We start from the raw sequence: 67,824 nt of genomic DNA, 5'->3' as shown, positions 1-67,824 counted from the left end.
ACGGAGCAAACACGGAGTCATGCATAGACAGTAAATTTGCATTCGTTTTGCCCGTGACCTCAAAAACCACCAGCTGTGGTTGCAGTGCTGACTGTTGAGCTACTCCGGGGAGCTCCTCCTTTTCGGAAAGAAAAAATGCTGAGCTACTCTATCCTCTTGGGATTCTTTTTTTTTGAGATCAAGAAGGCTTTAATTAATTAATTAATGGCTGACTCCAGACTAAAGTCGGCATATACTACCCAACTCGACCCTTGACCGACATAACACGATCTAGCTAGCACAAAGCCTCAAGTGTGTAGCAATACAGGGGAGCACAGCGCAGGCAGGATGGCGTCGTCAATGTCGCGATCCCGAGCCACCTAGGTTCCAAGTTGCAAGTCCCTCTTGTCGCAGATACAGATTCCGCTTACTATTTATCCAAACTTGAGTCAAAAACAGAAGGAAAAAAAATGTCGCGATCTCAAGCAAGGACGCATGCGAGGTGCCGTGCCGGGCGCGCGGTCAAAGCCGGCGGCTGTTCCGGCCGTGGGAATGGATAAGCAAGCAAAAGCAGCTAGAGCGAGCGAGCGAGCGAGAGGCGAGAAGTAAAGCGCGTGTGGGTTGGTTGGATTACCTTGAAGGAGAGGGAGTGGGGGGCGAAGGCGAGCGCGTCGCCTTGGGCCTCGGAGAAGCAGCGGAGGAAGGGGAAGGAGGAGCCCGCGGCGACGAGGTTGTGCGCGTGCGCGTCCACCGCCGGCGTCTCCTCCGCCGCGCGTCGCAGCTCGGCGTACTTGCCCTCCATCTCCTCCACGCTCCGAGATTCTCCTTCTCCTACGGTGGGCGGCGCCTCGTTTGACTGCGAAAACCTGACCGGCCTTCTGGACTGGTACACTCCACGACCACGGAATGGAAAATGGCTCTCAGGCTGGGGAGCGTTTTTTATATGCAGGAAGCGGACGCTGCCAATGCACACCCTGCGGCCCGCGCGGCACAGCTACCGTTCCTTCTTTTCTTTTTTTCCTTTTTTTCTGGCTTGGCACGAACAACTACCGTTCTTCTCGTCTTTTGCATGGTTTTGAGGACTTTGTTGGACCGCGGGTCCAACCGCAGAAACCCCACCAGCGCACATGTAAACCCGCTCCCAAATTCTCGCCCGGAATCATGCCCGGATCACGCGCCACGACGGCACGCACTTGGTGTACGTCCCGCGCAGGCCCGCCCCGCGCGCTGAAGCCTGAAGGTAGCAAGTGCGATGCGCGCATGCCATGCATGGTCACGGAACGATCGCCATCTCCATTATTTCCCTTGCCTTTTGCCCCCACAGACTCATTCGACCGCCCCGGCAACAGTGCTGTTTCTGGTTATCATGGCAGTGACATTTTACCGATCCACTGGCTACATACGTTCCACACCGCACAGTGCCAGGCCTACCGACGCCCCTGTACGTACGTATATACCCCCTTTGCGACAGTATCACTCCACTATCTAGGTGTACCCAGTAGCACTAATGGCCGCCATGCATGTTGCTATACGGTACAGCTCAGGTCGTTAGCTAGCGCCATCAGCAGCTGGGGATCTCTCTATCTCTCTCGCAGCTCCAGACCGGCCGTGACACTTGAACAAGATTGGCGGTACTGCATCGATCGGCGCGGATCTTCGGCAGCTACCGCCGGTTTCGTGAACCGACGTCAGGTCGTCATCGGCCTCGTTAGCTAAAACCTACAGGGCGGGTGGCATTAATTAATTAATAAACAATAATAAAAGCCTTCCGGACAAGAGCGCACACTCTTACGCGGAAGGATGGTCGGTCGTGAATAGCGTAGCCTACAACAGTTTTTTTTGTTGTTGACCAAAATAGCCTACAACAGTATGTATGCACTGTGGTAACATAAATCTATGTATGTACATGTTGATCCGGTGATTAGTAGACGAATTAGTAGTCCGAATGAGCCGTGTCTCAATCGGATGATTAGTGGACGAATTAGTCTGAATGAGCCGAGTGTCAATCGGATGATTAGTGGACGAATTAGCCGAATGAGCCACTTGTCCCCTATGTCTAGCGGTTCTACTTTTTTTTTGCTTTCAAGCCCTTGGGTATTGGGAGAATCACATTCGGAACGAAAGTAGAGAAAAGCCCCCTTGCTTATTCTGTTTTTCAATTCTATTACTGCGCTCCCGTAACCCTTCGTCGGTAGATTTGATGATTTGCCCCACTTTACTTCACACTTTGATGATTTCCCCCGTCCTGTGTCACTTACATGTGGGGAATGGGACCACCTGTAAGTGAATGGGGGACGGGGCATATCATCAAAGTGCAAAGTAACGTCGGTCGTCTACCATAACGCGGTCGACTTGCATGCCCCCCACCAACACCAAGAGCACGCTGGCGACGGTGGCGACACAATCTGGCTGGCGACGGTGTCGCACAAACCACACCTCCGACGCCGGGATGACAGCTCATCGCATATGATACACTCGACGATGCCGCAACCTTAGTTTGTGCTCTTCTTGTCTGCCCGCGGCTGATTTGGGTGGTGGTTAGGTAGTGTTCTTGGCAACGATTGGCTCTTTTTTTGTTGATGTTAATTGTATTGGTTATGGTGATCTGCTTAGGGTTGAGTTGGATTAGTCACTGTCCTCGTTGATTAACCGAAGCTGAACTGAATTTTTTCGTTTTGCATTACTGACTTTTGAGGCCCTGTTTTGAGTCAATGTTGTACTGAAGATGGTTAGCGGGCTGATCTTGCCCATAATTTGTGCTTTCAATTGTGTAATTGTACAATTTGAGAAGTGATGATGTTGCCGCTACCACCACCATTGACCAGTCGACTCAACCCTCCACCACATTTGATTCTGTCGCACTGGACATTGGCGTCTGACCGCTCATGGGATTTGGGGAATTATGGATTCCGCGTGCCTGGGGAGAAGAAATTATACGAAATAGGAATTTGGCACGGGTGGTTTCTACGAAATGCCCAAATGGCTATGGGCGTACTGCCAGCATGGCACCGGAGCAACCTTGTACAAGATACGAATGCACATACGAGATGATGTACCACTTCAGCCAATTTGCAAGGTGTTGTACTAAACGCCTTACAAGTTATTGTATTTGTGGTGTGTTATTGCCTCCTCCAGCCCATAGGCGCGTGAGAGTCTGCTTACCTCAGCTGGGCTAGCCCATGCTAGTTTTGCCAAGTTTTCTCGTTTGGTTAGACGCCGCCGCCAGGGTGAAGGATGGAGAAAGCTTAGGGTTTTGAGATAGAGCACCGTTCGGACTCACCGGTTCCCCTCACCGGCCTCCTGTAGCCATCTTGGCGCTGCTAGGTGGGGGCAATCTCGGGCACTCTTGGATGTTTTCAGAAGTTTTTAGCATTTCAAGACTTATGATCTTCATCGGAACGCTATGACGGAGGATGCGATAATAAAGGCACATTGGTTCTTCCTCTGCTGCGACGGTGCCTAATTGGGCAGTGCCATCGGGCCAAAGAGTTTTACTCACCGCGGGTTCAATGTATCGGATCACAAGGATTTTGAGTGTATGTCCTCGTAGAACCGTTCATATGGATTTGATGAGTCTTTTGTCGGTGTGTCATGATGCTTTTGATGGTATGATCTTTTGTGGCTTTGGAGTCTTTCTCTGGCGTTCTCGTGAAGATCATGTGGTTCGACGACTTGCACCTCTAGGGGATCATCTCCGGCCCAAGTACGTTTAACGCTCACGGTTTCACATCTTTTAGATGGACGACTCAAGGGGCTTTCTGAAACCTTTGAAGGTAATAAAGTTTTTGCAGGGGTACGAGTGGCGATGTTGCCGCTCCAGTCTAATTACAGTTCTTTCGTTTAAGTTTGGAGAGTATTTCGTGTTGCAAAAATTGATATCACGGAGAATATGTTTCGAAAAATTTCATTGTAATTCTTAATCATACGGGTTACTTTATAGTTACTTGCGTCTATGATCTGAAGCACTGTACATGTAATGATTTTCGAGTTTGAATAAAGCTATAAGTGATTTAATAAAAACTATTTGGTTAGATACTTAGGCCACTCCCAATGCATCGTCCTTAAGTGTTGTTTCTTAACCCACAATAAATGCTAAAAACCATATCCCAATGCATTCTCTCTTAAAGGTGGTATCTAAAATAGTACTCCCTCCGTTTCATAATTCTTGTCTCAAATTTGTCCAAAAATGGATGTATCTATTTCTAAAAAGTGTCTAGATACATGTAAGATTTCGACAAGAATTATGGAACGGAGTGAGTAGTTATTTAATAGCTTTGTGAGAGAGAATTAATGACTTTGTGTTGATTTGCATGAAGAGTCAATTTCATCATTAAAATGATGACATATCAGCAAAATGGCTAAAATGACGTGCTAAGTGACGATCATTGGGAGTGGCCTTAGATGTGCTTAATTTTGACGGCCATGGAATAAAAAACAAGAAAAGAAGGCACGGCCGCAACGTTGATCAGGTGATATCACCGCCACGCGGAAGTCCGTCAACCATACCGGAGTCTCTTTTTTTAGACGAGAACCGCTCTTGGTGTAATTTTCGTGATTATCACCATGCAAAACTGCAAACACCGGAGATGCAAGACCGGCGGCTTCGGAGCGAGCCCGTACGCTAAACGTTCAGCACAAAAAACGACGATCGACAAATAATTTTCCTTCGGTGTTTTCTACAGAGCTTCGTCTTTAAATCAAACTTTCAATATTTGATCAGAATTTATAAAAAAAAATAGACCAATATCTTCAGTATCAAATACTTCCTAGATCTCATATTAAGTGACTCAAATTTGTTCAAATATGGATGTATCTATGCTTAAAAAGCGTTTAGATACATGTAATGAAAAGTCACTTACTGTCTAGATACATGTAATGAAAGTCACTTAATATGGGAGGGAGGGAGTAAATAAGTATAGATGAATAAATTTAGTTGAAGTTGTCCATGTTAATAGCTTTTTTATAAAAACTTAGTCAAACTTAAGAAGCTTAAAACAAAGCGCCGAGGAAGCAAGTTACAAACCTTGAAGACGCCAAAATTGCAACTGGAACATGTCGAACGAGATTCACAGCGAATACTTAAAATAAAAATCTGAGGATCTCTGCACACGCAAGAAAGGTATCTACACATCTCCCATAAAAAGAAGGGAAAAACAATGTGTGCACTAACTCGTATTCAGTTCCTGTTAATGTTAGAAACATTCAGTTCTTCGCATTACTACCGATTGCTTTCAGACCACAGATCTTCGGGTTCAATTGAACTGGATTTGTATAAGCGGTACTGAAATGTGAAAAATCATAACACAACACAGAATAGAACAGAGACATAACACGGTGATAAACTAACAGTGGACGAATTTCTGAGTTAGAGCAGAGAGAAACAGACAAAATACAGCTGCCACAAACCAACTCATTATTTCAACAGTTGGTAAGTCCTGGTGCACGAATTCAACAAACTAGTGTAATCTTGGGCACACAAAACCAAAAGCAGTGTTACAAGAAAACACTGATACCAACTATCTAGCTACAACAAAGCAAAAGGTGCTTAGAAAATAGCAATACATGTAGGTTCAAATTACTCTGTCAAGAACAATAATTGAGATTCAGCTCAACTTACTCCATCAGATATTCAGGAGGAAGCTGCACATGTATTGACACCATCCTTGCAATCATGTGTAAGGTCATTGAATGTCTCCAACTTCCTCTTCCCCCTGAGGAAGACCTCAGTGTCGACTGCAACCCTCATGTACCCATCAAATTCCACTGGGTTACCATTGTTTAGCTCCTTCGTTTCGGCATACCATTCACTGTTTTCATCCCACAGATCCTTGAAATCATCCAACAAGTGTGTTTTATACTTGTTCTTAAGTGGGTCAAAGAACGATTTATCAGGCTCATCGGTAGCAATGTACAAATGCCGGCCAGCACCAACCTTATCATTGAGTGTCACGAGCAGATTTTCTGGCGAGGTATCTGCATCAAGGTTTGGCCACATCTGTGTGTTCTGGGCTTTCTCTCCTCTCACGATGTGCATCGAATCGAAATCCCAACTCATCCGAGAGGCAATGGCAGATACAATCTCCATCAAGCGACGTGACTTCCATAACAAATGCCATGGGCGTTTGACCATGGCCTCTGTCTCACCCTCGCACACACGTGACCAGTAGTTATCCGGCTCGACAAGCCCAAACTTCCGCATGATTAATGTGTCCTTGACATCGCGAAGTTTCATCGGTGTCACCTTGATGTCTTCAGTATAGTGATTCTTCAGCCGATCCTTCTTGTGCCACTTCCCCCATTCTGTCCAGAATTGGCTCTGATCGATCACTGATGCCGATTCCTTCAGGTGCTCGAAATCAAAGTAGAGCCTAAAGTCTTTATTTTCATCCTTGCCACTGGCAGTATATCGTGAATTGAGGCAGACACTGAAGTCCATAACAAGCGTCCGGTTCAAGAATTGGGCCTCACCGAGCGCACACAACAACCCCCAAATGTAGTGGTTCATGCTCTTGCACTTCTCGCCACCACCCATATAAATGAGGTACTTTCCGCGGCTGAATTCAGACTCAGAAGCTACCACCGGCAAGCTATCGTTGACGGCCTCACCGACAACAAACACCGGCTCAACAGCAGTCGTGGTGTCTGCATTGGCAGCATTCTCATCAAGCCTCATCCGTGTCTTGGTCGGCAGAAAATCTGTGGCCGTGGGTGACTCACGCTTCCCCTTCTTCCCCTTCTTGCCCTTGCGTCGTCCACTCCGCTTGGCGCCGGTGCCAGAATGGTACTCGCCAACGCTTTCCACGACGAGGGAGCAGGTGCTGACGTCGCGGCTCAGCGTGAACCGGCGGTAGTCCTTGTAGTAGGTGGTGCGTCCGGTGGCGTCTTCGGCTGGGCGGAAGCGCCAGGCGAGGTCGCACGCCATGGTGCTGTCTGGCACGGCGACAGGGCGACCGAAGCGATAGAAGTGGAGGTCGGGGAACCGCTCGATCGCCGTACGCATGAGCAGGTTGAAGAGATCCCTATCCCCCGCGCAGTCCACAGGCGCCTCCGTATCGCAGGAGACCGCCTCGACGATAGGCTTGTCCTCGGCGACGCCCCCGCCGGCTGCCGAGTTGTCGTCGGTGTCGACGGTGATGGACTGCTCCGTCGTCACCGCCTCCATTTTCTCGGACCCTACGTCGGAGAGTTCGATGAACGGGAGGGCCTCGGCGACGGCGGCGGTGGACAAGGCGGCCTCGGAGGAGTTGGAGCCGGCGGTGGCGAAGTCTTCCCCGGTGCGGAGCACGGAATCGTCGGCGAGGAAGGTGGAGTTGGAGGTGGTGGAGGTGAGGAAGGCGGTGAGCTGGTGGGAGGAAGGGTGGAGCAGCGGGTCGTCGGGGCTGTGGACGGCGGCGAGGAGCGTGAAGGCGAGGACGGCGGCCACGAAGAGCGCGAAGAGGAGGTTGCCCCCCGACCGCAGCGCGCCGCGCACGTCGAGAGCGCCCCCGCGCCACTGCGGCGCGGACATCGCCGCCCCGCGCCCCAGCATTTTCGCGCGGATCTGGGGCGGATTGGAGAGCGGCGGGGAGAGGGGAGGGGGGGATCTGGGCGCGACGCCGACAGAGCGACAGGCAGGACGAGCTGACGAGGGGGGCGGGCGTGCGTGCAGTTCACTCCAGATTTTTACTGGGGGACGCGGTCGCGGTTGCTTAGGGCAGTTGATGGAACTGTCGGGTGACCCTGTTGACTGTCGTGGCTCGAAAATCTCGGCCTGCATTGTCGGGGGCGTTCACGCAACTGCTCCTCTCATAATACACGAGGCACCCACACATCCATTGGTCATTGATAGCTAACTAAATATATATTAAATAATTTAAAAAATATATCATTAGAAAGATCTTTCGATAACGAATATAAGGATGTATTTTTTTTAAAAACATGCATATTTAATTAATCAAATTAAGAATTTCGGTATGCGTGCGTGTCTCATATTATGGGACGGGGGGAGTAATTTGGGCTTATTTTCGCATGTCGCTACATGCTTCGATAACATAGGCGAAGTTTGCGGTTGGTAATCCTGTTATTCTATTTGCTCTCGCTATTTATTTTTTTGGCAATGCTCTTTCTATTCTTTGGTTTTACTTCCTCCGTCCCGTATTAAGTGACTCAAAATTGTCTCAATATGGACGTATCTATATATAAAATATATTTAGATACATGTAATAGAAAATCACTTAATATTGGACGGATGGAGTATGTTTTAAGCTATTAACATTTTTTCGTTCTATCCTCTAAGACAGGACAATCCTAATATTTATAACAATCCACCATACTGAGAAGCAAATAAAGCAAATGATTCATAGCTCATGACTAAGGAATAACTATTGTTTGTTTGAAAAAGGTGTTGTAAATAGTAATATAATTATGGTGTTATTAAAATAATGAGCATGCAATTAAGACATACTTTTAGATTTTTAGATATTCAGCTTATTTTAAGCCATTAGATTAAATTGTTTGGCTAAGATGATCTATATCAAACTCTAACTAACTCTAACTTGATGACATAGGGAGCCGTTTTAACCCATAAGGAAAGTTTGACTGCCACCAAAGACGTGACTATTTGCCTGAAAAGTGGAATCAAAGAAAATATGTGGCACAAAAAATGGATCACCTGCCAACTTGCTCTCGATACGTGCGATGGAACCAGAAGATGGATATCGTGCAACTACCCATTGCTCAAATCAAGCCCTCTTTTATGCCATGAGCAATGTTTGAAGCTTGCTTCCCGAGAGTACATTGGAGTGTACATGCAAACTAGCTTTATACGCGCGCTTGGCCACGCGCGAGCAAATGGAAAGGAGCTAGACCTTTTCTGTATTTGTATGTTCTATTGTCCGCATATTTTGATGTGTTTGTTTTTCTTTACGCACAACCATGAAACTTTTCCCATTATTACTCATTTTTGAAAACCTCTTATTGTTCCAGTGTTTTTCATATAATCATGACAACGGGAAATATGTACATTTTCGGAAGAACACATGGCCTTTTATGATGCATCAACTAAATCACATTACCCCTATGTCCTGGTTCCAGGCACAACAAAAAGTCAGCGCAATAAAGTTGTATTCAGCCTAGTTAATGTACAATTTGCATCAGTATATACAGTACTCCAGTGAGCAAAAATATCTAGCACGGAAAATTGTCTTGAGATCTTAGGATTGGAATCATGAGGCCTGAATATTTTTACCACTATTAAATACAGTGCTAGTACAAATCAAATACATCAAGGTAGTTTATCAGCATTTGCAGAAACAAGCTCCCGCCTTGCCTTGACCCCCAATCCCTGTGTGGCCTGCTCTTTACCCCGCCAATTCAAACCATTCTCTTCTCGTCGTTGATGATATCTTCTAGCACACTCTCAGAACAGAGAATATATAGTAAGGTTAATGAAATAATCTCAAACATAAATAGAGTCGTTATCAGAAAATACCTCCTTTCCAGGGTTTCCTTAAGTCGATGAACCACTTGTTTAGCGGCAAATCTTTGATTTGAGAAATTACCTCCTTTTTTTTCAATGTTTGTCAAACAGAAGCATAAAATTGAGCAAAATCACATATCAGAATACAAGATGGACCACTCGAGCGATGCAGTATCTGATCATGAACTTGCATTGGATGCTTTTTCTCCTCGTTTTTTTTTGGCCTCGGATAACCACAGGTATTATCAGAGAATAATTGTTTATCATTGCAAAATCACTACCAAACTGTTGAAGACCTGGACCATAATAAATAGTTAAAAGCCAAAAAAACATTGAAACGAAAATAGTTGCCAGAGTGATCGATTTCTTGAATGCTTGGTAAAATAAGTACTTCTCAGATTTTGACCATTAAGCTCGTGTTTGTTTGCTCATGTAGGAATGATAATTAAGTTTAGTTGCAGTTTCAAACGTGTGATTCTCTGTTCCCCATTATCATAGTTCTATCCAAAAGGATCAAAATTCTAAGAAAAAGACACAAACCAAGTAGACATGGGAGAAATCGGTACCACGTGATTGGAGTTGTATATGTATAGAATGGCAACCAATCAAAATGAAGACTGCAAATTTAGATACTGCAACCAACAATTGCATCAACAATGTTACGTTCACATAATCCATCTGAAAAGGTATAGGTACATAGCAAAACAGCCCATCAAACTGAAGACTGGAAATGTAGATACTGGAACCAAAAACTGCAGCAACAATGCTATGTTCAAATAATCTATCTGAAAACGTGAAGTAATGGAACTAACAACTGCAGCAAGAATGCTATAGCAAAACTGCCCATCAAACTTAAACAAAATAATGCGTCTCGAACCGCGATGGAACCAGGACCAGCTGAAGGAGGAAACAGAAAGGTGTGGGGCGACCAGAGCCGCAGCAGCGCAGAGATTAGAATCAGCGGAGCGACGATGGCGGTCATGGATACGCGACTAGAAGGAGGGGAACTGGGCGAGACGCCTTCGGCGTAGCTGAGGGGCCGTGGCGATGAGCAAATCCTATCGAGGAATCGGGAGAGGGAAAAACAACAGGGGCGAAACAACAAGGAAAAATCATCCATGCACCTCGCCGGAGGAAGCGACTCCAAGCAGACCTGCGCCCGTATTCAGACGGAAATAATTGCCCCCCAGAAGACAATTGGAAGGCATCTGGCGCCTTCCCATTGCCTGAGTAACGCACGACGGGGCGAAATTTGTCCCAGGCACTGCTCCGAGAGGCCACTGCGGCTCGCAAACGGGCCAAGCATGAGGAGAAAACACAGCGGCGGCACCTGCCTCGGCCTCGCGGCGGCCGGAGGAACCTGCATAAACGGCAATCACACAACCAGCAAGGAAAATCAAACCATCCTTCGCGCCCCAAAAGCCTAGGCATACCTGATGTGAAACACCACCTTCAGAGAGCATAGAACACAAAGATGACCTGCCGGCGTCACCCACTGCCAACTCCAACGAACACTTCCACGGAATCCCTATAAATAGGAGGCAGAAGAAGCCACCAGAACGGAGTCACCGACTCTAAACTGCCACCGCGCGCGCTCTAGAAGAGTCCCAAAGCCAGCGCATGGAGCACCCGTCGGCATGCATGAGGGCTAGCCGCCCAACCAACCAACATACGCCAGCGCACAAGCGTGCCCTACGCTCCACGAGTGACCCCCGTGCGCCAATCAAAATCACGCCCTTCTCGCTGACAGCAACGACCAACCTACCTACGACGTCCTCAACGGGCCACAGCCAGAGACTGACACCTCGGTGCACACGATCGATTGACAAACCGGAAGTGCAGGAAAACCACAGTAACCGGCGGTGGCATCTCGACTGTAATTCTAATATATGCTACAAGAACGATGAAAGCGACTTGTGGAGCGAGGAGAGGGCAAAGAAACCTTCGGCTTTAGGATATGGATGTTATACCTCTCCTCTATCTTGGGCATGCTGACAATGAAACAAAGAAATAGCCAATTCTCCAGTGGTGGTAGGCGTGCCAAATACGCAATAATGTCATTTTCAGCACTAAGAGACATGATAAATGCACTCTTCATAAAGTTCCTAAAACTATTTGCAACTACGCTTGCGAATTAAAAGAATAATGCTTGTGCACTAGCAGAAAAGGAAAGCATGTAATTGTGATTGCCGCTCACTTGCCAAGTCTAGTCTAGCAATGAAGCGAGCATGGACGGGCAAACCTCGTTCAGATACATACCCACTTCGATAACAATTTCCCACCCATCCATGTGGCACAGACCATATGCATGTCCACTGGGTATCCATGTGGACCCATAGAGCAACAAAAAAATATCTCATAACAACGGTAGCAAGCAAAAAACAACAATGGTAGCAGTTAAACACTTAAACAACAAGATATAACAAACAGTAGCAACCAGATATACAACAACAATAATATTTTTATGTGACTGTTAAGTAGACCCACTTATTAGTGAGTGAATTATATGTTTAATTTGATATTCTGGAGCAACTCGACTATACATGTCCGCTCCATGAGTTTGCTGGTACTCGTGAGAGTCCATGGACCGAATATCCGTAGATATCCGGTTCTAAGGTATCCTTGCCACCCTTAGTCAAGTCAGGTAGCATAGCCTGGCGACCAGATGGCATTTCCGGGAGTTCGATTAGACCAAGCTAGTCATAGACACAGATTTTGAAGAATACCGCCTCTAGATCATGGGGGCAATCTGGCACAATGGACAAGGTCGTCTGATCATGTCTACATGGGGTGGGGGTGGGGGGGGAGGTTGACTTGCCAAATGCCCGTCAACAAAAATGACCGAGGATATAAATTGTTTTGAGAGGCTAAGAGTTTGCAGCAATCTCAACCATCCTTTTGGTCACCCTTCGGAAGCACTTGACTTTCAATCTAACTATAGATACCTATCGTCCATAGGTGTTATGAGATGATAAATACTGTTTGGCCCGATCTTTCACGATGCACCTCCTTATCCAAAAGTAACCGATAGCAATCTCCCAATCACGCGATGAACGTAGCCTGAAGATGGGGAAAACCAATCTTGCGAGCCACTCGACGATGAACGACGAACCTCACGCCAGAATAGATTAATCCAACGAATAACTTGATGACGAACAACAAGCACCACACCAAAGCACGACAATACTTGAATAACAAGCACCTTCACGCAAACTCAATATACTAGATAACTAGACGAGCGTCGGAGACGCCGTTACCACGCCAATGTTGGGTTTAGATGCCCCAAGATCAACTACGCCAATCAAGACTCAGAAACACACACGAGTATATTTTCTTTTTCCGGCCGTGGTCTCCCCAGGGCCTTTTCTCCTTTATTTATACTAGTATCAGATTACACCTTACAGCAATCGGGCACGGTATTCAAACCGACTCAAACTAGTACTGCTGCATGCACAGGCCGCATGCTAGCTTGTGTCCTAAATAGACTTAGCATCCAGCCTAACACAACTAAACATGGAAACTAACCCAACCAACTAAGTTAGGATTATTTCCAACAATCACCCCCTAATCCGAACTTGTCTACTAACCGACTCGACAAACTCAACTCAACGTATGATCCAGACTCCTAGTCACGCTAGCTTCCGCATGGACTACACCGTCCATACCTAGTGCAATACGTGTTAGCTAAATCTATAGCTCCACATAGAGACATGTCCTCATTGAAGAGACTCACCTTCACTGGTACAAAGACTATACGCTTGAGCATCCGTCTTCTCGTCGAGACCCATAGACGACCTGGATTAGACTCACTTGACCACATGTAGACTCTACTAACATGCTAAAAAAACAAAAAAAAACAAAGACACGACTCTTTAAACTCTTGTCGCTGCTCCAACTTTAGAGCAGTGTCGGTCCATCATCAACGTCACGAAATACGAGATTTGCTTCTGTCCTCTCCTTCTTTGGGCCCTTCTGCTGTTTGCGGCAATCCTTTTTGAAGTGTCCGAACTCCTGACAATTCCAGCACTGGATCGTTGATAAGTTAAACCGACCCTGACCACGCTCCCTTGATCTCCACTCTGATCTAGTCAAGAGAAGATGCTCGTCATTACCTTTGTCGTCGTAGCCTCGTATACGTTACTCATGAGCCTTTAACCTTCCAACGACCTCCTCCATGGTCATTGTTTTCAAATTGCCAAATTGCTCTATGGCAGATGCAATCTGGAGAACCTTTGAAGGAACAGCTCGAAGGAATTTTTTCACAGCATACAATTCCTCGAATTTTTCACCGAGCACACGTATCTCATTGATGATGGTAGTCATCCGAAGAGTGAAGTCATCGACAAATTCTGTGTCTTTCACCTGGAGCCTATGAAACTCGGACGTGAGGGTTTGCACCCTAGCCTCCTTGATGCGATCGTCTGCGAGGCGTATCGTCTTCAGCGTCTCCCATGCTTCCCTAGCCGCCTTCTTGTCAGTGATCATGATGACAAGGTCTTCAGGGATGCCTTGATGGATGGCCACAATTGCCGTCTCATCCTTCTTCTCATCGATGGCGACCTTGTTGGAAGCATCCGGGTCCACCGCCTCCCAGACTCCTTGTGCGCGCATAATTGCCCTCATCTTGATTGCCCATATTGAGTAGTTGGTCTTTGTCAACATCGGGTACTGGAGAGACACCCCCTCCTTCATAGCCATGATCTTGGTCGTCGCTTTCCCTACGCAATCGCAGCGTAGCCTTCACCCGACAACCTCGACTTGCGGCTCCCCGGCGACCTCGAACCGTGCGGCTTCTGACGCCGAGTACTTTCCGGCGTTCAGTATGATCTCCCGTTACTAAGAGATCAACCAGGTGGCTCTGATACCAATTGTTGGGTTTAGATGCCCCAAGATCAACTACGCCAATCAAGACTCAGAAACACACACGAGTATATTTTCTTTTTCTGGCCGTGGTCTCCCCAGGGCCTTTTCTCCTTTATTTATACTAGTATCAGATTACACCTTACAGCAATCGGACTCGGTATTCAAACCGACTCAAACTAGTACTGCTGCATGCACAGGCCGCATGCTAGCTCGTGTCCTAAACGGACTTAGCATCCAGCCTAACACAACTAAACATTGGAAACTGACCCAACCAGCTAAGTTAGGATTATTTCCAACAGCCAACCCCGGAGGGATGGTTCACAAACGAGAAATGCAATGTTCTACCTAATTGTTTTAAGCGCCCCTAATCTTGTGCCTCCCCCTTTGTTTATATAGGACAAAGAGGTAGAGTGGCTGACTAACCTAACCGACTAGGACTCCTTGATAGACACAATGCGAACCGAACCGTGGCTGGTTCGGTCCACCCCTAACAGGATACAAACCGATTCCAATAGGATTTCGGCCAACTTGGCACGCGGGCCTATTAGATACAACCTTAGACTTAATTGTTACATATCGTTGGCTGTCCTAGTGTACCAAACTCTAATGAGATGCCCTCATCATCCTCTCCCCCTTGGAAAGGCGTTGTCCTCAACGCTAGACGGTCTTCTCCAGCATGTGGCATCAAATCGACAACATTGTCACTCTTCATCTTCAGCTTCAAGTCTTGCCGGCCTGCCGCACCACATCCTCCCTCTCGGCTAGCTTGACTTGGTTCTACCATTGGCACCTCCTTTCTTCTCCACATGAGCTTGGACTTTGGAGCCACGGCCTTCTTCTTATTGTCAACCCTTGATGGATCCCTTTGAACCTGAATATGAACCTTCTTCGTATGAAGCTGCAAAACAGGTGCAATGCCCGAACCGGACATTTGTCGAAACGTCCATCTTTTCCTTTGTGCATACACACCCTTGTTCCAACTCTCCGCACAGCTATTCCTACAAATCTATGGTCCATGACCCTCGCCTCTATATGCACCGATACACAATCATCACGAATATCATCAGTCTGAACGCCTTTGTCGACACAAAATGGAAGTATAGAACTTGCTGCATCATCCTTTCTTTCATCACTAAGAAGCTTGCCCTCAACCACCGATGTGTCACTAATAGGCACAACTGAAATAACTGGCTTGCCAACAACAAGCATATCTGAAATATCATGATTATTGACGCTTCCTGCATCATGCTCCCGTTCTAGAAGCGTGACCATCCTTGGTCGCGGCGTGGTTGATGAGGGGAGGATATCGATTACCCCTGCTATTTCACCAACTCCACATATTCTGAAGTTTGGATCTTTTGGTGTTGACATTCCTACAAAGGAGGAGGTGAAGTCCAATTTCAGAACACCACCGGTTTTGAAGTGTACTCCGGTTTAGAGTTTGTTTTTTCTTTGTTTTTTTGTTTGATGGTTTTTAGGCCTGTCCAAAACCACTTTGAGTCAGCCTTTTGGGCCGTAGTTGTGGTGTGGGGCCTGTCCCACCCAATTAGGGTTAGAGTCACCCTATAAAGGGTTTTCGGTAGCCGTCGTTGTAGGGGGAGTTGAATTTTCGAGTTTAAGGATAGACCAGAAAAGTCCCAATGTTTGGGGGCGCATATCGTTGAGTTTGTTTGCTGAATCTGAAGATCTGAAGTCTTGCCGTGTGGTGGAGTTGATTTCAATCAATTCCAACGTGAGGAGTTGACGAAATTTTGATCTGAATCACTTCAGATCAATTTCCATGGGTTGCTGTTTTACTTGCTAGTTCGATCGCCGTGAAAGATTGGGCTTAAACCCTTTTGGATCACGTTGATCCTTATCATCTTGGTATCAGAGCCGTCGGGTTTCTCACGGCGATTCTTTGCTGAGAATTATCTCCTGGAGTTTTGTTCGCATCCGCCTGGGAGTCCTTGTCCGAGTCGGCGCCTGGGAGTTTTTCGTTCTGGACACCTCATCCGAGTTGGATTTCTCCTGGACTCCTTGGCTGAAACTCTAGATAAGATTGGATCCCGGTCTGTTCCAATTCACCCGATCTGATGTTTGCCGCTGTAACACTACCGATTTTTCCCTTGTTGTTTGCCGTGATGGTGACGTCGAAGACTGGGGAAAATTCTGTGGCTGCCGCCAATGAGCCTCAGGAACTTGCACCGCCTCTTTTTGCAGAAGATTTGGCTCCCAATGTCCGGGCTGGTTTTGATAGCACTTGCGGTTTTATTCGTCGGAGTCATGCCGCGCTGACGGAACAGATTGCGCAGTTAGCTACCCGGATAGATGCATTGGGCGATGCTCCTGCCCGTGCACAACTTCATGACGTGGTTCATCGCCGACCTGCTGAACAGCAAAATCGTCACCAAGTGGGCTACGCTGCTGATGGAGAGCTTGACTACGATGCACCCGAACAACATCCACTTGTTGCTCGTCCTGCAGGCGCTCTTCGTGGACAACCACATGGTCGTGATCAGGTTGGTCATGCTGTTCGCGTTCTACATGATGATGGTGGGTTTGGGCGTATCAAATTGTCCATACCGCTGTTCTCGGGTGATTGTGGACCGGAAGATTATTTGGAGTGGGAGATGCGTATGGATCAGATTTTTGCATCCTATCATTACAGCGAGGAGCGGAGACTTCAACTTGCTGCAGTTGAATTCACCAGTTATGTGCTGATTTGGTGGAATCAGATTCTTCGTATGCATACTCGCCCAACGTCGTGGAGAGGTATGAAAGACCTCATGCGACATCGCTTTGTTCCTGAGCATTACAAGAGAGATATGTACAATAAATTGCAGCAGCTCATTCAAGGCACGAAATCTGTGGATGAGTACTATAAAGAGATGGAGTTGCTGATGATACGTACAGGAACACGAGAGGATCCGGAGGCCACAATGTCTCGATTCTTTAATGTCCTGAATATTGAGGTGCAAGATCGTGTGGAGATGGTTAGCTATTATGATATTCAGGATCTTGTGCACCAAGCTGAGCGTGCGGAGCAACAATTCAAGCGACGTCAAGCTGTAGCTCCTGCAAATTCATGGCGTCGTTCTCCGACCGAGGCTGCTGGTTCTAGTACGAAGACGACATCCTCTTCACGCTCCAACCAGGTTTATCATAGTGAGGCGCCAAAATCAAGAGTGTCCAAAGCTGCACCTAGTACACAATCCACCTCTTCTACTGAGAGATTTTCTTGTGGAGGCCGAGGACACATGAGGTGTGATTGTCCGAACACAAAAAGGGTGATGCTTACACAAGATGGCTATGTTTCTGCTAGTGATGATGACAAGGTTGATGTGCCATCTGCTGTGGAATCTGAAGATCATGATAGCTTCGATGTGTATCCCGAGGATGCTGCTCCTAATTGCACTAATTTGATGGTGCAGCTTGTACCCGACGATCGCATAGAAAGACAAGGACAGCGCTGGAATATATTTCAAACCCAATGCACAGTCCAGAACACCGCTTGCAAGATGATTATTGATGGTGGCAGCTACACCAATATTGTTAGCAAGAGTTTGGTGGATTCTCTTTCATTGCCTACATGGAAACACCCACAACCACATTGTTTTGAGTGGTTGTACAATTCTGGGAAGCTGAAGGTGACACATAAGGTGCGCCTGAAATTTTCAGTGGGTACTTATGAGGACACGGTGGTCTGCGATGTTTTGCCTATGGATGCTTGTCATGTGCAGGGAAGCGTGATGTGCTGCAGCCTATGTTTGACGAAGATATTAAGGTGGCTACGTTTGCTGTGAAGAAGAAGAAGATCCAACAAGCAAAGTCGAAACCGAGGACGGTTTCCTCTCAAGTTGGGGGGAGGGGGGGTTGATGAGGGGAGAATATTGATTACCCCTGCTATTTCACCAACTCCATATATTCTGAAGTTTGGACCCTTTTGTGTTGACGTTTACAAAGGAGGAGGTGAAGCCCAATTTCAGAACACTACCGGTTTTGAAGTGTACTCCGGTTTGGAGTTGCCAATTTGATAAACGTACCATGCATCAAGGCAGATCCAATGTTTATGCTTTGTGGCATCAAGGGAAGCGTCATGTGCTGCAGCCTATGTTTGACAAAGATATTAAGGTGGCTACGTTTGCTGTGAAGAAGAAGAAGATCCAACAAGCAAAGTCAAAACCGAGGACGGTTTCCTTTCAAGTTGGGGGGGGGGGGTGATGAGGGGAGGATATCGATTACCCCTGCTATTTCACCAACTCCATATATTATGAAGTTTGGATCTTTTTGTGTTGACGTTTACAAAGGAGGAGGTGAAGCCCAATTTCAAAACACCACCGGTTTTGAAGTGTACTCCGGTTTAGAGTTTGTTTTTCCTTTGTTTTGTCGTTTTATGGTTTTTGGGCCTGTCCAAAACCACTTTGAGTCAGCCTTTTGGGCCGTAGTTGTGGTGTGGGGCCTGTCCCACCCGATTAGGGTTAGAGTCGCCCTATAAAGGGTTTTCGGTAGCCGTCATTGTAGGGGGAGTTGAATTTTCGAGATTAAGGATAGACCAGAAAAGTCCCAATGTTTGGAGGCGCATATCGTTGAGTTTGTTTGCTGAAATTGAAGATCTGAAGTCTTGCCGTGCGGTGGAGTTGATTTCAATCAATTCCAATGTGAGGAGTTGACAGAATTTTGATCTGAATCACTTCAGATTGATTTCCATGGGTTGCTGTTTTACTTGCTAGTTCGATTGCCGTGAAAGATTGGGCCTAAATCCTTATCAGTGGTCTTGCGCATCTTCTCCTTGCGCACAACCAACACCACATCAGATTTTATATGTATTATAGGCTTCAGTGTCCTCTGTTTGTCATCATGCACAAATGTATATGTATTAACTCTCCCAGCATGCATAGCATTGCGATCATACTGCCATGGACGCCCAAGTAACAGTCCACACACCTCTATTGGCAACACATCACACTCCACCTCGTCATTATATTCTCCAACTGTAAATGGCACACGTACCTTGTGAGTAACCTTCAGCATACCACAACTATTCAACCACTCAACATGCTTTGGTTCTGAAATATGCCATGTGGACAACCCCAATGTTGCCACCAGTGCTTTGCTGATGCCATTTGTACAACTACCACCATCAATCATCAACTTGCACGCTTTACCTTTTATCATACACTGAGTCTGAAATAAATTCCAGCGCGGACCTCTGTCAACTGTCATGCAAGTACCATCATGTACTCTCTTGGGTTGCACATTCAGACCACTCAATGGTACAACCTCCTCCGGAATAACCAACTTGTCCTTCGTCTCGGATTGTGCCACAAATTTAGCACGCAAAAACTTCCTATAATCCTCCCAACTAGCTGTCCTTGGGATGCCCCTCGCACGAGTTCGATACCCCACCAAATATATATTTGTCCATCCACACGCATTGTTACAAGTGTGTACGCGATAGGATCATCATGCTTGAGATTACACAAGCAAAAACCATGCTCCATCTTTTTTCCCATAACTTGTACTTTGTCGGTGTTGCATGATGTAGAAGCTTCCACGTGTGTTTACTAGGTTCCCAATGTATATGTCTCTTCCGGTCTAGATAATCACTGTAGACGTTGTGCGCTGAAAGAGCAATCTCATCACCTTGCAAATCAGCACTTAAAGCCATCTCTGAATATTATTCTAGTATCACTGTAGCAACGTAGATGCAGCGAAATCTCTACCACGCAGACGAAACGGATATGCTCGAGACAAAAACCGCGTAGTCCAACGATGTCCGGCAGAATAAACGAAACCGACTGCAATTCAATCCTCCAATTCTATCTGCACTTTCCTTTCCTTTCACGTCAAATAGGTATGCCAATCAATCTTGTACAAAGTTCTCACGTAGATGCAACCCCAACCTGACCCACGCACAACTTCGTTTCTATTTTTTCCCCTTTTTTTTTCCTGTTCAGCACGCGGAAGAAAATCCAGTCAATCTGGTATCTCCCGATTTGAAAGGAATCTGATCAGGGGATCTTTCCCGTCGCTACCAGGCCAACCGATCCGATTTGATCACCTGATTGGAAAAAATGAACTCGCCAAGATTGGAAATTCTTTCCGCATGCGATCTCCAACTCGCGAGCACCGAAAGAAAACGATGAACTGCTGCAGCACCAACCTGACAACAACAAGATCGCCTCCGACGAAACAACCTGCACCGTGATCAACCTGGCTCTGATACCAAGATGATAAATATTGTTTGGCCCGATCTTTCACGATGCACCTCCTTATCCAAAAGTAACCGATAGCAATCTCCCAATCACGCGATGAACGTAGCCTGAAGATGGGGAAAACCAATCTTGCGAGCCACTCGACAATGAACGACGAAGCTCACGCCAGAATAGATGATCCAATGAACAACTTGATGACGAACAACAAGCCTCACACCAAAGCATGACATACTTGAATAACAAGCACCTTCACGCAAACTCAATATACTGGATAACTAAACGAGCGCCGGAGACGCTGTTACCACGCCAACCCCGGAGGGATGGTTCACAAACGAGAAACACAATGTTCTACCTAATTTTTTTAAGCGCCGCAAATCTTGTGGCACCCCCTTTGTTTACATAGGACAAAGAGGTAGAGCGGCCGACTAACCTAACCGACTAGGACTCCTTGATAGACATAATGCGAACCGAACTTTAGCTGGTTCGGTCCACCCCAAACAGGATACAAACCGGCTCCAATAGGAGTTCGGCCAACTTGGTACGCATGCCTATTTGATACAACCTTAGACTTAATTGTTACATATCGTTGGCTGTCCTAGCGTACCAAACTCTAATGAGATGCCCTCATCATGTTATGGTTAGAGAAGTACAATTGTCCCTCCAAGATTTGTGTGCCCACTCTATCTTCAGGTTGAAATCATAATCAGGTGGATCGATGTTTAGCAGTATTTCCAAGCTCACTCTATCTCCAAGAATTCCTGGTTTTGCGTGGTTGTAATCGTGATCCTTCAACACTTCAATCCAAATAGAGAAACAACTCTTGGTGTGGTGGCCGAGTCGTGGGTGCATGATTCCATCCAGTAGGGTTCAAATCCTGGTACTCACAATTATGTTGTATGGGTCTCTCTTACAGTTTTTTCAAAAAACAAAAACAAATACTCCTAAAGAAAATAAGAAGAATAAGTAAAAAAAAATCCTACATTGGACATGGTGAGAAATGCCTATTAGATAATTTAAAACCTTTCCGAGGGCACGTGCAAATAAAATTTATGATATTACCAAACTATTAATGTTTGAACACATGATAAAACTTTTAAGATAATCTAAAACCTTCCCGAGGGCATGTGCAAATAAAATTTATGATATTACCAAACTATTAATGTTTGAACACAGGATAAAACTGTTAATGTTTGACAAAATGATAAAACTGTCAATTTTGTTGTTGTTTGAACGCATGTTTTTTTTTGCGGGTATGTTTGAACTGCATGCTTTGAACTGCAAATTAGTTTGCACGCGCCGCTGGGAAGGTAAAAGGAAAAGAAAAGAACTAACATTAGAAATTGATTTTCTACCAAGGGAGAAACTGAAAGAGATCTCAAACTGAAAAAAGGGTTCAGTTGCCTTAGGTCGATCGAACAGAGAGGGGAAACAAGCCATGGAGACTTCGCCGCCCACCATCACCGTTCACGTGAAGTTCGCCGGCCGAACCATCCCGGTGGAGGTCCCGGCGTCTGCCTCCACCGCGGAGCTGAAGCTGCTCCTCCAGCCGCTCACCAACGTCCTTCCCCGCGGCCAGAAGCTCATCTGCAAAGGCACCGAATCCCAAACCCTTACCGCCTGGACGGGAATTTGCTTCCACTTACCATTCCTATTGTCCTCCTCTTACTCCCATGCGCTTGCAGGGAAAGTTCTAGCAGATGCCGCGAGCCTGAGCTCGATGCAGGTGGGGAACGGATCCAAGGTCATGCTCGTCGCTTCTCAGGGCCTTCATCAGGGGGTAGATAACCTTGATCTCCTCTAATCTGTTTTTTTTTGTCTTCGTTCGGTCACCATGTTTTTTTTATTTAGATCTTAGGAAACGAATTGGTTGCAATAGGGTGCAGTCCAGGAGCACGTGCAGAAGTAATTTCAGCCAGCTGAGCTTTTGCGGTTACCTGAAATGGAACGGGAATTTTGGTTATGCACTCTGCTCGTACGATAACTAGCTTGATTGTACTTCAGTCTTTAGTTTGATGCGCTATGTTTTGAATCATTGGGATTTCTGATGTTTAGCGGAAGTGTGTGCAGAGTCATACGACTTCCATGTCCACATTGCAATTCTAAAACTTCACAAGTCAAATATAGAAGCAGAGGGACTTGTTATCTAGTTTGTTTCAGCCAACTTACTTCTGCCTCTCCAACAGGATGGCCCCATCACTAAGACTAGCAATGGTCCTGCACCAAGTGCAAAAAGAACATCTAATGTTAAGGAAAACGAAGCACAAAAACCGGAGATTATCATCAAAAGCCGACAGGAGCGTTGGAAAATAACTGGTGTTATTGCATTGTCTGATTCCAGTTTGAAGGTAACTAATTCCAACTTGTTTGCAATACCTTTAAACAAATGCAAAGCAGCAGAGTATAGCTGTGATTTGTGGTTTATCTTCAGTACTACCTTTCTAGGGAAAATTAATGAAAGTGCTTGTGTCAATTGTCTGTGCAAATATATAATGTAGTGGTCATTGGTTATTTTGTATTGACTAGAGCCCAGAGGAAATACCGAAATATCCCTGAATAGAATTCGTGCGCACATCACCCTGTGAGGTTCTTCTGATGATTGGTAGACTCAGTTGTAGTCAACATCTAGCTACTTTATTAGGTCTGGCACTGCATTCCTATGGCATTACCAGATTCATCACAAGAAACCAAGTGATGAAGCAGACAGCTGGTCTTTATTTTTTTTTAATTGGTGAATAACTGTTCTTTTCTGTTGTATGCCAACAGTCCATCCATTAACTCTAGCCTTTTGAATTATGAATGGTAATTATTTTATTCTTTGAATACATGATTTTTTTTCTTTGGCTGCAATTAGGGAGTTACTTTTTGTGGTTGTCTTTTCAAACAGGCAGTGCCTGAAGAAGTATGGGATTGTGGCTCCTCCATACGAGTGCTAGATGCTTGTAACAACTCTATTGAAGCAATTCCAGAGAAAATTGTTGCTCTTAATTCATTAAATGTAATTATTCTTTCCCCGCAAGTTAGTTTGGTGCATTTTCTTCTTCTATGACAAGATATAGTTGAATATTTGGTCATTCCATCTTGTAGAAATTGCTGCTAACTGCCAATGATATATCTGATGGGGGCATCTGCTGGGAAGGTCTATCATGTGTTCAAACATTAACTGTTTTATCTTTAAGCCAAAATCGGTAGGTCCTAATTTTCAAAGTCATGTTGCAGTATTCATACTGTGAATCTTTTTTGTGTTGCATGTGGATAGAAATAGCCTTAAACCTTTTATAATCCCCTGAAATTTATTACATTGCCTATCTCATGCATGTGTGCTTCTACACAATATGTATTCGTGGTTCTAATGGACAATTTAAATTTAAAACTAATGCTTTTAGTTTGAGTATGAAGTAACCATCACATTCTTGTTCACTCTCTAGCTCTCCTCTAACACCTATTTAAAGAATTTCTCACTGGACTTCACCCCTGCTATCAAGATGTATGTGCAAGATTACCTTCTGGTAGAAGGCTTGTTCTATATTTCTCATTAGAACAGAAACCTTTAGTGCACTGACTTCTTTTGTCAAAACGAATCATGTATGTCTGACATGCATCTTTCAGTATTCAGGATAACAAGATACTGCGCTTCGTAACTTTCTGCTTTATCTCGCAGGCTGGTTACTTTACCTCCGAGTTTGGGCTCACTGACGTTTCTACGCGAACTTCGGATTGCAAATAACATGCTCGGTAACCTGCCTGTTGAAATAGGTTTGCTGAAGCAGCTAGAGATTCTGATAGCAAATAATAATAGGTATTGTGCTAAACTTGCCATTTGCTGGACTTGCAGTACCTCTTTGATGTTATCTCATGTTTTGATATGCTGCCATCAGAATTTACACTTGAACTTATCCTCTTACTTGCAAATTGATATTGTGTATAGAATTCAAGTAGTGATTTGATATTACTGGGAAGACGGATGACCTTCATGCTAAATTGTTAATCTTCTGGTGATCTCATCGTAGTTTGTAGGATGGAATGAGGTAAAAAAAAGAGCTTTCTTCGTGGAATTATTTTAATGGTTTTTAATACTTCCAGGCTTGCATCTTTGAGGTTTTCTATCGTAGATCTTGTAAGTTGAAGTTGATAGAACAACTCTATCGTGCCTATAAGTCTCTACTGTATTCGTAACTTCCAATGGGAATTACATTAGTATTGTTTGATCTGAAAATTGAATGGTACCCTGGTCTTTCACACTTCAACATGGTTTTCTCTTGTTGACAGGCTAACTACGCTGCCATCATCTATAGGAGATTGTGAATCTCTCCTTGAGGTGTGTTCCTTTTCTCTGTTTTCCCCCATTTTCTGCTCCATATATTCTTCTAGGGAAGTACATATTGAGCACTCATGGTGTGTTTGGTGCTTTGTTTTGAGGAACGGGATGGTCCATGGCCTATCCGATCCTTTCACTGAACATGACCTACTTGGTTGATTGGAGGGGTGTAATGAGTTGATCCATCTCCAATTCATCCATCATACACCAAAAATATAAGATAATTCATTAATGGACCGGACCCACCCATCCTAGTATGCGGTGGTATCTCGAACCAAAAACCGCATTAACTCTTTCGATCCTGCATTTGACAGTTTAGTTCACCACAGTTTTTAATTCCTCAGGTTGAGTTATCATCCAATCTTTTAGCTGAACTACCAGAGGCTTTTGGAAATCTTCAAAATCTCAAGGTATGTACCTGTAGCTACATGGGAAGGTGCATTCCCAATCAAAAACTATGCGTGCTTACTACTAAAATACTCTTGCCTAGCAAGTATTAAATAAAATTCTGAAGTATCCCAGCACAACATTCTAGTTGAAGATAAACAAGTCTGTTCTAGTTGAATATGATGACACTAAAAATGCAGATGCATAACAGAATACCACAACAATGCGAGCTGTTGCTAATGTGATCTATTCCTTCATGCAGTTTATTTTTTTTCTCAGCATATCATTCACTAAACTTTGTTTAATTACTTCAGAGTCGACAAAATCACGAAGGTTCAGGCTTTCATTGTATTGCATCAGATCTGTACTAAATTAGAGCACGGGCTGGTTTCGTTTATTTGGTCAATACTTGTTATCTTGCTGCTTGCATTTGTAAGTTTCTATATTATATACGTGAAAACTGATGGCTATTCACTTATTTGCGCCTCTCTTGTGTAGTTTTGTTAACATGTCTTTTCTTTTCTTTTCTTTTTTTGCCTTGCATGAGGCAATTCTTGTTTTTTTTGCAGCATGCATGAGGAAATTCATTCTGACATTTGTACCAAAGAGAAGATTGTACTCTTTCTTGTTTCTAAAAACTTTCTTCCAACAGACTTTGCATCTAAGGAACAATGGTCTTAGTTCTCTGCCATCAACTTTATTCAAGAAGTGCTGGCGGCTTACTACACTTGATCTTCATGGCACGGGAATCACAAATGATATTCTCCGACAGGTATAAGTTCCTGTAAAGGCTAAAGCCTTTTCACCTCTTTAGTGTTCTTTTTGTTGGCATCATCACCCCAAATGGAATTAAGATGGTCACGTACATTTGGAGTAGGAAAATTCAGTTTTACCATCTGAAGTCTTCTGTTTATTTCTGCAACTACTCTCTTACTGTTTTCTATAGCTCGTTTAACTCTGGGACACTTTCTGACTAATGTAGTTTCCATCTTTGTGCCATTATGGTAATAAATACTACTCCCTCCATCACATATTAAGTGACTTTCTATTACATGTATCTAGACGCTTTTTAGGCATAGATGCATTCATATTTAGGCAAATTTGAGTCACTTAATATGGGACGGAGGGAGTATCTGTTTCTATGTTTGATGAAATTCTGTACTTTAATGAAATGTGATGAAATTCTGTACCATATATATATGGTCTGCACTTTCCTTTGGTGCGGAGGCCAAACTCCAAAGGCAAAAGAGCTCTTCTCCATCTAAACAAATATATAATTACTGTTTTTAGCGCTAATGTCATTTACTTTTTCCAAACAGGTGGAGGGCTGGGAGGAGTTTGATGAACGTAGGCGACAGAAGCATCAAAAGCAGCTTGATTTCCGTGTTGGATCATCGGGCTTTTTCGATGAAGGCGCCGATGATGATAACAGGCGTGCATAAATGTCTCGTTCTATGGGCAGGTTTTGTGCTTCTGGAATTGTCCCAGGATAATATTACAACTGGAATGCACGTACCACACTTGATTGTACGATTTACCTGATGCAGGTTGCTTTGTGCATGGACGGTTGGATGTGAACTGTCGTACCATGATCGTACGAAAAAGTTTGTACGCATAGCAGTGCTCTTTTACAACATTCTGGATGCATATTTGTGTCCTCTTCTCTCCTTTATTACTTTTATAAGACCAAGAGATGGAAAAGGCTTCTATTATTAATCATTATTAGATGCAAGTTCCTGATAAATTTTTTGGTAGAATTTGCTCATGTTAATCGGCTTATCGCTTTACCCATCCGATTCCCACCCAAACCCCCCAAAAAGATGGAAACCTGTATCCCTGTAGAGGATGCGGTTAGTGTCACGCCCTCGCGGGAGTTGGATGAAACCACTCGCAGCGAGAAGCGAGTGCCATGCATCGTCTCAGAAAAAGCATGCTTGGTGAGGCGTGTTTTGACACCATGGAGCCACACCGCTTGCCATCACGAGAACCATTGGATTAGAATACAGTGAGAATTTATGTCACGTAGGGATGGGTGTAAACTGTGATAATCATAGCTGGTTTAGCAAGCACTATTATTCACACTGGAAAGGGGTAGCACAATATTTTTTGTATTCTTTGACTAAAATTTCATTGACACGGGCTGCTCTCTGCCACAGCCCAGCTAGAAAATTTATTCCTTTTCCATAATCTAAGCGGCATGCTTTCGGTAAATTCTCATGCAACTGATATCTAAAAAATAGTTGGATCCCATCTCCCCACAAAATTTTGAAATATTTACTAGGAGGCATACATTGGATCCCATCTCCCCACAAATTTGAAATATTTGCCTTGAAAACTTCCATATTTATTAGATTTTAAATCAACGGATGAGATAAAAGATGGAACCTCCGATCACTTAAATGCATTTAACAAAAAAACCCTAGAGAATCTCACCTCGTTTAATAAAATGTCTTTAGATGTTATATCTTTCATCTAAGACGTTTATTTGAGATATAATAGCAGAGATCGAAAGTTTTCAAGTTTTTACTAAAATGAGATTTTCACTGACACGTCACCATCTTAATTGGGTCACTTTTGAAAACTTTATCATCATCAATGGGCAAAACTCATGTCCAACAAACGTTTGCTCCATGGGAGTTCCCAAATGATTAAGTATGCCCTGCCTCTATCAAGTATCAAGCCATTCTCATTTGATTGATTAATTTCGTTGGTCATTGGCTACTTTTTCGTGCCGGAGAAATTAAGTGTTGAGGAACCAACGACGGGGTGGAGTGTTCACCGAGTCGTGCGCCCCCCACCAAACCCCTTGTTGACTCGTTCCTCCACCTAATAGTTTGTTGTGGGCTCTTATCCATTGGGCCTATATAAAGGAGAGGAGGCTACCCCTTGTACGTACACTTGAGATCAGAAATTAATAAAGAACTCCTATTCCTCTCTACTTCCTGGTGTTCATCTACTTTACTGTACTTCATAACTGTGTGTGTTCAACTACGATCTTGGTGTGCAACCTCGGAACCGGCCAGCCGGCAGGAGTTGCACAACACGTTATCAACACGAGCCTTTACCCCGAGCCTTCATCGAGCCTACCCCAAGCAGGCTCTCGACAAAAATCACAGAGGTATTGGATCTGAAATTTTATTGCAAAAATGGATTCCTCTCTGCGTTACGATTCCGTTTTTGCGATTAGTTTCTTTTCGTTGTATTTCACCTCAAGATTGGATTTTCCTCGCGGGTCGCTTGCTGACCAAGTCGCCGACACAATTGCCGATCGATCCCGCCGCATGAGGGACTTGTTGAATGGCTGCGAGCCGTGCCGCCCAATTTTTCCCATCGCGAGCGCTGCCACCACTGCCTCCGAGCGCGAGCGCCGCCGCTGCCCGCGCACGCGCCGCCGCCGCCTCGTACGCTGGCCGCCGCAGCTAGCAGCCGCCACGCGGGGAAACCCTAGGGGCTGGCGCAGCTGGCCAGCTGGGCCGCGCGGGATGGGCCTTTTTTGGCTGAAAAAAAAGGAAAATGGGCTGGCGACCTGAAATGCATCTTGGGCCAGGAATTTTGCGTTTTAGTCTGGGACGTTTCAGTAAATTACATGCATTTTATCCCTGTTGTGTTATTTTGCATATATGTCCCTGGAACTGTCTGTTTTATCTAAAATCGCATAATTAGGCCAAATTTGCTTCGGGAATGTACTTTTTGGGCGTTTTTTTGCCCTTTGCACTTGCTTAACATGCCATTAATATTAACATGCTTTGATTTAGTGCTTTTTGATGCTGTAGATTAATTGTTCAAACACTTTTAATCGTATTATGAAGCATAGAATCACATGTTTTTAATATTGGAACGCCACATTAAACCACAAATGTATTTTCATCGCAATTATGCATTGGAATCTAAATGGAATCATGCATATTTGCAGATGTCGGCAATCACCAAGCGCGAGTTTGACGAACTTGCACAGCATGGTGGTAACTACCTTGCATGGGCAACTGATGCGGAAATCTGGCTCGAGGGTAAACAACTCTTGAGCCCGATTGGCTTGGGTGGCAAAGGTGCCCCTGCCGCCATGTCGGCTGAGAGTGCCCAGGCTTTGCACTTCCTACGCCACCACCTCTGCGCCACACTCAAGATTGAGTACATGGCTGAGCGGAGTGCCTTAGCCTTATGGACCGCCCTCAAATGCCGGTTCGAAAGACTGAAGTATTCCACCCAGCCCTAGGCAGAGGTGGAATGGGCCCGGTTGAGGTTTGCGGATTTCCGGTCCGTTGGTGAGTACAACTCGGCTTTACACCGAATTTGTACTCATCTTCAGCTATGTGGTGTTACAGTCACCGATAGCTAGAAGATTGAGAAGACTCTCTCAACCTTTCATCCGGATGCCGTGCAATCCTCCCGGAGCTACCGGCAGGCGAACTACAAGGAATATTCCGAGCTGATCGACATCCTCCAAGTGGCTGAGGCGCATGACGAGGTTCTCAAAAAGAACTTTGTCGTGCAACCACTGGGGGCTAGTGCGCGCCCAGAAGTACATGCCAATGCTTTCAAAATCCGCAAGGCCCTCAAGAAGAAGAGGGGCAAGAGGGGCAAGAAGGCAAGGAAGGACAAGAAGGAGGCCAAGGTGCCAAAGGGGCCCCAAGTGTGTTTCAAGTGCGGCGGGAAGTCTCATTATTCCCGCGAATGTCACGCACCTCAGCACGTAGCGGATGCTTATAAGGCAAGGAAGGCACATGAGGCCAACCTCACCATCTACGGAGGGGGGGGGGGATCTGTGGCGCCCCAAGTGGCGCCACCGCAGATGATCCCTACGCCGCCATCCTTGGCGATGTTACAGGCATCCACTACTAACACCACCACACCAATGGATGTTGAGCCCTCGGGGAATCCTCCATCTGGTCTGGACTTGGGAGACACTGCAGCACTTTTCACCATGGATGACGTGACCGCAAACGACATTGCACTTGAGGTCAACGGTCTCATGGAAGAGTCTACCTAGCTTGCTTTATTCCTTTATATTTGCATGGTGGTGTGTTTTCATACATTTGATACATTTGAATAATTGGTTTATTGTAAGCTCTACAAGAGCAAAACGTACTTGTTTTATGGCGATTGGATGTTGAATTCATTCATTAATTTCTTTATTAATATTGATGGCTTGTTATGTTCTGAAATGTATGTCGCATTTACTTAATTATGTTGCTACTTCCTCGCTTCATGAATTAATTAGATGCTATATTTTAGAACACGTGGCGCTCGAATGGAGGAAACGTGCCTTGTGGATAGTTGTACCACAAACACCATCTTGAGATAAACTCGTTATTTCGAGTTCATTAAAAAGACTCTGGAGAGTATCATGACTATCACAGGGGGTGAGTCAAAAATAGCATACTCCCCATGGGAACAACTTTACTCATTGAGGAAGCATTATTGTACCTAGAGTCGACTCGAACTCTCTTGAGTTTTAAGGACATCCGTGCAAACGGCCTTCATGTGGAGACCGATTATGATAATGGCAAAGAGTGCCTACTTATCACAAAGTGTGATGCCCAAGATAAGCATGTTGTTGAAAAATTCCCTTCATTCGACACGGGGCTTTACTACACTAAGATTGTAGCGTCGCCCGTGTACACTGCCTTAAAGACTATATTTAGAAGTTCTGAACTATTTTGCTTATGGCATGATAGGTTAGGCCACCCGGATATTAGAATGATGAGAAATATAATTAACAACTCAAATGGGCATGGGATGAATGTTAAAAATTTCCCGAATCATGATGATTTCGTGTGCTCGGCATGCGCGACGGGGAAATTAATCATTCGACCATCACCATTGAAAGTGAGGAATGAAATCCCTGCGTTTTTGGAACGCATTTAAGGGGATATATGTGGTCCGATTCAGCCCCTTTCGGGGCCGTTTCGATACTTCATGGTGCTCATAGACGCTTCGTCTAAATGGTCCTATGTTAACTTGTTGTCTACACGGAACCATGACTTTGCCAAGTTGATGTCGCAAATCATACAAATGAGGAATAATTTCCCAGATCATCGTATAAAGTCTATTCGAATGGACAACACTGGAGAATTTTCTTCAAAAGCGTTCGATGATTATTGTATGGCACTTGGCATTAAGGTTGAGCACTTTGTACCGCATTTCCATACACAAAATGGACTAGCGGAGGCATTGATTAAGAGGATTAAATTCATTGCCAGACCACTCCTTCGGGGTTGTAATTTACCAACCAGTGTTGGGGGCATGTAGTGTTGCACGCTGCAAATCTCATCAACTATAGACCCATGGCCTACAACATCCATTCACCTGTCCAACTAGGGCAAGGGTCGGCACCGAAAATTTCCCACCTTCGTAGGTTCGGTTGCTAGGTATATGTACCGATACTACCCTCTCAGCGATCAGCAATGGGACCGCTTCGTAAGTCGGGGATATACGTTGGTTATGAGACTGTGTTCATAATCAGTTATCTGGACCCCATGACAGGAGACTGTCATACAGTCCGCTTTGCTGACTGCATTTTGGACGAGGATCTCTTCCCGATTTTAGGGGGCGGAAATCAACCTCTTGATGAGAAAAGTTGAGAATTGATGTGGCAAGCCACGGGGATCCACGCAAATGACCCACGCACAAGTGAGACACATAGAGAAGTCCAAAAGATAATAGATTTGCATGCTTTAGCGAATCAACTGCCTGATCACTTTAGTGACTTGAGAAGTGTGACAAAATCACATGTGCCTGCGCGCAATGTACCGGAAAGGATAGAGATACCCAAGGATCCTGTGGGTCTACCCGTTCGAGTCCAAAGGCCTAAAAGAACGAGAAATCCGGTTCCTCAAATCCCAAATACTCGGGGATGCCCGACGAAAAAGGACAAGGGGGATTTATCACATTCGGTTACTAAAAAACCCCGAGAGAGTGAGGGGAGCCAATTGAGACCTGGCACAAATACGGAATCTCCAGCGCAAGGAATTCCGGACTTTAACCTTCTAATAGTGGAAGCACCTAGCGGAGATGTGAGCGCACACATCGGCGCGGAAAAACTAAAGGACCTCGCTCCGGGAATGGGAAATCCTGTGGAGACAGAGGATGCGCATGATGCGCCCCATGACGAAATGGCCATAGATTATGTTAACACGGGAGAATCAATAAACCAAGCGATTGCTAATGTCGACATAAACTTTGCTAAGAAAATTGCTGCAATCATCGATCTTGACCCCGAGCCTAACTCGCTCGCTGATTGTAAGAAGAGGTCGGATTGGAAAGATTGGCAGAAGGCAATAGCTACCGAATTATTATCTCTGCACAAAAGAGAGGTTTTTGGACCTGTGTGTCGAACCCCTCCCCACGTACGCCCTGTCGGCTATAAGTGGGTATTTGTCCGCAAGAGAAATGAAAATAATGAGGTAGTACCGTACAAAGCAAGGTTAGTTGCTCAGGGGTTTACTCAATGATCTGGGGTCGATTATCAGGAAACCTACTCCCCGGTCATGGATGGAATTACTTTTAGATATGGTTAATTTTGTTATATGGATATCCAATCTTTGGGCTGACTTAGTTGACATTGGTATATAGTCTATGTTATACTGTTTTGATCTCAATGGCAGTCAATATGAACTTAAAAATGAAATTGATGGATGTTGTTACTGCTTACCTGTATGGTAACTTGGATTCGGACATTTATATGAGGATACCTGATGGTCTCCCGGTTCCGAACCAAGACAGAGCAAACAGAGGTCTATACAGTGTTCAACTCAGAAAGTCATTGTACGGACTTAAACAGTCGGGTAGAATGTGGTATAATCGCCTGAGCAATTTTCTACATGAAAAGGGCTACACGAGCAATGCAGATTGCCCATGTGTATTTATACGGTGATCCCAAGATGGATTCTGTATAATCTCGGTGTACGTAGATGATTTGAATATCATTGGTACACCTGAGGATATTGAGGAAGCAAGTTTCTACTTGAAATCGGAATTTGATATGAAAGATTTGGGTAAAACCAAGTTTTGTCTAGGTTTGCAACTGGAACATTCCCATGATGGGATTCTAGTGCACCAGCCTACCTACACTCAAAAGGTGTTGGAAATATTTGAATTTGACAAGGCATATCCTGCAAAGACTCCCATGATTGGGCGGTCATTACAGCAAGACAAGGACCCTTTCAGGCCGAAAGAAGAGGGGGAGGAAGTTTTGGGTTCAGAATTTCCTTACCTGAGTGCTATTGGAGCACTCATGTACCTCGCGAATTGTACAGGGCCGGACATTACGTTTGCCGTCAATTTGCTGGCTAGGTACAGCTCTGAACCTACCAAACGGCATTGGAAAGGTGTTAAGGATATCTTTTGGTACCTACAAGGGACCAAAGATCTTGGGCTATTTTATAGAAGGAATCAAGATCTATCTTTGATAGGCTATGCCGATGCTGGGTATTTGTCGGACCCGCATACATCCAAGTCTCAGACTGTATATGTTTTTCTATGTGGTGGAACTGTTGTTTCATGGAAGTAGTCAAAGCAAAGTCTTGTATCGACTTTGACGAACCACTCGGAAATCATGGCACTATATGAAGCATCACGTGAGTGTGTATGGCTTCGACGGATGGTTCGCCACATTCAGCAGACCTGTGGGCTGAACACCGTCCAGACCCCCACCATTATCTATGAAGATAATGCAGTTTGTGTTGCACAAGTACAAACGGGTGATGTGAAGAGTAATCTCACCAAGCATATAAATCCTAAGTTTTTCTATGCACATGAGTTGCAAAAGATGAACGAGGTAAAGGTCTTGCATACTAAGTCGTGTGAAAATCTTGCTGATTTGTTCACCAAGTCACTACCGGCATCCACTTTTGAAAGATGTGTGCGTGGAATTGATATGTTTAGACTTAGGGAGATGCAAGGTTCAAGGGGAGATACTTCACATACTCATCGTTAAATCTTGATCATTGCCATCAAGTACTCATCTTGGAGATTGAGTAGGTTGTACTCTTTTTCTCTCATCGAGTTTTCTTGTGTTTCTCGCATGAGGTTCTTAACGAGGCAATCTGTGCAACATAACAACGTATCCTATGCTCTCTTTTTTCATGTGTTTTTCCCATTGGTTTTTTTTTGAGTTTTTGAGGCATATGGCATACGGATAATCGCCCAAGGGAGAATGTTGAGGAACCAACGACGGGGTGGGGTGGCCACCGAATCGTGCGCCCGCCACCAACTCACCTGTTGACTCATTTCTCCACCTAATAGTTTGTTGTGAGCTCTTATCCATTGTGCCTATATAAAGGAGAGGAGGCTACCCGTTGTATGTACACTTGAGATCAGAAATTAATAAAGAGCTCATATTCCTCTCTACTTCCTGATGTTCATCTACTTTACTGTATTTCGTAATTGTGTTTGTTCCACTGCGATCTTGATATGCAAACTCGGAACTGGCCATTTGGAAGGAGTTGCACAGCATTAAGCACCGGCTGGAGCCGCCGTCACTCAGTATGTCACCCAGAAGTGGTAGAAAAGTTAGAAAGGCCACGGTATCGTGGCAGTGTTTAGCCTGGAACGAGAGTACCTGCCCGTCTTTCGTCAGTCGTGAACACGTCACTCAGTACGCCATCGTCTTGACTAGCTCTAGTCTCCCGTGCCGTGCTTATATAATGCATCGCGCAGCCGCAGCAGCAGAGCAATCAAATTAAACTCCTCGGTCCACCAGCAAAGACAGAAGAACGCAGCTGACGGTAGCTAGGTGTATAGGCAGAGCTTGTTGCCATGGCAGCAGCAGCCACGGGGAGCCCGGCGCCGCTCCCGGCACTGGACGGCCGTGTGGCGCTGGTGACGGGCGGCTCCCGCGGCATCGGCCGGGAGGTGTCCTCCCAGCTGGCCGCCCTGGGCGCGGGCGTCGTGATCAACTACGCCTCCGACTCCGCCAAGGCCTCCGCGCTCGCCGCAGAGCTCAACGCCGGCACCGCCTCCTCCCGCGCCGTGGCTGCGCAGGCCGACGTGTCCGACCCATCCGCCGTCCGCACGCTCTTTGACCGCGCCGAGGAGGCCTTCGGCTCCCCGCCCCACATCGTGGTCGCCTGCGCAGGCCTCCTCAACCCCAAGTACCCGTCCCTGGGGGCCATTTCGGCGCGACTAGGCGAATAGGGTTCCGCCTCACCGCGGCCGCCACTCCGGCGCCGGCGTCCACTCCCCTCTACATGCCGTCGCCACTCCGGTGACGATGTCCACCCCTCCTTCTTCCTTCTCCCTCCTGGCTTTGTCTTCCCCTGCCATGGAGTCCCCGTCCTGTGGTTCTTCGGGTTTCCGGCCGGAGAGCCGTCCTCGTCGGAGGCCTCCAGATCTGCCCGCTCCTTCAGGGATGTGGTCCGTGGGGAGGCGGAGCTGGTCTCTACCTCGCGTCAGGTGGTGGTTGCGGTTGCTCCGGCGAGACGCCTGGCCTCGCTGGTGGTGCAGCAGGTGGCGAGGGCTCCGGTGGCGTCTGGGGGGTCGTGTGGTGGCCCCGGTGGCGACGCGCCTTGGCGCCCGTGTGGAGGAGCCCGTGGAAGATGGCTGGCACCGGGCGGGGAAGCGCCCGCGTCGCAGTCGGAACAAGAGCCCGACTTTGCCGGCGTTGGCCGCTCGGAGTGACATGCCGCCGGAGATGGCGGGCCGGTGCTACAACTGCCTGGGCGACGACCACGTGGCGGCGTTGTGCCGCAACCCCATGCGATGCCGCCGGTGCTTCGACTCCGGCCACGTTGGGAGAGATTGCCGAGCGCCGCGGAGTCTCACGCCCTCTCCGCCACGGGTCACTCTGCCAACTTCCCATCAACCCGCGGTGCAGTTGCAGACTGCTCCTGCTCCCCCAACCGCGCCTACTCCTCGTCAAGCTCCGGTGGCGCAGCCGCGTCATGCCCCTGCCCCCCGCTCAAGCTCCTGCCGCCCGTACTCCCCCTGCTCATCAGGCCCTGGTGCCTCAACCCCAGCAGGCTGTCCCATTGCCTGTGATTACGGCGGCTGCGCCATTCGCAAACCTGACGGAGTCAAGGCCGCGCCTTGAGACTTGCATCATCTCTCGGACGGCTGCGGTGGATGCTGCAGAGACGGCGCTCTCCGCCAGCCTCGTGGTTCATGTGGTTGGTGGGCGTGGTGGCGCGCCAGCTTCTGTGGTCAGAGCTTTGATACAGGGACGTTGTCCGTTGGCAGCAGAAACCTTCTCACTTCACAAATATTGGCCGGCAAATTTTCTCTGTATATGCAACATTGTGGCTACAAGGGATGCGATCTTGGCGATGGGTGTGGTGCAGGGCAGCGGGTTTTCACTGAGTTTCAGTCGATGGAATCGTCAATTGGGTGCCAAGCTGCGGCCGTATCGCTATCGCGTACATGTGGAGATGACCGGCGTGCCGGCGCACGCGTGGATCACTGGCACGGCTGAGTCGATTCTTGGCCCGTCATGTTGGGTGGAGCGTTTGGGCTCTGAGACGGCGAACCGTGAGGATATGGGCCGTTTCTCGATCGTGGCATGGACCGACTGTCCGGACAAGATCTCAAGGGAGTTCCAGTTCGGGATTCCAGAGCCTCCTGCGCCATTTGGCACCGGCAATGATGATCTTCATGCGCCACGAGGGCAGTTAATTCCTGAGGTTTTCAGTGTGCTTTATTATCCGGTCGTGGTGCATCTTCTCCGCGTGGAGGACCGTGATAGCTTCACTGATGTCTCCTCGATTGAGGGAGGTGGCTCTTCTTCAAACGATGACAGCAATGACCCTCGGCGCGATCCTGGAGGAGGTCCATCGGCTTGCCAACCACGCTCGCATTACTTCAAATGCCGGCGGGGAGTTGTCGATGGTGCTATTGTTGGTGGAAATTGTGGTGGAGCTGCCACAAGTGGAGGTGTTGGCTGGTCCAGGATGGGCCCTTCTACAAATATGATCCTTCCCGTGCCTGAACTTCAGGTTCCTCCCTTACCTGATTGTTGTTCCCCTGTCACTATGGATGAAGCTGTGATTTGCATGAATTTCTGAGAGTTGACTTGCCTTTCGCCGTCTGATCCTATGCCGTCTGGAGGCTGCAATTACGCCACTGGTGGTTTATAACAGAAAGGGCCGCACGTCCTCGGCACCGGTAACTGATTTGCTTTCTGCTCTGCCAATTGAGATGCTTGAGGGCACTGATTTACTCCAGATTTCTGCTTGTGCCTCCTCCTTGCTTCCAGATTTTGCTGGTGAATCTTTTGTGGATGCTTCTGATGCTTTCCCTCATAAAAATTCTCTAGAGGTCTGCTCTGAGATGTTGAGACCTGAGATGGACCTGTTCTGTGTGAGTGTTTCTAGTGGTGGAACTCTCCTTTCTGCTGATGCTACTCCTTTCACCCCGGCGGCCTCGTCTGTGGCTGTGGCAATGGCGGATGGGGACGCATCGCATCTTGCCGATTTTAAAAGGGGTTGCAAGCGTCGCCCGGTGGGTGTACTGCCAACTCCGCCGCCACGGGCTCAGGCTGCGGCCAAGAGAAAGGTACAGGTGGCGCGTCCCCTTCGGCGCAGCTCGCGTGTGGCAAACAGGAAGGCGCCGGGCTCTTCCATCAAAAGGCAACAACGCCTTCTCATTTCGAGGCTTGGGCTCGCTTGCGAGGGAGAACAAATTTCCGAATGCACTTCAGGCTTATACCAAACTGTTTGAGCAGGCGCTGTCGCAAGAGCATATTGCTGCCATTTTGTCACTCTTCGGATGGGAACCAAGTGTCCTCCCTCTCATGGAGGAGGAGATGGTGGAGGCTGGTGCAGCTTAATTGCTGTCCAGTTGCTGTGGTCGGGTGGGCTGAATCATGTCGACGCCTAATCCGAGGATCCTAGTGTGGAACGCACGCGGCCTAAATTCTCTGGCAAATCGGTGCGTCGTGTATCAAGTGGTAGTAGCTGCTAATGCTTGTATCGTGTGTGTGCAGGAGTCTAAGGCTGGTCATAGTGGGGAGTAACATAGAGTAGTAACATGTATATGTTACTAGTCCAAGTTATCACCTCCATAATGGGTAGTAACATATATGTGGTGTCATGCATTATGTCATTTATTATGTTGTAGACTCATCTTACTTTGATTTGTGTGATGTTATGGTAACATATCTAGTTACCACCTCTCTCTTTTTCTTCATTTAATACCATGTCATGTCACCAAAATGCCTAGTTGGCATCTTATGTTACTACCTAAGTTACTCCCACTATGAGTAGCCTAAGCTCCAAGTTGTAACTCCTGATATTGTTAGACAATGTTTTGGTTCTGAATACAATGACTTCTTCTATATGCCGTCTCAAGGAACCCGTGGTGGTATTATTTTGGCGTGGAAATCGGAGGCGGTCTCCCTCTCGCACCCTCACCTCTCAGAGCATACTCTTACTCCACGAGTTAATTTACAGGACAGGTGCTGGTGGTTGACGGGGGTTTATGGGCCTCATCGCGTGGCAGACAAGCCGGCCTTCCTGCAGGAAATCTGAGAAGTGCGCGACCTACATGCTGGATCGTGGACCATCATGGGGGATTTCAACCTCATTGTAAACCCTGGAGATAAGAGCAATCGCAGAATTCATCGTGGACTGATGGGCAGATTTCGGCGCTTACTAGCGGACCTCGAGCTCAAGGAGCTCTATCTGGCCGGCCGCCGTTTTACCTGGTCCAATGAGAGGGAAAGCCCGACCTTGGAGAGAATCGACAGGGTGTTTTCTTTGGCTGACTGGGATGCCATGCTGCCTAATACGTACCTGTCGGCCTTGTCCACTGCTACTTCGGATCATTGCCGTCTTCTGCTCGATCTCGCGGCAGACCTTCGGGTCGGCCGACGCTTTCACTTCGAGTGCTTGTGGCCGAAGGCGCCTGGGTTCTTGCAGGTGGTGGAGGACGCGTGGACTGCGGATGACCACCGGATCGTGAACCCGTTCAAGCGTGTGGCTTCTCGTCTTCGCCGTACGGCAAAACGATTGAGGAGCTAGAGCGATCGTTTCATCGATAATATAAAGATGCAGATCCTTGTGGCTAATGAGGTGATCTTTAGATTAGATGTGGCCATGGAGGGGTGAGCACTCTCTGCGCAGGAGCGAGGCCTTAGGGCTATTCTCAAGAAGAAATTATTGGGTCTTGCTTCGCTTGAGAGGACTACTGCGCGACAAAAATCGAGGCTCTTGTGGCTCAAGGAAGGGGATGCTAACACTCGCTTCTTCCACCTTAGTGCAAGCCATCGAAAGAGGAAGAATTTCATGGCTTCCCTATCTTCTAACAATGGCCTTGTGACGGACCATGCGGGTATGGCGGCGGAGGTTGATTCCTTCCCGGGGTTTGCTTGGTTCTGGGGTCGACAAGGAATTTGCCCTGAACTTTGACTTCCTAGACGTGGATAGATTCCCGCAGATTGGTCTCAAGGATGCTTTCACTGAGGAGAAGGTGTGGCGTGTGGTTCGTGAGCTCCCTCCAGACAAGTGCCCGGGGCCGGATGGTTTCACTGGCCGATTCTTCACCACTTGTTGGTCCATCATCAAGGATGATATCATGGACTGTTTCAGAGCATTCCATGCACTCGATTCACGTGGGTTCGATGCTGTCAACCAGGCCTATATTTTCCTTCTCCCGAAGAGGCAAGACGTGACGTCGGTACGGGACTATAGACCTATTAGCCTAATCCATGGTGTGGGCAAGTTGGTCTCAAAGGTCTTGGCTAATCGCCTTAGCCCTGAGTTGCCGAGGCTTGTGGGACCTCACCAGGGGGCTTTCATTCGTGGACGCTGCCTACATGATAACTTCTTGCTAGTCCATGGAACTGCCAGGAAGTTGTTTTCTTTGTGTCGGCCGGCTGTTCTTTTGAAGCTTTACATTACAAAGGCGTTCGACTCCGTTCACTGGTCCTTTCTTTTTGACATCTTGAAGTGGTTAGGCTTTGGTCATAAGTGGATTGCCTGGGTTGGTGCTCTCCTTGGCTCGGCATCGACTCGGGTGTTGATTAACGGTGTCCCTGGTGAGTCTATTGGGCATAGGCGTGGCTTACGGCAAGGAGATCCTCTATCGCCAATGTTGTTCATTTTGGTCATTGATGTGCTGAACTGGGTGCTATTGAAGGCAGAGTCCTTTGGTCTTTTCGAGCACCTGGCCGCGCGAGGTCTCTCTCAACGTGCATCCTTCTTTGCGGACGATGCGGTGATCTTCATGCAGCCGACTGAGAGAGAACTGCTGGCAACTGTGGCGGTGCTCGAGGACTTTGGTGTGGTCTCCGGGCTCCATATAAATTTTCAGAAGACTTCAGCGCATTTAATCCGTTGCTCGGATGAGCACGACCTCCTTGTGGGTGGCACGCTTGGTTCTGAGGTGGGACCTTTCCCATGTACCTACTTGGGCTTACCCCTCGAGCTTCGGAAGCCAACGGCAACTCAACTTTCATCTATGGTGGACAAGGTGGCGAACAAGCTCCAGACATGGTCCGCCCCTATGCTTACTCTTGGGGGACGGCTCACCCTTGTTAGATCAACCCTCTCAGCTATGCCGGTCTATGCCATGATGTCTCTCGACCTTCCTATGAAGACCATTGCGGGCATAGAGAAGATTTGTCGTGGGTTCTTGTGGAAAGGCAGAAAAGACGTCTGCGGAGGACACTGCTTAGTGGCATGGAAAGATGTTTGCTCCCCTCGCGTGATTGGTGGTTTAGGAACCCCAATCTGAAGCTGCTCAATCTTGCGCTCAGAACGAGATGGGGGTGGCTACGTCGTACAGACCCGACGTGCCCATGGGCTGAATTCAACATCCAAATCCCGGAATAGGCCAGAGAACTTTGTGAGGCGGCGATTGAGGTGGCGAGGGGGAACGGTGAAGCCCTACATTTCTGGTATGATATGGACATACTAACCATGGATACGACCTTTGGTACCCTCAATTCTATAATATTTGACAAGATTTATAATCAGGTGAATTCAAATAGTAATTTTTTTCATTTTCATATTTATGAAGAGGCGGAGTTATTACTATCTTGTCTCGTTTTATTACGTAGGCTCTTGTCGAGCTTTTCAAGTCCAAGGTCAAGATGAGATACGATGGAGGCGAACGGGAGGGCCAACAAGAATCAAGCATCCATACAGCTGAGAGGGAAGGATTTCAAATGTACTTTCCAACAAATCAAACGGCTTATGATTCGGAGCTTCCTAGAGAAAAATATCACGAATTAAAGTTGAATCCGATTCGGGTCTGAGCTGTCAGGAGACCCGAATTTGTTTTAATCACCCAGGCCGCATCCGGAGTCCAAATCAAGCAAACAAGCACTTGTTGGAAAGTTAATTACAAGAACTTTCTAACGGATCTGGCCCCATCAAGAGATTCGACTCGTGCTGACCGTGGAGGATAAAACAAGCTGACGGGTCTGTTTTTCTATTTCCTAAAGAGTTGTAGTTTGTTAGGAAAGTTAGAGATAGAGTTGGATTTCGGCCTCCTTACTCAAGGTGGACAAAAATATCTCTCCCTCCACCTTTATATACCCCATGAGCCCCCCTAAGGAGCCTTGGGTTTTGTTTAGTTAAAAGTTAGCCATTGCTACTACTTCGTGTAATCGCGTGTGTCGGTTAGACCACCTGTTTTACCGCTTTCGGAACCCCAACTTATCGTCTCGTTGAGACATTGGTTTGATATAGTATATTCGCAATTTGAGATTACATCCGCTATTTATCTTGTTCTTGCTTGTTCTTCGATTGTTTGCAGGAACAAAGACCTTCGTGGTCAGGTGGATCGTGCCCCCGCGTGATCAATAACCCTCTGGAGTTGGTGTATCGATTGCTAAGGTGCTGCCTCCTAGATTGTAGTCGGATCGTCAATGTCACCTCCTACCCAAATCGAGAGTTATCAATCTCATCGAAAGATCGGGCCACCCACACCCACATCATGGTATGATCCTTGGCTACCGGAGGGGCGTTCACTTGCGGATTTGGCGCATACGCTGCTATCGGAGATCTCGGGTAGGGCATCTAGGCTTTCTGTGGCCAAGGCTTTGCATGCCAATGGTTGGCGTCGGGCCATCCACCCGGAGCTCTCCTTTCAGGCGCTTGTGGATCTTCTGGTGGTTCATGACCGCGTGGCTGAGGTGATTCTTTCAGACGATAATGATCGTTTCCGTTGGAAATGGAGCGGCAATGGGACCTACACGGCCTCGTCTGCGTACGCGGCTTTCTTCCGGGGTCGTGTGCTTGCTGCAGGGGCAATTGAGGTCTGGTTATCCAAGGCGCCAACTAAGTGCAAGACCTTCATGTGGTTGGCTCCGAAAAATAGATGTTGGACGGCGGATAGGCTTTCGAAGATCCTTGAGTTTCGCTCGTGCCAGATGGAAAAGTGGACGAGGAGGAAGAGGGAGCCGATGCCGTCTCTGTGACTGATCACGGTGTCTTGAATCACCCGGTCTTGGAAGAGGATGATGGAGGTAGGCGTCTCGCGGAGAACCGTCTCAAGGGCGCGACAGTTGGGCCAGCTTGCGATCTCCTCCCATAGCTGACTGGCAAAAGGGCACTCGATGAAGAGGTGTATCGATGTTTCCAGGTTGCGTTGGCAAAGCGGACAGAAATAGCAATTGGGCCATCCGCGCCACTGCAGCCGATCGGCGCACCAGAGCCAATCAAGGAAGAGGAGCTAGGCGAAGAACTTGCGCTTTGGCGGCCCAGACCTGCCACACCGCCTGCGGCAGCAGAGAGGCGGTCCGACACAGAAAGTGCAGCCCATAAGCGGAGCGCGCCGAGTAGTTGCCATCGGCCGTGAGGATCCAATGAATGGTGTCCGGCACAGCAGAACATAGGAGGGAGCCGGCCTAGTGAAGCTCACCCCACGCCTGGAGGAATTCAGAGAGAAAGGGTGGGGACCGATCGTTAGGCAGGTCGAGGATCCAATGGTTTCCGGCAATGGCTTGTTCCACCGTACTCCCTTTGCGACGAGAGCGCAGGGGGTAGGCGAGACGCAGGGGCCGTCCGCCGATCCAATTGGAACTCCAGAAACTGGCCGTGGTGCCATTGCCGATGGAGACCCGGGTGGCCGCGTTGAACATGTCGTTGTCGAGGTCGTCGCGAGGCGTGGGAGTGCCAACCCACTGTCTATCGGGAGCCCGCCACTTGAGCCAAAGCCAGCGCAAGCGTAGCGCCCTACCGAACGCCTCTAGGTTTGGCAGACCAAGCCCACTGCAATCCGTCGGGGAGCACACCCTGGCCCAGCTGCTCTAATTCTTCGATTACTCCCTTTTTCTTTAATAAATTTGGAAATCCGTGAACTTGGGGGATTACGCGATTCGTCAGAAAAAGGTCAATTCAATTTTCTTTTGTTAAGTTACTTTACTCTGGTTCGACATAAGATAGATGGAATCACGCTCTGTAGGATTTGAACCTACGACATCGGGTTTTGGACTTTTAAAAAAAGATTGACTAATTGAAAGAAAAACAAAAAAGGAATTCCATTGAATTTTCCTTTTAAGTAATTTATAAATAATTTAATTGGTTAACATAATATCTAATAAATAGAAAATCGAATAGTGGATAATCTGTTATGAAAGAAAGAAAACATTATTTGAAAGTATAAATTTATAGATAAATAGATTTAAATGGAAAACCTTTCTATATATTCTATATTATTAAAACAAAGTATAAAATATATACGGAAAAAGTGGCATACAAAGGCTTTGGAATATTATTTCCGGGCACTAGAGCGAAACCCCTTCTTACCGCAAGCTTTTAATAATATGGCCGTGATCTGTCATTACGTGCGACTATCTCCAAAGAAAAAAAAAAGAATATCCTCCACACCCAGATGAAGCGACGTCGGATCTTGTTGAAGGTGTTGATGAAGGCCTTGGAAAGCTTGAGAGCGGTCATGGCAAAGACGGGAAGGGCACCAAGGACAGCGATGGATAGAGTCCGTCGCCCACCAGCGCTGAGCCAGCGCCCCTTCCATCCAGCTAGTCGGCCACGGGCGCGATCCAGGATGGGCTGAAGGTGCACGAGCCTCACCCTACTGAGCGAGAGAGGGAGCCCGAGGTACCGGAACGGGAAAGTCACCCGCTCGCCGGCGAACGGCCGAAGAACGTCGTCAAGGTCAATGTTGTCGCAGCAAATGGGGACGACGGCGCTTTTGGCGATGTTGATGCGCAGGCCCGTGGCGTGGCCGAAGTCCTCGAGGATCTGCAGAAGGAGGTGGAGCTCGTCGCGAATTGGGTTTGACGAAAGCGATGGCATCGTCGGCGTAGAGGCTAGCGCGCAGGGCGGCCTGGCGCATAGGAAGTGGCGGGAGGCCTCCTAGCTCCAACTACGAGGTTATTTGTGCCAGTGATCAAGTCTCTCCAACAGCGTCTTGGTAAAAGAGTAAAGGTGTTTCTGTATCCTTAATTTTTTGTGTGCCCACGGTACCCAAATGCTGAGAAACGGCTAAGGCGGATTGTTGGAGATGCAAGGCCAGAGTAATACAGGAAAATCCAGGTAACATCAACCCACGTAAGTAATTGCATGCTATGTTAGGTCAGTCTCAGGACAATGGATGTGGGACAGTGGGAATTCATTCAGAAAAATAACGGGCAGAACATGTACGTTTCATCCTTTTCATGTACGGTACAAAAAAACCAAGACTTTGCATGACAAAGGCGGAAATGGCAGCACCATGAAAGCAATCTTTCAGCACACACACCGGAACACATGGCAACATTGCAACAACTAGAAGAGCAGACGGGCAAACATGCGTGGAGAAGTAATAATTAAGGGAAAAAGGATTAGCGTTGCACATGACAAGTTTCATCGTCACATCAATGGCATCAATATTGTTGTAACCTTGGTTACGTTACATGAAAAGATTGGTTTGTGTGGTTTCACTGCAAATATGACCTCCCTTTCCTACTTGCCAAAAGAAGTAAAACATGGCTGCTTATTCAAGCTGAGCTGATCCTCACATGGGCCTCGCTCTTAGTCTCCTAGTCCTAATTCCAATATATCCTTTCTCTTCCACGACACAATTCTAATACTTACGACTTTTACGATATTGATATCACATCAAATACGAAGCACAATACATAATTACATACACAGAAAGGTAAAGTGTCTTCAGTTTCAGTATGTTGTTTGACACGGCATGAGTGCCAACGCTTGGTCCCCATCTTTTTTATCTATGTATCTACTGTGTGCTGTCAAGACTCGAGCAGACTGGATGGATGCCGCTCGTTGAGACCACCAGTTGCCCCCAATAGACAATTGTAGTAATTGGTTAATCATCAAGCACAGGAACTATTGCAGATGACAATTCTATGTGCGACATTCGGACTGCACCAATTAGTCGTTCTGGAAGCTCCTCATATGCATTGCCCTGCCAAAAATATTCCAGTTCAGCCAGTGAATACAACTTGCATCAATGAAAAGATTGAACTCAGTACTACAGTGACAAATATGTACCTGGACAAGAAAAGCCATGTCAACAACTAGCGTTGTGATCACACCACACACAAGCCCCAAGACTCCGTTTGCCACTGTAGACGAACCAATATCCACATCTATCTGCACAGGTCAATCACCATGTAAGAAATGCATTTAGTCAGTTCATATTCTTACACTGTCAAACCCATATCCTGATTTTCAATATAGAAAATAAAACCCAGAGAAAGCGACAGAACGATATTGCAATCTTACCTCCAAATAATTTGCACCACGGATATATGTGATATCAACTGCTTTGCCTAACAGACAAGGTGTGCTGCCAACACTTTGGCGGACAATCCACGAGCCCTGAAATTCAAAATGCCCCACTGTTAGACAGACTATAATTCATCAGTGAGTAACCAGGAGACAAACTACTCTTCCCTGTGTCTACGAAATAGAGCATTTCTTTATTTTTCACATCAACCTCATCGAGCATGACGGATGGCGAGATTCATACCTTAGGTACAGATGGGATCAGCTTGAACCTACTATTGCGGAATTCATCATCTCCATCAACAAAGCGTTGCAACAAAGAGCTCGGTATCAGTTTCTTTGTAACAAAGTAGAAAACCATACTATAGTTTGTTGTGCCTGGAACCTGCAATAACAAACTTAATCAGCAACAAACTATCCAGAAATGCAATAACAGTATACAATACAATCTATCATTGTGGACTCACAGGAACAGCAAACAATGATGGTACAAGACAGTAAGACATGGTGATGAAGCACAACCATTATTACTAGACTCACACATCGTTGAGTTAGCAGTTCACCACTTCACAAAAGTAGATTTCACCAGGGGTACACATCTCAGATTTGCAGAACGGAGATGGGGTTCACAAATGGAAGAATAGGGTTCACGAATAGAAGAAATCACTCCCTTTCTTTCTTTAAGGCATATTTGGACTACCCAAATTCAAGCTTTGACCAATATTATAATACAATAATATGTGGGTTATGTTACACAAAATTGATATTATTGGGTTCGTCTTCAAAAGTATTTCCTTATTATTATCATTTTGTAACCATTAAGAAAATACTGAACAAGCAATCAAAGGTCAAAGCTCATACTTGAACAGTCAAAATATGCCCTATATTGCGGAGCGGCAGTAGTAGTAAAGATCAGATGAAAACACCAACATACCACAGAGTTTCGTACACAGATGACCCCCATAGAAGGAAAAGTTAATGGGGGAGATGGGCCCGATAAGCCCATCCAGCCAATCAAACAACCTTAGGGGGAGGGAACCCTAACGTGTTCTCTCACCCAACCTCTGCGCCACCATCTCTAGCTCCATGTTTCCACCATGCAAAAGAAAGTATCCTTATCGATTCCTTCTCACCCCATCCAAGACATCCAGTGCTAAAGGTTGGGTTGCAGGCTGCGGCTCCAGCCTTGCCCCATATCTATTGTTCCTGATAATGACATCAATAGCGATGAACGGTAGGCTGTGCTCTATTATCGATGACGACATGGTTGAGCGGCGATGGACACAAGCATATTATCATCCTTCCATTTTGGTTTGGCAACCGTCAACAGATCGGAAACCAAATTGTTAAATGTCAGCATCAATAGTGACCCCTGATCTAAATCACTCAAATAGGATCGAGTTTCGGAGAGGATTGTAGCCGATCCGTTAACAGGAAATAAAACTGTATTTTCTTTTACACCAAGGAATGAAAAAACTATAATTTGAGCTTAAGGAACAAATACGATACATGTCCGATTATGTCAAGTACCGTGTTTCACTATTTTGCCCTGTCCCGCTCTAAGCATAGACCAATAAAGCACTAAATCTGATAACGAGTTAATAATAGATGACCATGCATACCCCTATAAAATGACATGCCACATTAACTTAAATATCCCCCAAAGCACTTACCTAGGGGCACCCTTGGTTCCCGGCGGTGGACAACTAGTTTGAGATGGAGAATCCCAAATTGGGGACAGATATAGTGAAATGGAGGGGATAGTTTTATATAAATACTTACTTGTAAATTTATTGCCAATGCAAAAAGCCCCTTCTCAGCAGCAACCTAGAACAGGAAATAAAAATAGTGAAGAAAACAATTAGCAGGTGACTGATGACGGGCTTATATTCATTAAACATTTTCCTTGTTAGACAACAAAAGAATATAAAATAGGCAATCAGCAACAGAGAATCTTATTCACGTATACATATAAGAAGTATAAATTTGTAGAATAAAACATGAGAATATTACTGTAATAACTTATGAACAGAATTTGGCTCTTGGTGTTGATTTTTATATAATAGATTTTTCAGAGAACATATTGAAGTTTTGTGTGTCATTTCATTAAGAAAAGAAACAATAAATTACAAGAGTTTTGAGTAGCAACAAAAGATGGAAAAGGAACTCATGGTTTTAGGTGTTATGCTAACTCCCTTGTACAACCTGATGCTCAACAAGCAGAATATAAGTATATAACTCCATCCAAGACTGCAATGTTTTGTGCTTGATGTACTAATCAACAGGTTATCCACTAATAATCACATCACTAGTTCAGTTTCACAAGCATATGGTGACTTATCTGTTGTGCAAAACTAAAGAGTGCGCACTTTATTTCCTTTATTGCCTACTACTTAAATAATACCAGGACTCAATTATGAACTCACTTGAACTGGACATCCTTTTCTTTTAGCAACATGATCCATTCGTTTCACATCTTTAAACCAGTCAACAGCAACAAGCTCCATAAGAGGCTTTCCAGCAGGAACCTATAATAAATAGTAAAAGTGATAAAGAATAGGGCCTATCGAACAGACAAATATATACTGTAAAACACTCATAGCAAGATGCTGATGTGGTGTTCTGCTGGGTAAGATCAGGACCTTGCTTTTGTCATATATAAAATTCTTGCTTCGCACTCTAAAGTTATTCCCATCAGATATTCTCCAGCAATCACGACTGTTATCACGATCATCCCGGCGTAAATTCCCAGAAAATCCAGACAAATCAATCTCATCTGAATCCTCCTCATCCAACCCTACAATTAAGAACATGTCATATGCAAACTAGAGTCCTGTTGTACAAGTAATCCCAAGGAAGGTCGAATTCGAATATACCTAGCAGTTTACCATCTGCATCGAGCTCACGAGTTGATGGCTGCATAGGGAACGTGATCTTAGTTAGAAATGTAAGAAAAAGGGCCCTGGAAAAACTATAAAAAGTTCCTTAACCTCTTGTTCAGATTCAGGTAATTGAAAATCTTCATCTTCATCAGATTCCTCATCGAGCATTGTAGAATTTCTACTTTGATCCATCGGAAGGCTGGTTTGCACAGTATTATCTTGTGTTTTTTTGCCTTTCTTAGAAGAAATGGATAGAGACATATTGTCCATAACAGGAATCCTAGGAAGTATTTGGCTTTCATCACTTTGTGAAAACCATTCCCTGAGCCCTGACAGCAGAAAATAGGAGGCACAGTTGTAAGTGATAGAGATACATCAAGTACGCAGAATAATATAACTAATTTTATACATCAACAGATGCGCAAGACCAAATGAGGAGCACCGAAAGTAGTGCCAGAGACAAAAAGATTTATACCAAGAGTCTCCCCACAAAGATATACTATATACCAATGTACATCTTGGTAATGGGGTGTTAAATGTTTGTAGTATTAGTCATCAATATCATACAGTAGAAAATACGGACGATACTTTTGTCATGCACAGATATTTTTTTAATGCAAATATCTAGCATGCATAAATATTAGCCATTAGTCTTAACTCTTGACTCTCGAAGGTGGGCATACATATCAGATGTGGCCAGTGAATGGTTGTCTACCATAGAATGCAGGTTTCAAAAGCTGTCGGGGGTTTATAGTGATGACTGATGTGACCTAAGGTGGAAATAGGCTTCTATGTTATTCAGCATGCCAGCAAAGCAGCTTTTCAAACTGAATGAGGAACTGGTCAAGGTAAAAGGAGAAAAACATTGATCCAAAGAATAACTCAAAAAGAAAAGATGATACAGTTAGTAGGTAACATGATTTGTTGCAAGCACCACCATTTCATTCACCTAGGATAGAAGGGATTTTGTTCAGTGCCTTGCACTCTCTTAGGTCGCAGGGAGCACAAACCAAATACAGCCATCCATTTACAAGGGGTATTGTGGGACATTTCTATTAAGTAAATAAGTAAAAATTGAGTGATAGACTTCTTTAAAGAAACCCTAAAAAATCACCAACCTAACAAAGAATCCTCACCTTTTATCACAGAATGAATTAAAACATTTCAAGTGTGAAAATCTTTGTTATGCAAGAGAAATCACAGAAATCCAACTCCAAACTAGCACAGAGCGAGGAATGCCATACACATATTTGGTTATATCACGAAATAAACTAAAGCGTTAATTATTGTATAGAAATATGTCAAGATATGCTTGACATGAAGCACTTAGTGCACAGCGTCAAGCAGTGAGTATAAGGAGAAATGCATGGCCTTGCTTAGGCAGGATCAAAAAACAAGTGTGTTTGACAATCTCAATAACGGAAGGAACTGCTAGCAATGGATAAACTCAAGTTTGGGCACTTCCCAAGTTAGCAGTATAGGACAATAAGGTACCGTTCTAATCAAATCATTCAGATTAGTTGAAGTGCTAAACTATGCATCAAATGGAACGCATTTATTCTCAGTACTGTACTACTGTTCAGGAATTAGGGGACACAAATTGATAGTGATATCTTAGAAATGTTGTTCGGAAGGTGATTAAAAACCAAAGAGCTGTACCGGCAACGCTGTTCAACATATGAAGGAGGCAATGCTGCTGAAATGAAGGTACGTAACCAACACCCCATCCCTTCAAATCAATCTGCATAAGATGTTGTACTTGTGTTCGGACTCTTCCATTACGGGATTTCAGTGGAGAAATGTTGAACCCACCACCTAACATAAATGCAAAAGATAAGAAATGTTACGCATAAGAATTTGGTAGCTAAATTACATATAAACAAAAATACAAATTATGTACTGTGTTTAATTCATCAGGCCAGTTTAGTTACTCTCAATGTGTGCCCTCACAAATCCTGGTTGTGGACCACAGTTTGGGTGCTCTCTGGATTGAAACAACACAACTGCAAATGAAAAACAAGATGCAATCATCAATAGAGCGCATGAAAAAATATCACTATAAGTAATGTCATGGACACATGATGCGTAAAACCCCAAGAATACCAACCATAACTTCCATCATCATTACGACGCCAATATCGTACATAGCAAAGATCACGAGGCCAAACGAACCTGTTGGACATGACTCCAGTAATTAAATAAATAACTGAAGGAAACTGGATATGATTTTATAATAAAATCTGATACGAGTAAATCTAAAGATTGAAGGCACAAATATCAGACAATATTCTATTAGCACATGTTCCCCAGAACTAAGTTTTAATGAATTCACACCTAGGAATCAACATAACTAGCCTAGAGAATAATGTACAATTCTCAGCTGCCTAACAAAGTAAAGAACTAAAATCTGTCAAGAATATAAGTTAATGACCTGTTTGTAAATCATAGAAAAATGTCTTGTCGGTTGTGTGTGCCTCCAATATTTGCAATGGGTTCGCACTTCTCATGCAGCTCAAAATGAAAAGAGAGAGAGGGGGGGGGGGGTGTATAGAAGCACAAAACATACACTGAGAACCAATCCAGTTGTAGCCTATGGTATAGTATTGCAGTGTGGCCATCGACCTCCTCCACTAGACTACCATACTGGAAGCTGCAGTCCCACCTTAAATAAGAAAGAAGGAAAACGGTAAGAAAATTTTGTAAAGAGAAGGGGATACACAATTGTGGAGTTGATTAGTCAAAACAAAGAAAAAGTACTCAAAGCGGGTGGTATCCATGCTCATCACAAGTTGAAATATAGCCTCACAGGAAGCCTCAACCACACCAACAGCCTTCATTGCTCTGCTACAGCTCCTTGCCTATGAGAAGTACAAAAGCATCAAACAAGAAGGGTATGCGGCCTAAAAGATTCAAACTATCAGTTCATGCCTACAACTGTCAACAACTTACAAGGTAATCAACATCCTGGAGCTCCTCAAAAATGCGGAGACCTGAAGCCAAATTCAAATTAGCACCACTTTAAACAATCAGCCCAGTTACAGAAGAGATGTAACAAGGGAGAAAGAAAGTTCTTACCATTCTGGCATCTGACAAGGCGCCAGTGTCCTCTGGAGAAAACTTGGGCAGGGCTTCCCTGATCTGATATTCCCAAATCGTTTCCACGAGTCCAATCACGCAATGATTCCGGAGGACCTACAAATAGCAGTGATATAACAATTACTTGTTAGAACTGGAACAAAATACATATATGGAGGCGAAACATCCCATGCCACTGACCATTCCCGATAGTTGTTCTCCGCATCAATGCTCGCTGATTTTCCTCCTCCTCTTCTTCCTCTTCATGACTGTACCTGCCAGAACAAAATAAGGGAACATGTCATTTCATACCAAGTAGTAACTCTGCCAGGTTATCATTGAACAAATGTGACCAAAGTTACACAAGCATCACCATCACTAGATGTAAGTATGATGTGTGTCAAGTGCACACAAACTTGAAGAGTTCAAATATTTCTAAGAATGGCGCTACAAAGAGTTAACTATTAATTACAAAGGCATAGTTATATGGCTCCAATGGATGCTCCCTTCTTTCTTCAATCTCAATAAAACCATAAATTCATAATGTTCGACATTACTGCAAGAACTGTTACAATAGATTAGAGATAAGACAATCCCCAAATACCAAATAAATGTTGACCTAGTTAGATCACACCGTAAATTTTAGAACAGAATATCATATAAACAGACAATGGTACTCCAGAATTTAATTCATCAAGCCACTAACAAACATTGTTAAAAAGGAAGAGAACAATCACATTGAAGTATGATATTCCAGGATACTAGCTGTCAACTGATACAAGACAGATGACAGGTGCAGACATAGCATTATTAAATTGGTAGTTGGTACAAGGAAAATGTTTGTAAGTCCATACAAGGATTACTGACAAATGTGCTCTCAGCATAAAAGCTAGTGACAGTATAACAACACAACCTAAGAAAACATGGATTTACAGTAGAAAAAACTAGTTCAAATGAACTAAAATGGACAAGAGTAGAACACATAGAGTACAAAGAAAATGCATAACTGGCCAAACAAACATGGTACGTGCCACTTACTGACTTTCACGATCAGAGGAAGAAGATTTCCTTCCATTCTCTATGCTAGCCTTTTGCTGCGATGAGCTAAAGGCTGTATCACCATCAGGAGGCACTACACCTTGTTGCTGCATCAGTTCAGAAGAATCAATTTAGGTGCACTGGGGCATAATGCAGTGAACTATATTATATTGTTTTCAGACTGTAGAAAAAAAAAGTCCCCTTTGCCGTAAACTCATAATTAGTTTTATACAGTGGTCTGCAACAAGGGTGACAATTTTATTGAGTATTTGTTTGCCTGTTCTAATTTAGTGATCCGTGAAAGAACAAAGAAAAAGACAGTTATTACTGAAAGCAAAATATATGTGTGAGGTTAGGGTTTGTCCATGTTAAACCTGATCAATGACCATCTCGATTTTCTCTTTCCAAATTAGGGCTTCCTGGATATTGAATGCCGCCATCTAGTAAAAGGTACAGAAACATACTTGAAGTCAAAACATCAACTAAATACATAGAAGACATATAGGATTATTAATGAGTCATATTGAAAAACTCTGAAGATATGCAAGACCATAATTTTTTTTCTCCAGTAAAGTAAGTTCCTCCATATGAATGAATCATACCACAATGGCTAATAGATCATAAATAATCTGGTAGCATTTGCCCGCTGAGAGATTAAACGGTACCATATGTGAGTGCAGTGCAGGTAAAACAAACTGACTATTAAGGTGATGGAAGGAATACGGGTGGAAGGAAATAAGAAAGGCTTCAGTACCGTGATGCGGTGATGCTTCTCCCGTTTGTTGTAGACACATAAGACATAAAGCATCTGCGGGAGAATAATGAGAAAAGAAAATGGTTGGAATGCAATGCGAAGGATGATGCTGAGAGGAAATAATGAGAAGAGATACATACATGGCCATGGTGCATCTTGAGCCCCCTGTCCTCAACTCTACAGTTGCCATCAATGTGGAGGGACTTGATGGGGAGTTTGGGCATCTTGTGCTGGGGCTTGCGCTTGAAGTATGACAGTAGCCTGGTCTCTAGCACAAAGTACCGCATGTGGATGAAGGACCGCCCGATCTTGCGGCGACCGTGCCGGACCATCCATCCCTCGTAAACTACAGTCGACGAAGATGACGACATCCTTGACTCCCTCCCAAGCAACACTGCTCAGACATAAAGAGCCATTTGCATAGGTCAATACTAACATCATGAATTGAGGTCACCCGAATCACTGGTCTAATGGTTTGCCCTATTTTGCCATTCACCATGTGGACCTTCACAGCATTATAGCACCCTATTCCAATCACCCAAACTGATACTATAATACAATTTCCATCTAACCTGAGCATTATCTATTTTGCCATATTGCACATTGCAACTAATAGGAACAGGGAAACTGGAAGTGATCTACTCCATAACAAAACCTGAACATAACTAAATTGATACGCAGTTCAATCTCCAGCCACAAATTGATGTTGAACCATAAATCGTCCAACACACATTTCGAGTGAAGGAACCAACCTTACAGTCCGGACACGGGGAGGCGACCAAAGGGACGGCGGGGGTGACGGCTCCCTCGGGGATGGGGACGGCGAGGCAGTGCTTGCAGGCGAGGACGCCGCCTACTACCACGACGGCGGGACGGCGGCTCTACCACGACGGGGCACCAGCGCGGCGAGATACGGCGGGCGGCAGCAGGCCGAGTGCGGGGACAAGGCAGACGGCGAGGATCCGAGGCAGCAGCGGCAGGTGAGGCGGGCGGCGACAAGCCGAGGAAGAGACGGATGCGGAGGTCTTCGGGGCGCGGGCGTCGAGGTCATCCAGATCCAGCGATCTGCGGGGCGAGGCGGCGAGTATGGGAGCAGCGGGGGTTGAGGCCGGCGGCAGGGGGACGAGGTGGAGAAGGGTGGAGAGAGAGTGGGCAAGTCCAACCCGGGAAAGGCCGGAGAGAAGCACGTGCCGCGCTGCGTCCGCGTCCGCTTCTCGGTTCTCGCCTCGTTCCACGGGGCGGCGGAAGCCGGGCGAGAGCGAAAAAGCCAGCCAAAAGCCCGAAATCGTCACAAACGAGACACGACTGGGATCCGGTGCCAGAGGCATGTCACGGCGTGCCCTGGCATACTCGATCTACCATTCATTCGTATCGGACGGCAGCAGTCTACTCACGGCCCAACAACGACCGCAGACACGGTTTCTCGAAAAAAAACCGAAAAGATGGTAAATAGCCTGCTTCGCGGACGAACAGGAGGGAAACGGACGCAATCGCGCGGACTCTGGGCGAAGGACTGCAAAGTTCCTCAATAATTTCATCCTCGCCCCGTTTCTAAAATGCATGACGTATAATTTTTATTAACGGACAAATCTTTTAAAATTTGACCAAATTATTTATAAAAAATAACAACATTTGCAGTGTCAAACCAAGATAATATGAAAATACTAGCGTCCGTGCGTTGCTACAGAATAATATTTCTCGTGCGGGAGATCCGTTTCGTGTGGGGACAGAGGAGGATGGGAGTTTGCACCCGTGTCATATGGGAGATCGAGAGGAGAGGGCTTGCGCTGAGGATGGACGAAGACGGACGGTTTCGGGACCTGGGATATTAGGTGGCATATTGGACGTAATTTCGGTGACGTGACGTACCGCGACGCCCGTATCATCACCACCAACTCTAATTTAATATATTGGTATAAATTTTAACTTTTCAATTGGTTCAGTTCAGCACACCATTCTGACGTTTTCCCTCTCGTATTGTGCCCGTTACACAATTTCGCCATACTCGTGGCTTACCTGAAACTCCATGACTCCCGCTAGCCGCTGGTTCCTCCTCAAGTGGCCGCCTCCTCCTCCTCAAGACTCCGCCACCGCCACCTCCTTTCCCGCAGACCTGCCTCCGCCGCCTCCTGCTGCGGCCCCGGCGTCGCCGCCTTCTGTTGTGGTCGTTGCCGCAGACTGCTACTCTTCCCATGGACGCCGTCGCCACCGCTGACTCCTCTTCTAGTAACGTTTGGTTTTGAGACGCATTGGTATTTTTTTGGCAGGCTAGCTAGCAACGGCATGCTCATCGTGCTCGGGACGCGAGACTGGAGGAGGCGAACTGGGGCGTAACGGGAGGGGCATTGGAAGGAGGGCCGCAGGAGGGAGCGCTGCCGCAGTGGGAAGGGGTGGGATGGGGATGTCGCGATGTAGAGAAGTCACCGGCATTGTGCCGCGGGGACCGGGAAGCTCGTCCGCGCCGCCGCGTGGGGAGGGATCGATGGGCATGTCGCGTTTGCCGGCGCTGTGCCGCGGGGAGCTCGTCCGTGCCGCCGTGTGGGGAGGGATGGGCATGTCGCGTTGCACGGAGCCAAGGACGTCACCGGCGCGGTGTCACGGGGAGCTCGTCAGCACGACTGGGAGAGACGCTGCCGCGGGGTGCCGCGGACGGTTCTGATGCGGGAGGCCTTCTTTTTGCAGGGATTGACAACAGCTAAGCGAAACCTTTTTTTTATCGTGCGGGAGTGGCATATCCCTCGTAATTTTGATGAAAAAATCTATCGCGACGTCCGTACCATCACCATCAAGTCTAATTTAATATATTGGTATATATATATATATTTCATAACGGATCTAATGATTTTTTTTGACGAAACATGGATCTAATGATCTTGATTTGTGACCAGTAGATGTTGATATAATTTGTTACAAAAGTGAGTCAAATTTTAAAAAGATTAACAGTAAACAAAAGTTATGCGAAGAGAGTATAAAATAGATGACACGATTTACGACGTTACATTATGGTTGATCGTGACTAATTCAGATCATAATTGATATGACAAGACATGCACCTCAACCCTTAGTTATCATTCCTGCTTATGTGTCAATATCAAACGACGAACCCACCATCAATTTAGGCCTCACCGACCTGGAAGAGCGAACGCGACCTCGCCCAACAGGAGTGGGGAGGGAGGAGAGGGTGACCGGATGGAACCGGGAGTCAGTGGATGCTCCCGGACATGGTCGGAGGGGCTCATGATGCCAGCACGGGTCGAACTGAGTTTTCCAAGGTAAGTCTTGAAAAACTAGCTGGGGCCCAGGCAAGCGTTGCGTTAAGGGATCGTAAGGCAATCGAAGGCGCGGCCAGTAGGCGACATGAAGGCGGCGGTGGCCACGTACGGGATGGGTATTAGTGGATAAACCGTGCTCGGGACACTGATAGCCGCAAGAAACACTCCAAGATTAGTGTAGCGAGGATTTGAATACAACCGGCAGTATTACGCAGTTGTAACAATAATATAGGCGGTTGCCAACAGAATTTACATTTTTTTAAAGGAATTTACATATTCTCAGATATATACACATAACTTGCATGTTTAACATTTAGTTTGGTGTCATAACATTAAGTTCAGTGGTTACTAACAATAGTCTCTGCAATCACCAAGATTAAAGCGCCATTTATTTCCTTAATTGTTGCCTGAACAACGATGATGCAAATTTGGGAAAAACGAAACATACATGGTGTGACAGTACTAAGGTGAACAAAATGGCCTGATGGGCTCAGCGTTAAGTTTACTGGACTACCAAAGGGGTTTAATAATTATGGGATTTTACCGTTGCCATAACCAGCCCCATTCCCTCTACCATCGCCGTGTCCACCGCGTTCGCCCTGTCCTCAGCCGCCGCCGTTGCCAGCACCGCTAGCATAACCAGACGCCCCATAAAAGCCTTCGCGAGCCGCTGCCAGACCCTGAACCAGCACCATGGCCACTAGAACCTTCGCTACCATCACCTCTTCCGGCACCGGCACCGCTGCCAGCACCTCCTGCGTTAGCCCATCCCCCGCTAAACCAGGCTCTTGCGGGAGTTTGGCTAGTACTTTTGCTAGAGCCTGAGCCATGCCCGGACCCATTTCCGGCTCCGCCGTCCTCCCCACCACCTGCCCCGTTGCTGCCACCGCTAGCTTGAGCATGAGCATGCGAAGGATCAACGCCACTGTCCGCTGACCCGGAGCCACCTCCGGCCCCTGACCCGGCACCTTTTCCAGACCCAGCACCCTCTCCCACTCCTTGACCTTGCCCCTCGGCACTAGACAATCTAGCTACCCTTGCAGCATTGGATAACCCGATGCTTAGTAAAACAAGAAAACCTAGTGCTACGAATTTGGTACCAGCCATTGTTGGTTAAGTGAGATCAATGGTGCATGAAGAAAGATTAATTGCATGGGTACTTATAGTACAGCGAGCTCTAGCTACGAATGGTACTACGTACATTGCATGATGGATCACTAGTACTCAGTAGTTGATGTGCAAAGTTTCCAAGCACTGATCGAAGAAAGATAGTAGTTGAGTTGACAATGCAGCGACGACCTCGGAGCTTGCGATCTGTCCAGCTGTACTATGCATATGGGCTGGCATTGGGCCAAGTGGAGAGTACATGGAAACGTGAAATGTAAGGACGACCTCGGGCAGGCTAGCTGCGATCGAGCTCTATGCATATGGGCCGAGAGGAGTACCGTACTTGAAATGTACAACTGCTGTTCTGTTTTTCTATGACTGTTAGCTACGGATGCAAACGTACGGCCGCATCTCGCTTTCGGCCCATCTCTAAATCTTCAAATCAAATTTTTGTAACTATCAATTCTCAACAAAAAGAAAATTGTAACTAGCAATAAAACGGAATAATCGGATTCCTAGTGCCAGTGGCTACTGCTCGTAACGAGTAACGACTGAAAAAGACTGCCTGGCTCACTCATGCATGGATGTGCTGGTAGGTAGTTCAGGTACATCATTCAATGGCATTCAAATTGAGGGAGTACCTGATGTTCGCAGTTCGCTAGCATCAAGTCAAGTGAGCAGTAGTCAGACCTCACCGGCTCGTTCACGGAATTCGCTATCACTCCATTAAGTGTGCATGTTGATCTCGATCGGGCACCAATGCGTGGACGAAGACTGATCGGATCAACTTGTTTTATACGGAGTATATTTAATTTTCACATCACCTTGTTTTACTTTTGACGTCGATCGAAACAACAATACGTCCTCCTACGCAGGTGGGTCAATAACTGCACAGTACGGCAAGGTACGTACTAGTACTTGTGTACGTACGTGCCGAGTACATATGTAAGTCTTGGTATCCATATGCTCACAGCAACTACTTCCTCCGTTTCTCAAATTTACCTAAAAATGGATGTATCTATTCCTAAAAGATGTCTGGATACATGTAAGATTTCGACAAGAATTATAAAACGGAGGTAGTAGCCCATTAGGTCGTTCTTTGCATTCAAGTTAACTCGGACACTTACATGGTACGCCAACTTATCGATCGGTGCAGAGTGCGGACATATGGAATCATGGATGCTAATTAATTCAGATGCAATGCAAGATGATCTATGCATCGTTTGCTCCACCAATCTAAGAAGATCGAGGGATCGCACTACTACAAAACGGTCTATATCTCACGGCACATCAGTAACGGGTCCGGCGCGACCCTTACTGATGAATAACATCAATGTCGGTCGCGGGCGCGACCGTTACTGATGAACAAAGCGGGGTCTGTCCGTCCCCGCCCAGCCATACATCAGTGACGGTCGCGCGAGGCGACCGCCACTGATGTACCATCATTCCTCGCGAGAGACATCAGTGGTGGTCGTTGCACAAACCCTAGCCTAGACGTCTTCTATTTAAAAGAGAAAATTCGTGACTCTAAACCGAGTCCGAATCCAACACGAACTCCTCTGTCCCGGTTGGTATTCTGCCCGTGGGATCTGCATACAACCTCGGATTGAGATGACTCCAAAAGCAAAGTTGTTCGTCTCGACGACGCGCACAACTTTCATGTGGACCACTTTTCCATCGAACACCATCTTCATGATGTTACTATTTAGTCTTTAAACAGTTCTCATCCAGCCATGGCTGGAACTACATGTCTTCACGTCGATGCCACTCCATGGCATCAACTCTTCTTGTGATGTCTTCAAAACTCGACCATCACGTGTCGAATATCCCCAATACCGTACATCTCCGGTATAAACAACGTACGACAAACCGATGCCTTCCCGGATCATCGTAGCATTTACTTCCATTGTTCCTTCGCATGAACATCCCGCATGACATCGATCCTCGACCTCAGCTTCTCCCAAGCTTCGTCCCTCGATCCCATCATCGACCACGTTTCTCTAGCTCCGGCAACACCTGAAAGCGAACACACAAATAACCAGTACGAGCACAAGTCCACGACTTGACTCAGGGTAAGTTCCACACAACTCACGCCATGTTTTTCACATAAGAAACTAATGGATCAACACACCACAAGCAAAACACTAAGTCCAAACAAGATACATCTTATCACATAAGTAAACATATTACCCAAAGTATCAACATCAATGTTTCATCTAAAACACTTGCCAATGTTACACATCACGTATGATTTCACAAAATGATGAAGGGTAGGCCGGCAAAGACTGTCTGGTATCTTAAGGAAGGTGGCCGAGTTGAGCGTTGGATGCAGAACATTAAGGACGCGAGGTATCTCGTCCATCACGATCTGACGCAGACATCATTCGATCCTGACGGGCACTACCGTGTGGAGAAACCTGGGGTCCTAAGACACCCTACCGATGGGACTCAGTGGAGGAACTTCGACACGGCATTTCCAGATTTCGGGGCAGGGCCCAGAAACCTGAGGCTCGGTCTCAGCACTGACGGGATAAATCCTTTCAAAAACATGAACAACAAGCACATCACATGGCCAGTGATCTTGTTTGTCTACAACCTTCCTCCATGGTTAATCATGAAGAGAAAGTACATCCACATGTGCATGCTCATACATGGTCCAAAGCAACCGGGAGCTGACCTAAATGTGTATCTGCAGCTAGTGAAGGATGAGCTGAAGCAGCTTTGGAACCCTGGTAGAGTGGTTTGGGACGCAAACAGGAGGGAGTACTTCACGATGAGAGCAGCGCTTCTCACCTGCGTGCATGACTACCCCGCGAATGGAAATACTTCATGCCAGGTGACACATGGCTACAAGGCCTGTACAAAGTGCGGGGAAAACACGATATCAGAGAAGTTGCCCGCTTCATCCAAAATTGTTTACATGGGCCACCGAAAGTGGTTGGATGCTAAATACCCTTGGAGGGATGACAAGGAAAGGTTCAATGGGAAGACGGAGCACGAGACAACGCCGAAGGAGAAGTCTGGTATGCAAATCCTCCAAATTGTGAACGATCTTGAAGTTGTCCTCGAAAAGATTGCTGCGAAGAAATATAAGGAACCTGAAGGCATCGTGTGGAAAAGGAGGTCCGTATTCTGGGACCTGGGGTACTGGGCACATTTAGAATGTCGCCACAGCATAGATGTCATGAACGTGGAGAAAAATATATGCGACAGCGTGCTGGGGTTGCTGATGAACATTTCAGAGAAGACAAAAAATGAACCCAATGCACGGAAGGACATGGAACTCATGTCTATCAGAAAAGAGTTGTGGGGCAAAGATCAAGTGTCGGCAGCCGACAAGAATGGTTTCATGACGGTGACCATGTGGTGTCGTCTTGCATGTTACAACCTGTATAAGGACGAGTTGCATAGGATGTGGCAGTGCCTGTAGGGCATTAAAGTTCCATCGAACTACTCATCGAGCATCAAGCATCTAGTTGATATGAAGAGTCACAAGCTATCTGGCATGAAGTTTCACGACAAACATGTCATACTTACTCAGTTACTTCCAGTCGCAATCAGAGGTATCATGGAGCCGCACGTAAGGGAGACAATCATGAAGCTTTCTGACTTCTTTGACAGCATCTCGCAGAAGTCAATCACCGTTAGACGATGCCAGATACTGCAGGATAGTATGATACAGATTTTGTGCGAACTCGAGATGTTCTTCCCTCCATCATTCTTCGATATCATGGTCCATCTAATGATCCACATATGCGATGAAATTTTGTCCCTAGGGCCCTCGTTCCTGCATACATGTATGGCCCTGAACGATACATCGGGGTTCTGAAGCGCTACGTATGTAACAGATCGCGTCCGGAAGGTAGCATCGTGGAAAGCTTTAGGGCAGAAGAATGCATCGAGTTCTGCACGGATTGGTTGGCCGATCAGAAATCAACAGGTGTTCCCGAATGACGGCACAAGGGCAAGCTCGAAGGCGAAGGCAGCCTTGGACATACATTCCTTAATGTCTATGGAAGAGAAGGGAAGCTAACTTTGAAAGAGCACATTTGGTTGTGTTGCAAACTATCGATTGCTGCCGGCCTTATCAACAAATGCACATGGAACAACTGCGAAATGAAAACCCTAAAAGAGGAGAAGTCTGGATCCACTGGGAGCGCAATAAAACATTCGCAGCGTGGCTGAAGAATTATTGGTACGGCAGGGAGACGACCAATGAATCTGAAGAGACGGTTGCATGTTTGTCACGGGAACCTGCTTACCACATCTCTACTTGGCAATCATATGCGATCAACGGCTATAACTTCTACACTGCGTCTCAGGACCGTAAAAGCACGTATCAAAATAGTGGTGTAGTCATGACTTCTGATACCGCGACCGATAACAACAGCAAAACTGGAGTGTGGGAAGACAATAGGCCTGACATTCTCATGAAGAACCCCTGTAAAGGCTAGAGATTCGAAGACGGATCCTATTTCGTGGCTAGGGAGTTTGACTGGGTGCTTATTTACTATCCTGGAAAACCGATGCTCACCGAACCTTCCCTGCGTGCCGTGTCCAGAGAGATGCAAGAGCTTCATCAGTTGTACATGCAAGCATCAACTGGTTCTCAACAGCATGCCCAACAAATCAATGTTTGAATCCCACGAGACTATGGTTTCTTTGACCAAGAAACTGGGGGCATTCAGGAATGTCCTATAACCTTTTGTGTGGAGTTCAATGAACTGTTCCACCTCTTCAACCGCCAAAAGCTTGATATCAACCTCTTAAGGCCGTGGTCTGCCTACCAAATAAGGAAAATGCGGCGAATGGAGGTCAAAAAAGTAGCCATTCTAGACCCTGCGGTGTTCAAGTACGGTGACATCGGTCTAGAGCCAGGAAAGGACCACTCAAGAACCCTGGCGTCTAAAAAATACTTGGTGGCATGTTTGGAGAAATACGCTGACCACGAGTTTATCCTCTTCTTCCTTAATTTGGAGTAAATTGAATTTTATATATGGAACCGTTTGTTTTTAATAATTCAGTCTTTCTTATACACCCTTAGTTACTAAAGTTTGTTTCTTTTGAAAACAGAGACCATTGGGTGACACTACTCATTTGTTTGCCTTGGTCCGCGGTGTACTATTTCGATTCACTACTTCCGAAGAAGGGTGTTCGAGGTCGCTACTGGAAACCCATCAAGTCACTCATTACCACTGCCTAAAAAGTTGCGAGCAAGGGAAAACTAGCTGGTAAAGGCTATAAAGACGAGTCTCACCACAACCATAGGTTCCCTTGCCAGCAACAGCTGCCCGGCACTGTGTACTATGGCTACTACTGTTGTCACATCCTTATGGAGAATGCCAGCATGTTCAAGCCTGAGTGGAAGGGGTCAATCGCGGCTGTGGAAGAGTATTGGCGGCTCTAAATGACAATGGCACACCGATCTAAATGGATCGTGTATAACATTCAAAGGGAGTTCGGCCATCTCATCAACAATGAGATCATCAAGCCTAGTGGGGACTTCTACGAATGCGTGGAACAAGTGGTTACTAGGGTTCACCCACAACAATAGGTTCAAACTTGATTTTGCTATGAAATTTTGACACTTTGTAATCAATGTCGTGAAGTGAGATACATTTGTATGCTTTATATGCTTTAAATGATGCGGCTTTATATACATTTGTATGCTTGAAATGATGTGGTTATGGTTTAATTCGAAATATATGTGTTGTGCTGTGTATTTTCTGTGTATTCCAAATACATGTACTGTGTATTTTCTGTGTATAAATGCCGTGTATTTTTTGTGGTTTTAATTTTTTTTTAATTACTGAAAATGTATCAGTGTCGGTCGCTCGCCCAACACTGATGGGGCAAAGCGACCGTTACTGATGTACCTATTATCAGTGGCGGGCGCGGAAACGTTATACACATCATTACTGGCAGGAGTTAGCAACGGCGGCCCCGCCCGTTACTTGTTGTTTTTCGACCGTTACTGATAAGTCTTTCCGTAGTAGTGTCGATGGTGGAAATTTAGAAAACAAGTGCATTGTGAATTTGTGATCCGCTTCATTACGTCTCATGCATGTGTATAGTCAAGTCAACGTTCGAGCTGCACACACTGGTTGTGTTTTAGCTTCCGTTTTGCATTTTCCTTGATCTCGATCTTCTGGGAGTTGTAGCTCTAGGCTCTTTCTATCTGCTCATACATCCGACGGTGTACCACCACCGAACTTATTAAGATAGAGAGCCGCTGCATGGCGACGGCGGCCTATAAATACCCATGTGATCCTTTGCTCTAACACACATCTCATCTTACACTCCCAAGCTCACAATATGGCAGGCACTAAACTCGTAGTAGCTCTTACTTTCATTGTATTCTTAGGCACTGGGTTAGTCAATGCTACGAGGGTAGCCAGATTCTCTAGTTCCGAAGCAACAGGCACCGGAAGGGGAGAGGGTGTGGTTTTGGTCGATTGTGCTGGGTCGGGAACTGGGAATGCCGTTGGGTCCGCTGAAAATGGCAAACATGGATTATCAGTCCATGGAAGTGGCGAGGGAGAAGGTATCGGCGGTGGAGGTGGACCATCCGGTGGGTCTGGGTTTGGTTCCGGATCTGCCTTGGGCTCAGGCTCAACTCAGATCGGTACAGACCCTTTTGGCGGGCATTCTAGTGCTAGTGGTAACGGTGGTGGTGGAGGTCGTGGACGAGCTAGCGGCAATTCTGCATCTAGAGGTTATGGGGTTGGTGAGGGCATTGGTTCAGGCTCAAACTCTTCTAATAACGGGGGCTGGCCCGGTGGTGCATTTGCAAATGCAAATGCTTTTGGCAACGGTGGAGGAATTGGCCATGAGAAAAATGGTGGGAGTGGTAGCGGTGGAGGTGGGGGAGGCGGATCGGCCGATGCACACCCATGAAGGGCCAAGCCCAAGCCATGCATCCTAGCTACATGTATTTCACCCTATTGTATCTTTTAAACTTATTGTGCGCACTTCAATTTATTAGATAGAGACAAATAATGGGTGGTCTGGCCTTAGCCAATGCAGCATGGATGTGCAACTTAATCGGTGCAGGCACATGCATGATATCAGTGAACTTCAACTCTAATATGTTCATGCACCTGACTGGCCGTCTATTTAGTTCTAATATATCAACACATTTCGACGCGCAAATTAATGTGGAAATTTAGGTTCTGCTTTGCATTGAATTAAGTTGACTATGGTGCTCTAGTTTGCTTGAGACTCAACCGCAGTTTAGCGTTAAGCTTATATTTACTGATTGGAGGCTCCCACGCAAAGGTCTCACGCTAAGTCAGAAGAGACCTGATTTTATACACCCCTATCCAAACTCAAAAGGATAGGATGGTCTTTTCATGTTTGTTTTTCTTCTTCCTCTTGATCTTCTATCGCCTAATCTTTCCTTATTTCTGCCTCTTTTCTCTCTCACAAGGTATCCGTTGCTTCAAGTATTGTTTCGACGATCCCTCCACTGAGATTGTGCGGAATTGTCTCTACTACGAGTCTACGACCCTATGAAGTTCGTCCGTCACGATCCAACGGTGAAATCTCCGGCAAATTCCAAAACACCGAGTGTTGTTCGGGTTTCGACGCGGCCGTGAGCATGAATGTTTGACTTGTTCGCATGTTTTTTTGCTGATTCGAACATTGTTTCTACGAGCCCTTCGGTGGGATTGTGCGGAATTTTGTCTACTACCACAATGTGAAATTTCGTCGAATCATCAGAAAACTTAAAAACACCGAGTGATGTTTGGATTTCTTACAACTGTGAGGGACAACACGAAGGTCCGAATTGTTCGCATATTTCCCATTGTCTCACCAAAGAGTTTGATGATCCCTTCGGTGCGAATGTGCGGAATTTGTACTGCTATAATGTGAAATTTCATCCCGATCCAACGGTGGAATCTCCAGAAAACTTCAAAACATCGAGTGTTGTTTAGATTTCTCGCTGCCGTACGGGACAACGCGAACGTCCGACTTATTTGCATGTTTCCCGCTGTCTCAAGAAATGTTTAGCCGATCCCTTCGGTTGGATTGTGTGTAATTGTGTCTACTACAAGCTAATATATGATATTTCTTCGCGATCCAACGGTGCAATCTCCGGCAAAGTCGAAAACACCGAGTGTTGTTCGGAGCCAGATGAAAAGAAGAGAAGAAAAATATCATTTAATGTCCATCGTGCCCTTTTTTATGAGGGGTACCGAGTGATCTGGACTGTCCATGTGTTTTTCGGTAGAGGTGTGTGTGTGTGTGGGGGGGAGTATAGAATCAGAAGGCTTAATTAAGAAATTAGGAACCTTTGATTATTTTACAATTAAAATAACAGGCCGTTTGATCATGCTCAAAAGTAAAAAGGAATAACAGGCCGTTTGAATGTTCCATGCACATCCATCTGAACAAACTCTCGGGCCGTATATAAGGTTATCCTCTTTGATTCCCATGATTTTGAAAACGTAGGAATAAGAAAAATACAAAAATAGGATAATAATTTATGTGCAAAGCAGAGAATCGGTAAAAACCAGAATCTTGTAGATTTGGTCGTTTTATTCGCTGAAGTAGAAAACACACAAGAATCTTAATAAAGATGGTTAAGCTAGGTCAAACCAAATAAAAAGTTCTAATATTATTACGTCACTAACCACTCTTGTCATGTTTTTCATGCAGAAGAATTTTTGAAAAAGATTCTAGGTTAATTGTGAAAAATAATATGCATTTTCCCTTCGAAACAAAGACCATTACCTATTCGTATGCTTTTCTTCGCTCTTCCCCCAATCTAAGCGGGCGTGAAAATGATTTCCATCCATAAGTGTTCAGTATTTGCAGGGCGTAAACGTCAGCTACTCATCCATGTTCACATTGCACATCTCTCCATACTCATTTTACACAATATAATACAATGTACATCTATAATAAAAATGATGAGATTGATTAATTAGTTTTTGTCCAAGGATTGAACAAGAAGCTAGGTGACTAGACCTATTCGCCGTTCCGTGTATCCTCATCTAATCTCCCATCTCTCGTAAAAAAGTACATCCCCACCGGCAAGGTCATGGGTCCCTTCCTCTTTCACTTGTGGCTCTGGTGACACGAGGGGTGGGGTTGTGGCATTGTAGTTAGGTCTATTAGAATTATGATTTGTATTCTCGGTAGCGGCGATATGCTGGTAAATATGGAGACGTCACGCAGAAGAAGAATAAGATTTCCCTGACTCCCGATCCACCTTGTTGGCGACAATCTCATCGTCTCTTCTGGAGTAGTGTATATATTTGGTATTGGCTTCCTGTTTTTTTGATGGTCTTTGTGCCTTGGTGCTTCTTCTCTGATCAGTGTGGCTTGATCAGTTTCGACTTCGTCACGGAGCAAGTGTGGCTAGTTCTCCTTAGATCGGGCTGGCTGGATTTTGGGTGGTCATCCAGCTCTCGTTGCCGCCTCTTTCTCTGGGATAGTGGTCTATTTCTCAGCTCACGGTCGCTAGCGTCTTCTGGATCCGACCGGCGACTTCCCAGCTGCTACATCAATAACGTTTTTATGTCTTCGACGTGGTTCGGAGGTCGAAACGCAGAATGGAGCTCCACTAGCTCATGGCATACCCACTGGTGAGTGCATGAGGAAGTTAGCATTGTTTTCACAAAATACTTATGTGTGACTTTTTTTTTACTTTAATGATGGTTTAATAAGGGTTGGTTGATTTTGACCTTCTTGAAAAAAAGTTGTACAAGAAGCTACAACAGAAACAATGATATTTTTTTCGAAAAGGAGGATAACCCTGCCCAGAACAATGAAAATAACTGGCATATTTAGTTTGGTTGCGACCACTATGAGTCAAGGGAGGCTGAACCATTCATATAAATTTTATTAAAACCATGTG

The 67,824-nt window shown here is 45.9% G+C and overlaps 6 protein-coding genes across 9 annotated transcripts in view; 3 read left to right on the top strand and 3 right to left on the bottom strand.

Annotated features, from left to right (window-relative positions):
* The window catches only part of LOC100821727 (protein fluG), an 8,074-nt gene extending 7,155 nt beyond the window's left edge, over positions 1 to 919 (bottom strand). The window contains exon 1 of the mRNA XM_003573950.4: positions 614 to 919. Within this exon, the coding sequence (XP_003573998.1) occupies positions 614 to 781 (168 nt within the window). The 5' untranslated portion in view covers positions 782 to 919. The remainder of the gene's footprint in view (positions 1 to 613) is intronic.
* A 4,395-nt stretch (positions 920 to 5,314) lies between these two features.
* On the bottom strand, positions 5,315 to 7,618 carry LOC100821421. Its single transcript, XM_003573949.4, has one exon. It carries the CDS (start codon positions 7,505 to 7,507, stop codon positions 5,609 to 5,611), a length of 1,899 nt encoding a protein of 632 aa, XP_003573997.1. The 5' UTR covers positions 7,508 to 7,618; the 3' UTR covers positions 5,315 to 5,608.
* Positions 7,619 to 21,851: 14,233 nt separating this feature from the next.
* LOC100821123 (plant intracellular Ras-group-related LRR protein 8) lies at positions 21,852 to 26,920 on the top strand. 4 transcript variants are annotated; one of them, XR_731545.3, is made up of 11 exons: positions 21,852 to 22,088; positions 22,179 to 22,273; positions 22,680 to 22,841; positions 23,381 to 23,491; positions 23,581 to 23,681; positions 24,155 to 24,292; positions 24,763 to 24,811; positions 25,156 to 25,221; positions 25,513 to 25,630; positions 25,768 to 25,970; positions 26,518 to 26,547. XR_731545.3 is itself a non-coding variant. In XM_003573948.4 (11 exons), the coding sequence occupies exons 1-10, from the start codon at positions 21,932 to 21,934 to the stop codon at positions 26,638 to 26,640; spliced, it is 1,122 nt and encodes a 373-aa protein (XP_003573996.1). In that variant the 5' UTR covers positions 21,853 to 21,931; the 3' UTR covers positions 26,641 to 26,660; positions 26,746 to 26,920. The 4 variants fall into 4 exon arrangements, 2 of the variants coding, with proteins under 2 accessions (XP_003573996.1, XP_010234788.1); XM_003573948.4 differs by lacking the exon at positions 25,513 to 25,630 and adding an exon at positions 26,746 to 26,920 and having other exon boundaries at positions 21,853 to 22,088; positions 25,851 to 25,970; positions 26,518 to 26,660; XR_001406577.2 differs by lacking the exon at positions 26,518 to 26,547 and having other exon boundaries at positions 25,851 to 25,970.
* Positions 26,921 to 34,954: 8,034 nt separating this feature from the next.
* Positions 34,955 to 35,332, top strand: LOC100833704 (NADPH-dependent aldehyde reductase-like protein, chloroplastic). Its single transcript, XM_003571787.1, has one exon. The coding sequence runs from the start codon at positions 34,955 to 34,957 to the stop codon at positions 35,330 to 35,332; it is 378 nt and encodes a 125-aa protein (XP_003571835.1).
* A 368-nt stretch (positions 35,333 to 35,700) lies between these two features.
* LOC112271425 lies at positions 35,701 to 38,448 on the top strand. Its single transcript, XM_024460463.1, has 2 exons — positions 35,701 to 37,294; positions 37,386 to 38,448. Exon 1 carries the CDS (start codon positions 35,734 to 35,736, stop codon positions 37,192 to 37,194), a length of 1,461 nt encoding a protein of 486 aa, XP_024316231.1. The 5' UTR covers positions 35,701 to 35,733; the 3' UTR covers positions 37,195 to 37,294; positions 37,386 to 38,448.
* A 6,458-nt stretch (positions 38,449 to 44,906) lies between these two features.
* LOC100833403 (protein ENHANCED DISEASE RESISTANCE 2) lies at positions 44,907 to 54,843 on the bottom strand. Its single transcript, XM_010236485.3, has 22 exons — positions 54,333 to 54,843; positions 53,721 to 53,974; positions 53,581 to 53,634; positions 53,201 to 53,266; positions 52,827 to 52,933; positions 51,990 to 52,063; positions 51,789 to 51,905; positions 51,663 to 51,703; positions 51,471 to 51,571; positions 51,280 to 51,375; positions 50,821 to 50,885; positions 50,645 to 50,716; positions 50,373 to 50,528; positions 48,822 to 49,042; positions 48,708 to 48,747; positions 48,474 to 48,628; positions 48,258 to 48,359; positions 47,614 to 47,658; positions 46,076 to 46,216; positions 45,829 to 45,924; positions 45,595 to 45,696; positions 44,907 to 45,508 (listed from the first exon to the last, which is right to left on the bottom strand). The coding sequence occupies exons 2-22, from the start codon at positions 53,949 to 53,951 to the stop codon at positions 45,410 to 45,412; spliced, it is 2,181 nt and encodes a 726-aa protein (XP_010234787.1). The 5' UTR covers positions 53,952 to 53,974; positions 54,333 to 54,843; the 3' UTR covers positions 44,907 to 45,409.
* Positions 54,844 to 67,824: the final 12,981 nt, after the last annotated feature.

This window comes from Brachypodium distachyon, chromosome 3 (genome assembly GCF_000005505.3).
Source record: "Brachypodium distachyon strain Bd21 chromosome 3, Brachypodium_distachyon_v3.0, whole genome shotgun sequence".
NCBI classification, from domain to species: Eukaryota; Viridiplantae; Streptophyta; class Magnoliopsida; order Poales; family Poaceae; genus Brachypodium; species Brachypodium distachyon.
Note: the sequence above shows the minus strand (reverse complement) of the source record. Positions and strands in the feature narration are given on the sequence as shown.

Excerpts from the sequence above, each read along its gene's own strand:
- LOC100821421 (XM_003573949.4), bottom strand. The coding sequence starts at position 7,507 with ATGCTGGGGCGCGGGGCGGCGATGTCCGCGCCGCAGTGGCGCGGGGGC.
- LOC100821123 (XM_003573948.4), top strand. The coding sequence starts at position 21,932 with ATGGAGACTTCGCCGCCCACCATCACCGTTCACGTGAAGTTCGCCGGC. Across the intron at positions 22,842-23,380 it reads TGTCTGATTCCAGTTTGAAG|GCAGTGCCTGAAGAAGTATG; the intron begins GTAACTAATTCC and ends CTTTTCAAACAG. Across the intron at positions 23,492-23,580 it reads TTGCTCTTAATTCATTAAAT|AAATTGCTGCTAACTGCCAA; the intron begins GTAATTATTCTT and ends TCCATCTTGTAG.
- LOC100833704 (XM_003571787.1), top strand. The coding sequence starts at position 34,955 with ATGGCAGCAGCAGCCACGGGGAGCCCGGCGCCGCTCCCGGCACTGGAC.
- LOC112271425 (XM_024460463.1), top strand. The coding sequence starts at position 35,734 with ATGGCTGGCACCGGGCGGGGAAGCGCCCGCGTCGCAGTCGGAACAAGA.
- LOC100833403 (XM_010236485.3), bottom strand. The coding sequence starts at position 53,951 with ATGTCGTCATCTTCGTCGACTGTAGTTTACGAGGGATGGATGGTCCGG. Across the intron at positions 53,267-53,580 it reads AGAAGCATCACCGCATCACG|ATGGCGGCATTCAATATCCA; the intron begins GTACTGAAGCCT and ends ACCTTTTACTAG. Across the intron at positions 48,360-48,473 it reads TTATATATGACAAAAGCAAG|GTTCCTGCTGGAAAGCCTCT; the intron begins GTCCTGATCTTA and ends TATTTATTATAG.